At 37.2% G+C, this 72089-nt stretch overlaps 2 protein-coding genes across 4 annotated transcripts; one reads left to right on the top strand and one right to left on the bottom strand.

The window, feature by feature from the left end:
- The first annotated feature begins 26080 nt into the window (after window positions 1-26080).
- Pomp (proteasome maturation protein) lies at window positions 26081-41793 on the top strand. Its single transcript, XM_027928939.2, has 6 exons — window positions 26081-26183; window positions 28666-28763; window positions 30149-30209; window positions 34088-34189; window positions 37832-37925; window positions 41629-41793. Exons 1-6 carry the CDS (start codon window positions 26181-26183, stop codon window positions 41694-41696), a joined length of 426 nt encoding a protein of 141 aa, XP_027784740.1. The 5' UTR covers window positions 26081-26180; the 3' UTR covers window positions 41697-41793.
- Window positions 41794-51717: 9924 nt separating this feature from the next.
- Window positions 51718-70078, bottom strand: Slc46a3 (solute carrier family 46 member 3). Of its 3 annotated transcripts, XM_027928936.2 has the most exons (7): window positions 69857-70078; window positions 69389-69438; window positions 68919-69131; window positions 62802-63672; window positions 61133-61216; window positions 55986-56142; window positions 51718-54068 (listed from the first exon to the last, which is right to left on the bottom strand). In XM_027928936.2, exons 3-7 carry the CDS (start codon window positions 69105-69107, stop codon window positions 53984-53986), a joined length of 1386 nt encoding a protein of 461 aa, XP_027784737.1. In that variant the 5' UTR covers window positions 69108-69131; window positions 69389-69438; window positions 69857-70078; the 3' UTR covers window positions 51718-53983. The 3 variants fall into 3 exon arrangements, with proteins under 3 accessions (XP_027784737.1, XP_027784736.1, XP_027784738.2); XM_027928935.2 differs by lacking the exon at window positions 69389-69438; XM_027928937.2 differs by lacking the exons at window positions 69389-69438; window positions 69857-70078 and adding an exon at window positions 67161-67384 and having other exon boundaries at window positions 68919-68998.
- Between the last annotated feature and the right edge of the window lie 2011 nt (window positions 70079-72089).

The raw sequence follows: 72089 nt of genomic DNA, 5'->3' as shown, positions 1-72089 counted from the left end.
CCACTCTGGGTCACACAGGCGCACATGCACGCACACACACACACACACACACACACACACACACACACACACGACACCCAGTATAAATGGGTCTCCAGGACAGATTGCCCTCTACAAGCTCAGTTCTCCACTTCATACTGGAAGGAACTTTTTTCGACTTCATCCCAGCCTGTTCTCTCCTCTCTAGTCACTGGACTTCCATTTCTTCTTTTGTCTTTGGCTTTCACTTCTGGGCGTAAGATCCTCTGTGACCTTTCAGGTTATAAATATGGGTTCTTTTGACATAGGCGCCTTATTTTCTGCCTTAGCAACCAGCTAATACCTCCCCCAATTCTGTGGGATGTTGGCCACCACCTACCTGGAGTCTCCGAGTTGCCGGCCCTCAATAGGAGCGTCAGTAGCTCTAGGCAACCATTCTTTGTTTTGCTTTGTTTTAGCAGGTAAAGGCTTCCTTCATCTCAGTGGTTGACCGACACAATCACCAAGGCCACTGTGTCCAGGCACAAGAAGGGGAGCTTTATTTCTTGGCCTTTTCCTCCTTGGAGAGAGTCTCATGACCTCCACCTTCTTGCCTGGAGGTGTGCTTCCTGGCCCTTCTACCCACAGGCCTCATCTTGGTTGGCCAGGGCTTCCTGTGGGACTTGTCTGCCTTCAGCATGTGGATGTTGTCCATGAGAATCCACTTGGTTTTGAACACAATCCCCCTCGGGTACAGACTTGATATACCCAGTGTCAATCTTCTCAGAGTCCCGGTATCCTCAGCCTGCATAAGCTACCTCCTCCCCACCCCAGGTTACCTTCTCCACATTTCATCCATCATCGGCTATTCCATTTCGCTTACTGGTGCCCCTCTGCCTGCCTTTCTGGAAGACCCAACTGTTTTTCCTGCATCAAGCCCAGGTACAGGCTTGCAGAGGATCAGCTCATCTTAGCTGAACTTCTAAATTTGCTAACAGGAGCTGGTAACTTCACAAGTCCCTTTGGGGCCCCACCAGACCCTCTTAGGGCCACAGTGGAGGACACTGGAAGTGAGCCCTTTCACGTAGAAGGATATACATGGCTGCAGTCAGACAGTGAGAGGAAGGTAGAGTAACTCCTTAAACTTGCAGGTGTCTTCAGAAAGCCCTGCTTGAAGGCCCAGGTAATTATAACTGGCACTTGGAACAGTCACATGAGAAACCACACTTGGTTCTCCTTGATAAATCTTTTGGAATGGCAGAGTTATCAGAACGCTGGTCACAAGGTTTCAGTTTTCAAATGGGAGCAGGCTGTATTACAGAAACTGTAAGCTCTTCCATTAAACCTGCTTTGGACAAGACTGTGAGCATTCAGAAAAGAAATCCAAGAAGAACTCTGAAGAGTTGATGTGAATTCACTAAGAAATGGTCAGGGCCAGACTGACTCCATTTACATTTTTGGGAGGGCAGGTGTGTTAGTCAACTTTCCATCACTGTGACATAGTACCTGAGGTAAACAACTTGTAAGGAGGAAAGGTTTATTTTGGCTCATGGTTTCAGAAGTTGGTCACTTGGCCTTGTTGATCGGGGCCTGCGGCAGCACTGTGCATCAGGGCTGATCCCTTCATGGAGTTTGGGAGGAGAGCACCAGGTCAGGGTCCTAATATCCCCTTCAAGGGCACACCCACTTCGATCTAACTCCCTCCCACTGGGCCCATCTCCTGAAGTTTCCACCACCTTCCAACAGCACCAAGCTGAGAGCAAGCTGTCAACACATGGGCCTTAGGAGCATATTTCAGATCCAAACTAGAGCAGCCAGTATATCAGAAATAAATGTTAATACTCTGGTGTGTGACAATCACTGGAAAAAGGAAGAGGATAGAGTTGTAACCAGCCCCCCTACCCACTGCAGGAGTCACACATACATCCAGCCTATATTTATCTGCTGCAACTCTTTAAAATATAAAAGAGAAGGCTTCCAATTGAGCAGTTATTACATTTAACACTTAGAGGGCTCTTGTGTAGAGGAAGGATAAGCTTTCAGAGGGCAGAGCTAAGAGAAGTATGTGTAATTTACAGGAAGGCAGTTTTACTCCAAATAGGGAAAAACTATTTAACACTTAGAGCAGCATTTCTTAAATCTGAGTCATGTGCAGACCCCCTGATAAAGGAAAAACATTATGCAGTTCTCCAGGGTTTAGGAATTATTTTCCTATAAAGTTTTTAAATTTTGAACAAACATACAACGAGTTACAAAGTCCTTATGTTTACTATTATATAAATTACAAATTAAATTTATAAACTTCATTTATAAATGTATAAATTAATAACAAAGTTATCATGTGGACAATATTTAAATAAACAACCTTATTTTAGTAGGTGATGTTTTGCTTAAACAAAACCATCATTCAGAGCGTGGATAACCTACCAGGGGCATCTGTCCTGAGCAGGCATGGACATTGAAGGATTTGTGATAACCCAAACCACAGGGCAAGATTCATTTATGAGGCATGCTGTGATGTCACTTTCCTTCATTAAAAGTGACATCATCTGTTCCTATTCAGTCCAACTCCGTTGTTTTCTTATTCATCTTGATTAAAGTAGAACTACTTTCATAGAAACAAAAGCAAGCACTGAAAAATATTTTAGGGTGGTCCTTGGGTACAAAGTGCTTACGATACTTGGCAATAGGAATCTATAACCCAGAGTGAAACTTGATGGAAAGCGTGGACTTGAGTTAATAAAAATGCATTAACATTGGCTCGTCAATTGTGATAAAAGTGCAAATTAATGTAAGATGTTAAAAATAGGGGCAGTTGGGCTGGGGATGTGGCTCAGTGGTAGAGCTTTTGCCTGGTGTGTGTAAAGCCCTGCGTTTGATCCCCAGCCCTGTTAAAAAAAAAGAAAAAAAGGAAGTGTGGGTAAGGAGACAAGGGGGTGTATGGAATTCTCGATGTTTTTCATTCAATTTCTCTGTAAACCTAACAACTACTAAAAAAGAAAAAAAGAAAAACCAATCTGCCATTAATAAAAGTGGTCAAAAAAAAAAAAAAAAAAACCAGTGGTCACTATAACATGCGTATACATTAGTTCTTTTTAGATCATTATCCAAGTGAAAAGACAAACTTTACAGATCTTATCTAGAACTCTTACCAAGAAAATATCTGTGAATCCTACCCCACAGTTTAAGAAATGCTGAAACCAGGAGTTCAAGAATGAATAAAGGTGTTCTGAAAAGTCATCAGAGCCTCTTTATTCAAAGTGTTCCGGAAAATTCCTGGAAAGTCTTCCTTCAGGGATGTTCTTCTGAGAAGACTTGCTTTTGGAAAGAGGTCAGAACACATGCTCTCTAATTCCAAGATTATATAATTCCAGTTTTTATAAAGATTTTAGTACTTAATTAATTTGCTTCTAGCTTTACTTTTCATAGACAGTATGGTGGCCCAAAGCCAAAACACTAATGTGCTTAAACTTGGTGCTTTTTAAGTCTTCTTTCTTATTCCCACAACCCTGTCCAAATTGCAACAATTTCATTTAGGCCAACCAATTGTCAATTTTTGATCCTGGGAAAGAATAGCTAGTAAATCCCGCTTCATTCCAGTAAGCCCGGATGGCATTCTTCTTTGACATCCTATCACATTGCACCCTGAGCTAAGTACCGTAGTTACAGTTCCACTTTACATCTTTGGGTAATCCATTTTCTAACTATCCTCTTAGAGAAACCTAGAAACCATTTCTATTTCATTATTCCCTTTGGAAAATATTTCCTTCCAGGAATCTGAGACTAGGACTGAATCTGTAAAAGGACTCTTGTAATTCTAAACGTTTAAAAGCCACTTTTTATACTTTATTGAATTCACATGTGCACGTCTTTGTTTAGTTTTAGCAAACAACACAGTTATTTGATATAACATCATTGGCATGGAGTATATAAAGCGCTTTGACAAAGTGTCCATTTGGATCTAAATATTTAATTTCCTTAATCGGAGTAAAACCCTGAATTGGAGTAGGATTGTTTTCCACTAAAAAGTCAGAAGCTAGATTCTAGTCATTAATGTGGATGTCTAATGGAAGAACAGATACCCACATCTTCTGGTTTCCAGTCTGTCTCTCTGTCCCAGGTAGAATTCTCTTCCCTCCCAATAACGCTTCAGACTTGAAACTTCCAGAAAAGAAAACTGGTTTGGTGCCATCCAACTTGGAACTTCTAGAAAAGAAATCTGGTTAAGAGCCATGGCTTTTTATTGCCACCTACTGTCCTCTCAGAGAACTGCATGAGCATTTTAGACATCTTACTCCCAAACCCAACTACAGAAAGAGAAAATAAGAGTAAAATGGATGAATGAATGATCATTCCCAGATTCTGAGGAGTAAGCCTGAAAAATGAGTCACCTAGGGAAACCTATGTCTCTACCTCTATTTTTTTTGTTTTAATTAGTTACATATGACAGTACAATGATCTTGACATATCATACATTTGAATCAGATGTGATATAATTTCTCATTTTTCTGAGTGTACAGGTTGCAGAATTACATTGGTCATGCAGTCACGTATATACCCACAGCAATAATAATGTCTATTTTATTCTGCTGTCCTTCCATTCCCCCTTCCCCTCCACTCCCCTCCCATCACTTCTCTCTACCCAATCTAATGTGACCCACTTCTTTTTTTTCCCTCACATCATCATACCTGTATTCTGCATAATGATCTTATTTGTTTGTTTGTTTATTTATTTATGATACCAGGGAGTGAACCCAGGGGCACACAAGCAGTGATCTGCATCTCCAGCCCTTTTTAAATACTTTATTTAGACACAGGGTCTTGCTAAGTTGCTTAGAGCCTCGCTAAATCGCTAAGGCTGTCTTTGAACCCGTGGCTCCTCCTGCCTCAGCCTCCCAAGCTGCTGGGATTACAGGTGTGCGCCACCACACCCAGGCCTCCCTCTATTTTAATATTTCCAAAAAGGAAATCTTATTTATAAAACATCACAATCAATGTCTGGTAGTCTGAAATGAAGAGATATTTTTAATGTAATAACAGGATCTACTGAAGTTTTCTTAAACTGAATTAAAAGCAGTGGTTTGATCGAATGTCTGTGGAGAGACGTCAGTGTATTTGTTTTTATGATGCTCATTCCAGGTGTTCCCCATTTGAAAGTTATTGCAAGGTTAGATCAACATTTTGAAAATGCTGGAAGTCTGGAAACAGACAAACATGCCTCCCTAATGTATTGAGATGCTTCTTCTCTTCTTACTTTGGTGGTAATATTTTTTTTCATACTTTCACCAGTATCAGGAAAGGGTGGGTTACAGTCAGGGGCTTCCTGAAACTTTTCAGAACAAGAATTCTAATGGGGCAGTGTGCTGAGAGGGGCCCCTTGAGAATCATGTTTTGGAACATACCGACCCCATGTGGTATTATCTTTGCCACATTTTGCGGTTTTGTGTGAAATTTATTTTTAATCTTTAACAAAGCCTGCCCATGTTTATCTGAAATGCTGAAAAAGTTTAATAGTTTTAAACAAAACTTTTTAAAATAATTAAATATACAATGAATGCTGAAACATTAAAGTCAGACAGAATGTTACCTCAACAAGAAAGGGCTTCCTAAAGATCAAAGGATTGCTGTTTGTTTTATTTGCTAAAGACAAATAACAAGTACTTTCACTTTAAGGGATTCAGATGGCTATTGAAAGAGACTAGAAGTTTTTATTGTCCCCACCCCCATCAGGACAAAGGCTTCCTACACTTCATATTCACAGAGCTGGGAAATTTTACCTTTTGACATTTAGAAGTTGCACTGCAGTGTTTAGGAATATGGAATGCTGAGATTTGATTGAAGATAGATGTGATTCAAGCCAATGACATTTTTGAGCATGTCATTCAGTCTGATTTAAAATTGAGAGGAGAGAAATACCTTGGGCTTTGCCTTACTTTGAGCATGAGTAGTATATCATCAGAGCAGTACTAAGTGGTGACTAATTGCATGGGCTGCTACGTCCATCATGGACCGCGTAGTTCACCCACTCATGATGGACTGGTTTTAATGTCAACTTTGGTAAAGAAGGGAAGAAATAGTTTTTGTTTTTGTTTTTTTAAATAATGAAAGTTCACTTTCCCCCTAAATATCTGCAGATTGGGTTTTCTTTAAAGTAGTGATATTAGTTAAGTCAGTTAGGAACTGACATGGTAGAATAAGGCAAGATTAAAATATATCCAGTTTGCAATGGCGTGTAAGAGATAGATATGTGGCCCAGCACAGTGATGCACACCTGTAAACCCAGCTCTAAGGAGGTTGAGGCAGGAGGATTGCAAGTTCAAGGCCAGCTTGGGCAACTTAGTAAGACGGAATCTCAAAATTAAAAAAATAAGAAGGGTTGGGATGTAGTTCAGTAGTATAGTGCCCCTGAGTTCAAACCCTAATAACTAACACACACACACACACACACAGATGAATTGTGTAATGGTAGTCCCTTTCTTTATGGGGCCATTGTAATCAGGCAAAGCCACTTTGGGTGATGTCATATCTGGTCATTTCCATCTGTAGCTCTTGCAGGGACCTATCTAGTCCTGCAAAAATACTGTTTAAACAGAGTCAAAAGTTCTTTTTGTTTTTCTTATATGTGTCACCACGAAAAAGCTTCTAAATGTTTGCTTTTCTTTCTTTAATAAAAGCTTCAATAGATGTTTATTTTACACATGGCTAGATAGTGTTCTGGATTTTTATCATCTCACTTCTGAATCCAGGCAGTACAGTAGAGTGGCTAAGAGCTTGAACTCTAGAACCAGACAAACTGTCTCATGTGCTTTCACAATCTGGCCAAGTCAGTGAAGCTCTTTCTGAATCTTCATTTGCTCATTTAACAAAATGGCAAATATTAATAGTCCTTCACTTGAGAGGTTATTGTGAGGATTAAATGAATGCATGTAGCACAGGGACTGGCACTTAGAAAGAAACCATTGTGTAATAACTGTTAGTATGATTCATAAGGATACGCATCCAAGTCTTTCCATCAATCACAAAGGAACTAAAAGACGTTTAGGTGTAGCATAGGGAAATAACACTACTTCTCTTTCCTTTCTGTTATCATCTCATGGAATGCTATGGAAGTTCTTACTAGAATGCACATCTATAGATAGTCTACAGTCTCATGCTGTGAGCAGTGAAAGAAGGAAGAAGGTCATGAAGCAGAGAAAGTGACCTTGAAAAATACAGACCTGACAAAATATTCATGCTGAAGAGGTTTTGTTGAACTTATCATTCTTTAAGACTCTGCATAGGACTGAATGTAATTGCAGTGTATTATAAACAATGTCCTGGGGCTTTAGGAAATCTTGTGAAAAACAAGAAACCAAAACCAAAAAAAAAAACAAAAAAACAAACAAACAAACAAAAAACAAAAAAACAAAAACCCCAAACCTCTTGTGATTGGGAGAACAGTGATACAAAAATTCAAGAACTGGATACTTTCCAAGTCATAGCTTTGGAATGCATTGGATCAGCAAATTACTTTGTTTTTCTTAATTTACTTCAATGAGAAGTAGGTAGTATGACAGAATGATAAAATGGGCCTAGTGGTTATTTTATTTTAAAAATTACTGCACAGTTTTTTTTTTTTTTTAAAGTTTCTCATCAAGAACTGAGAAGAAACTATGAAACCAACATTGGGAAAAATAGTTATGTACTCAGTCTACATAATAATCATAATAACATTAATGATGTTGTAGAAGAAATGAAACATTTTTAAAATAATTTTTTCAGTCTTTGGAAACCAAATAATAACTTATATATGGCATTTATTGAGTAGATAAAAAAATTGCTTGTGATTGTTCATTGACATTTTATAATTGCATGCTCATGAGGAGAGCAGGGAATTCAGTTCAACGTGTATTAGAGATGACAGGAGAACATTGTTTTTTTGTTTTGTTTTGTTGGAGATCAAACCCAGATCCAGGCAAGTGCTCTACCACTGAGCTACACCCTGAACCCTAATAAAAGAAAGTTTTAAAAGTATTAGGGACAGAGTAGGAGACTACAACTCTACAAGAAAGGATTTAGAAAGCAGTACTGGTTTATTTTTGGTGGACAAACTGTGATCAGGCTTCTAAAAGAATTGTTTTGGTTTACAGGAAGACCTGAGTTTAGATCTCTTTAGGGTAAGAGAATATTGTGAATCCTTGACTTTCTGAGTCTGGCTTATTTCACCTAGCATGATATTCTCTAGTTCTATCCATCTACCAGCAAATTAAAATTTTCATTTTAATAATTTTTTTACCTATTCAATGTGTTCTGTAAGTAGGTTCTTATTTGGCTTCCAATAGACTGAAAATATGATATTTTGAATTCTACATTCTTTTTTATTATTTATGTTTATCTTTTATTTTATTCATGTATTATAATTATACGGAATAGTGGGATCCACTGGGCCATATTTGCACATGCACATCATGTGCTCAGTCTCCTTCCCCAGTACCTTCCTTTACCTCCCTCCTTTCTTTTCCTGACCCATTTGCTCTATTCTACTGATATTCCTTCTACTATTACTCTATTATTTTAATTGGTGCTTTACCATTATATGTGGGATTTATTGTAATGTATTTATACGTGGACATGCATTGTATGGTATATTTCACTTCCCAGAACTTCCCCACACCATCCCCTATTCCCTCCCTCTTGATCACCCTCCTCCACTTTATTGGTCTCCCTTCTATTTCCATAAGAGCTCCCCGCCTTTTCTTTTAGTTTCTTCTCTCTCTTTAGCTTCCACATATGATAGAAAACATTGAATCCTTGACTTTCAGTCTGGCTTATTTCACCTAGCACGATGTTCTCCATCCATCTACCAGCAAATTAAAATTTTCATTCTTCTTTATGGTTGAGTAAAACTCTGCTGTGCATATATACCACTCTTTCTTTATCTGTTCGTCTGTTGATGGGCAGCTAGGTTGGTTCTATAATTTGGCTATTGTGAATTGTGCCACTATAAACATTGGTATGCATGTAGCCCTACAGTACATTGATTTTAGTTCTTTGGAATAAGTATCAATGTCTAGGATAGCTGGGTCATATGGTGGTTCCATTCCTAATCTTTTGAGCATTCTCCATACTGCTTTCCAGATGGCTATAATAATTTGCAGTTCCACCAACAATGTATGAATGTACTTTTCCCCTCACATCCTTATCAAAATTTATTGTATTCTTGATGATTGCCATTCTAACTAGAGTGAGGTTAAAACTCAGTGTAGTTTTGATTTGCATTTCTCTGATTGTTAAGGATGTTGAAACATATTTTTTCATATATTTGATGGACATTAGCATTTCTTCTTTTGAGAAATGTCTTTAGTTCATTTGCCTGTTTATTGATTGGGTTATTTGATTAATCCATTTGTTTTATTTGGTTTTTTGATGCTCAGTTTTTTGGGTTCTTTATATATTCTGGATATTAATCCCTTGTTGGAAGAGAAGCTGTCAAAAGATTTTCTTCCATTCTGCAGGCTCTTTCTTGTTTTTTTTAATATTTATTTTTTAGTTGTAGTTGGACACAACACCTTTATTTCACTTATTTATCTTCATGTGGTGCTGAGGATCGAATCCAGGGTCTCGCACATGTGAGGCGAGCGCCCTACCATGGAGCCACAACCCTAGCCCTGCAGGCTTACTTCACATTAATTGTTTCCTTTGCTATGCAGAAGCTTTTAAATTTGATCCCATCCTACTTATTGATTTTTTTGGTTTTATTTCTTTAACTTTAGGAGTCTTTTAAAGAAGTCAGTGCCTGTGCCAATATGCTAGAGTGTTGACTGTATGTTTTCTTCTAACAGTTACAGTGTTTCTGGTTTAATTCCTAGGTCTTTGATTCACTCTGAGTTGACTTGTGCAGGGTGGGATACAGAAGAATGTAGACATTCTTCTACATATGGATATCCAGTTATCCTAGCACCATTTGTTTAAAAGGTAAACTTTTATCCAGTGTATGTTCTTGGCACCTTCCTCAAAGGTCAGATGAATGTGTCTATGTGGGTTTGTTAAAATAGACACCTGGACCAATGGAATAAAATGAAAATATTACTTTACAAAGTACTTCTTTTCTGCCCTGGCATCATTATTATGTAGACTGAGTCTATGATTGGTTTTCCCCATGTCAAGTTTCTTCCCAGATCTTGATGTAAGGGACAAGCTCTGACCTGAGGTGTGGCTGATTCTAAATGTGGGTAGACTGAGTTATGAGATGATCACATCGTATCTCTGTTGGAAGGTTCTTCGTAGTCACATCCGGATCAGCCAAGGTAACAGTGAGTAGACAGCTATAGTGCTAATCCCATAACTCTACCACAAAAATAGAATTTCAGGTTCTTTGAATATGAATGTTATCTAGATCAAACTATATCTGGGTCTTCCCTGACAAGTTACATGATTCAGTGCTTTGTTTCTATGAACTAAAGATAGAAGCTTGGAGTGACTCACTTTTTCATATGCATCTAAGTGTACAAGGAAATCAGACTGCTTCTGATGTTGCTTTCAGTAAAAGGGTTTGGGAAAAAGCAGACATACTCTTTTTTATGGATTTTTTTGGGGGGGTACTAGGGATTGAACTCAGGATCACTTGGCCACTGAGCCACATCCCCAGCCCTATTTTGTATTTTATTTAGAGACAGGGTCTCTCTGAGTTGCTAGGTGCCTCACTTTTGCTGAGGCTGGCTTTGAACTAGCGATCCTCCTGTCTCAGCCTCAGGAATCACTGGTATTACAGACATGTGACACTGAGCCCAGCTATTATGGATCTTTTTGGGGTCAGCAGTTTTGAAGTGCAGGACTTATTGGTATTGAGCAGAAGAGGCTGATGATAGGATTTACCATCATTTCCTTTGAGTCAAGTTCTCCAGTGGCTGAAGAAAGGAAAACCTTTGTGCTAATACTGAACGCGATTCCTGTGAAAAGTCACCTTTAACTCCATGAAGATCCCCCATTTTTATGACCAGAGATGTAGTAGAAGTAGAAGGAAATCACTCCAGCTGCAGTTGTTCTCACCAACAGGGCAAACTACAATCTTCATCGCGATGAAATGGCTGCTGGGAGGCTGTTTTCCTGTTTTAAGATGTGACTACATCAATTGTTTAAAATGTGTGTGGCATTTTGACCCACTAAGGACTGGAGTACATCAAGTCTGGGGGTGTTGGGTGAACCAGAGGAAAAGGGTGGTCCTTTTACTTAGACATCAGTCATGGGCACTTTGGGTATGTCATTAACACAAGAGCCAGACTCCATGCCAGACTGCAGGTTTCCAAATCACCCCCTTCTCCCTAAGAATGACTAGTGTGTCTCAGTGAGTACAGACTACAACGTAACAGAATAAGAGTCTCGTATTTCCCGTACCTCAGACTGTACCAATGGGTCATAAAACTCCGGTTAAGTCTGACATGGCCACACGATGGTGGAAAGAACTTTATCTGATAACTTAATAGGTATTGATAAACATTTGCTTATTAATTTGTGTTTAATATATGATGTTTTTTGATGGGTTGAAAGCTGGTAAGGAATCATCAGAACCAGGATGTCAGCATTCTACCACTTATTGGTTAGGCAAATTTGGGCTGTCTTCTAGCTTCCCTGGGTTTACAGTTTTCTGGCTTTCTAAAGAAGAATTATACTTTCATGATTCTTAAAATGAAATTTCATACTTATAGATAGGAGAGTTCATCATTGTGTCAGATAGTGTGCCTGGATAGAATTCACCATCTTTGAGCATCTGTTTCATTTGAGGGTAGATAACATTCAAGTTTTTTCTGTTGTAGCTTTATGGAATCAAACAAGGATACATTAAGTCCTCCTGAAATGTAAAGTGCATGAATTATAGTCCTGCAGCCAACAGTTTTTAAACCTTTTTGCCCACATGATTTTTAACCTCTCTATCCTCACCTGGTTCATATTCACTTTCTTCTGTTTTTAGGGTTGCTTTCAGAGGAGAACTCTGAGAAGAACTGTTAAGTGATTTCTCCTCTCCTTTTTAGCTCTGTTTATTTTAATTTTAATTCTTTTTCCTGTCTTTATAGTATTCTCTCTTTGGGGGATTGTCCCTATGCCCAGAACTTTGGTTATCACCTGTACACAGGAGCCTCAAACCTGTCCATCCAGCTTCTAACTTAGAACCTCCTTTGGGTATCTCAAAGGTGCAAACCCACACATCTAAAATAAAATCCAAGATTATCCCATTCCCGACCAATCTGGTAGTTTCCCAGTGTTCCCTGTAATAGCAAATGCCCCAACATCCATTAAGTTGCACAAATTAGAGACATCGGAGTGATCCTCTGCGTCTTCCTCTGAGTCCCTCCAGCCAATCCATCATCCAATCTTGTCATCATTCATTTCTAAAAAGCTCTCAAGTCCATCCTCAAGCTATTTGCAGCCTTTCTTTTCCAGCCTCCTCACCATTCTAAGCCACACCATACTCTGGCCTCTCTCCCTCCAAGACCCAACACGTACTGACCCTGTGACCAGCAGCCTATCTTTCTGCTCCAGCCACACGGGCCTTGCTCTAGTTTCTTGTAATCGCCAGGCTCCATCTTTGCCTCTGTCTGATGTTACTTCCTCCCTTCTTCACTCAGTTAACTTCTCCTCGTCAGATAAGAGAAGACTTTGGGAGCTCACTGAAGACCATTTCTGACTTCCTGAGGGCCATTTACTTTTTGTTTTGTGACCTTGCTGCACTGTCAGTTTTATTCTTTCTTAATTGATTTTTGGTTTTGTTGTTGTTGTTGTTTTTAATGGCTGTGTGCTCCCGATACCTAGGCTGAAACTCCATGAGCACGGGGAACCATGTCTGGCAAGCACAATACTCCCAGAAGCTAGCCTAGTAGACACTTCAATCAGTAAATATTTGGCAAAATAAAAACATAAATACATGGAAGGGAGATCAGTACAGTAGAGGAAGGCACCCTCGGGGAGAGAGAAGAAGTGAAATTGAGAAAATTATGTTATGTGCATGTGTGAATATGTCACAGTGAACCTCATTATCATGTATAATTATAATATACTAGTAAAAACACAAAAAGACAAATTACATAAAATTAAGATAAATAAATATTTGATGAAACCAACGAATAAGGTCATTGTTCGCTATCAAAGGAAGGAGAGCTATTGATAAATGCCATCAAATAATAAGTAAATATATATGAATCTAAACTGGTGTCTAATTATTAAGCTTTGCTTGGAATAATTTGGTGGGATGTTATTTTTCAAATGTCAAGTGCAGATCACTTGAATATAGTGTGCAGATTTATGCAGACACAATTCAAATGAGCACTTGGAGCCAAGTACTCTGCACTCTTTAACAGAATTGCTGACCTTTTAATGGCTATGTTACCAAGACATTCAAACAAAATAGGAGTTTTTATATATACACATAAACCAGACACTCCACAGCTGCTAACTACTAGAAATAATTATTTTCCTGCACTTGAATGACTTTGTCCAAATAAGATAAATATATTCTCACAGTGTTTGCTTCTTAAAATGAATCTTCTGGAAAATTACTGGCAGGCACAAGAGCACCAACAAGCAAAATAACAAAGAAATGACCCCCATTTCAGTTTGAAGACCCAAGACTTCTGTTTAAATGAGAATAGGAGTCGTACCTAACACCAAGTTTAAAAAGTAATTTCAAGAAATACAGTTTTCCCAATAGCTTTTCAGTTGAAGGGAAAATCATATCATAAAGCTGTCTTCAGTCAATGATTTATTTCTTCTTATTAGTCACTAATTTAGATATAGACTCAAAGACAAAAATATTTCTCCTGTGTACATGATGCAAAATGATCAGCAGTAATTTGAAAAATATTATGGAGCATTTACTCCTGTACAGTGTTCCGGTGAATGTCACAGGAGAAACAATGGTTTTAAGATTGTTTTTAGATGCAACAGAATGCCTGAGCAAAGAGTATAATTTAAGCCCAAAAAGCATACATTTTTTTCCTCCTGAAGCCTAGAGGTACACAGCATAGTGCTCAGTGAGGTTAAATTACACAAAACCAGCAATGTTTTAATCTGATTTTTTTTTTTTTTAAAAAAAACAGTATAATGAAGGAAAACACAGAATAACTACCTCATTTAAGACTAGCAGTACAAAAATCCTGAATACAATTTCAGTAAATAGAATATTTTAGAATAACAAAAGAACATTTTACTATAACCATGTAGGATTATTCCAGGAATTCAGATCTGTTTCAATATTAACAAATTCAATATTAACAAACCTGTCAACATAACTTACTACACCAGCAAATTATTTGAAAAGAATAATAATTACATAAATGGATGATGAAAGGGCATTTGAAAAAGTAGAGAAAGCATTCCAGAGAAAAACTATCTAGCAGCTACAGGTGCACTCTACCATGCAGGAATTCCACTGAAGAATCTGACAGGTAGATGTATTACTTAGCATAAGCTAACTTTTCTTACAAATAACCTCAAATTTCAGTGGATTCATACAATAAGTTTGTTTTCTTTCACATCGGAGTCCAGTAACGGACCTCTCCTATCCCCGTTCAGAGACCTGACCTCTTTCCACTAGTAACTCTGTCATCTTCTAGGACTTTGATTTCTACATCAAGTCCTTTGCATCTGACAGGCAGAGAAGAGGAGATAGAATAGAAAATCACAAGGGAGGCCCGGGGTTAAGGCCAGAAGTATGACCGATCTTTTCCACTCAAATTCTTCCGATCAAAATTCAGTTAGGTTGGGTTTACCTAGTCACATGGACACCTGGAAAATGTAGCTGTGTTCTCAGGAATTTAGGAAAAGGATTGAGTGAGCAGCTAGCTAGTCTCTGCCACAGAAAATAAGTACCTAGAATATCAAAGACATTAACAAAAAGCTGATTAAGTAGATAGTCTCCTAGAGGGAAACACTAAGTATACTTCTACTAAAATCAGGAAAAAGACAGAGACAGCCCTATCACCATTATTTATTCAACATTATTTTGGAGGTTGTAGCAAGTGTAGTAAGATAAGAAAGGAAAAAATATAAATCTGAGAAAGAAGAGATTAAATTATCTTTTTGCTGATAATATGACTACAGATTTAGAAACCCCAATGTACATTTTTAAAGAGGGCTTCTTACAATTACGAAGTGAATAATGTGGCTGGACACAATATAAATATGACACATCACATACACTCACCTGTGTGTGTGTAATAAATAATAATGCAAAAAGAATAATTTTTTGTTTCTCTGAAAAGTAAGCTGCATGCTTTCTTAGAAAGTTTCAGTTTATAAAACAGGTTATGAAAAGTGCTATTGGTTTGGACACAGCAATTGTAAAAGAAGAGGGGAAAATTGTAAGGTTCTGTATTTTTGTTTTTCTACATTATATTTTAAATTTCTGGATCTGTGCTAGATATCCAAATTGGAAACTGTTCATGATGCCTTATAAATGTCGTTTATGCAAGAAAGATATCCTGGAACACCCAATCAGTGGACGCATATTTAAAGAAAAAGGCCTTGTCCTAACATCATATTATGGACAAGTAAACATATATACACACATATGGGGGACTTCCCTGTGGGGGAATTATGAATCCATCATACTTCAGTGTCAGATATGGGTGTGTGCCTTGCTTTGGTTTATCAAGTGTGAGGGGAAGCAAGGTATGATACTTCTTGGTAGCAGGTTTATGAACCAACAACTGCTGTGCCTTCAATCCTATTCTCTTTACTATAGGGCTGTCATATGACTGCCAGCAGTGGGGCCCAGTGTATGGATGATGTGAGTCAGAGCCAGCTTGGGATGGGCTGTCAGCATGAGCAGGAAATTATTATTGTATGCCACTGTGATGTTTGGGTTTTTGTCACGGTGGCATCATTTACCCAAAGCTAATACACATTCTGTCCTTATGCTTACAGCAATGTCAGAATAGGGGTAAAAATGGAAAAATATAAATTATACTTGTAAAAGTGATAAGTGCACAGAATACCTAAAGCTAAATTTGACAAGACAGGCTTAAGATATATGAAGAAAGCCATAAAATATTATTGAAGTTTATAAATTGTCATTTCTCCCTAAATCAATATATAATGTAATTCCAATTGTACTCCAAATGTTTTCTTTTTAATTTGGTAAAGGCATTTTAAGTTCATGAAGAATATCAGAATTTGCTCACAGTGGGCTGGGGTCGTAGCACAATGGTAGAGCGCTTGTCTAGCATGTGTGAGACACTGGGTTTAATTCTTAGCAACACATATAAATAAATAAAAATAAAGGTCCAGTGACAACTAAAACAGTTTGTTTTTTTAAAAAAAGAATTTACTCACAATGTTACTGCCAATATTAAATGAGATAAATTTTGTCCAATGTGCTTAGGACAGTATTTGGCACATATATACACTCAATATGTGTTTGTTAGTTTCATAATTGGGAAAAAATTAGATCTTTAGAAAAAAGAGTACCAAATGAATCTATATTAACATGAGATTTTAATTTTATCTACCTCTTGGTGCTATATGAACTTTAATAAATAATTTAATCAATAATAATTTATATCAATTTTTATTTACTTAGTATTATTGATAACTTTAATAAATAAGAATATTAATATAGCCATTAAGAGAGAAATAAAACTAGATTCCTATCTAATCCATTTTCAAAAATTAAACTTCATGTGGATTAAAGATAAAAATGTGCAAAATAAAGCAATAAGTGCTTGGAATAAAATTTAAGAGAATAAGTGTACATGTGAGCGATTAGGGAAACATGTTGGTCTGTGATCCAAGCAGAACTTTGCTACTACTTTTGGTCACTGGGCCATGCTTCTGTTTAACTTCAGTACTGCTCTAAAACTTGACCTCCCGGAGGTCACTGCCGGGACTACCCTACCCAGACAAGTGGCGGCAGCCCTGGTTGAACTCTGGCTAACTACAGCTTTTTGGATCATTGCCTTACATGGATGGATTCTTTGCCTAGTTTCTCACAGCCCCTCCTTCTTCACTTACTCCTACTCCTTTCCCTCTGCTCATCCTTCTTGGGAATGTGTAAAGACCAGGCAGTCATCATATGTACTGGAGTCAACAATTTTTGTGCCTGGGGGCTCAATTTCACCCAGGCCCCATCACCAGACCTTTCAAACGGAGGCAGTATTTGCTGAGCCCCACTTATCCTGGACATGACGCAGACAACAAATGAGGGAGCAGATGAGTAAGAATGGAGCCAGGCAGGCTAGCTGAAAGGCTATCACAGTGTCCCTAATGAAAGATGAGAACCATGAACAGACAATCAGCTCCCAAAAGGTAGTGAAGGGAGGTAATAGTCCATCAAAAAGAGGCACGTGTGAAAACAGGAAGTACAATGTGTACAATTATGCATACATGCAAAGGGGCAGAAGGGTCGATTGTCCCCAGAAACCAGGAAAACAGGACAGCAGAGAAAGTCAGGAAAGGTTTCATAGAGGAAATAACGTTTGGCCTTAAAGGGTGCCATAGAGCACTCCAAAAAAGGGGAAGTTCGTGTACATGACACCAATGACATTCACAGAGAATTCCAAGTATTTGGTATAACTGGAGTGAAGAATTTAGGAATGAGGTTAGCAGATCACAGAAAGCCCATTTCCCTTCATAAGAGTCTGTAATTCATCCCAAGAGCAGACAATGAGAAGCTGTGACAGAGCTTTACAGAGGGAAGTGATGGATTTTATTTTTTAAAAATATTTTTTAATATTTATTTTTTAGTTTTAAGTGGACACAATGTCTTCATTTTACATTTATGTGCCAAGGATCAAACTCAGGGACTTGTGCATGCTAGGCAAGCACTCTACCACTGAGCCACAACCCCAGCCCTGGATTTGATTTTTAAAGAACAAAATACCTTTGGCAGCAGCAAGGAAGATGGTTTGGAATAAGGCAAGAAACTCTGCTTATAACTGAAGATCAGCTCATTAATTCCATTAACCATGCAGCTCTTATTTCTCAATAACGCAAGTTTACAGAAGTTGATTGGTTGGTTGGTTGGTTATTTATTATTTATTTATTTAGCAGTGATAGGGATGAATCCAAGAGTGTTCTACCACTGAGCTGCCTCTCCGGCTCTTTTAACATTTTAAATTTTGAGACAGGGTTTCACTAAAATGCCCAGGCTGGACTTGAACTTGCGATCCTCCCATGTTAGTCTCCCAAATCATTGGGATTAATGGCGTGCGTCATTATGCCCAGGAGAAGTAATTTAGAAATAACATCTTTCTAGACGATTTACCTAGAATGGTAAACAAGCATGTCTTTTTCCCCCCTAAACTTTATTATATAAACTTAGTTGTAGACTCTGATTTAATAAATGGAGTGAGGTGAATGGTCGTTGGCATCAATCCCAGACATTGAATCAGTGAGAAAACAACAAATATGGAACATAGTATCCATCCATAAATCTAATTGTATGGTTAGGGTTATGGAGAATTTTAAGAGTAGTAATTTCCCTGGCAAGATATCAGAAAAGCATTCCTCAAAAGTTATTCTGTAGCCATTGACATCCAGTCATCCCAAAAGAATGAAGAAGGCCGAATAAATGGCCTACATGTAATTCCCCTTCCTGACAAAGGAAAGGAAGGGTGCTTTTAAGGTTCCAGAATGACATATTTTAATAGATAAATAACATGGTCATTAAAAAAATCCAAGAGAGCACTTCCCAGCTCACTTAGAAGATGAAGTAAAGTTCTTAGGAAAAAAAAAAAAAAAAAAAGATATACTGTCACATGGAAAAACATCTGGAAGAATACTCACCAATACATTCACAGTGGTTATCTCTGGGGAGTGAATGACAAGTACTCTCTATTCTCTTCTTTTTGCTTTTTCTTGTTGTCATCTACGATGAGCATGTATTGCTTTTAGGAAGGAGAACAAAGAAGTCGAAGAGACCAACTGTACAATCAGAACGCCAGGGCTATCTTTTCCAGTTTTCTGACTCTTCCAGTTTCTGGCTCTATGTGAGATTACTGTAAACTCGTTCAGGTGTACTTTTGAGGTTACCTTTTAGTGTGTTTTGAGTATGGGCAAAAATTCTCTCCTCAAGTCTTTGATTATCTTCAGGGAGTAAATTTTTGGAATTTTCAAAACTATAAAAACTTCTACTCTAAACTATTCATGCCAGTGGACAGGGATACTGACACGAGTATTCAAAACCCAGAGGGACATGAGAAGTCACATATACACACATATTAGGCTTTGTAAGGTACTGCACACGATGCTTTTGGGAGATTAACCTTATGAATTGAATTATTTTGGGCTAATATGAAAATGATTGTAAGCTACTACATTTTAGTTGGCAAACAAAGGGAGAAAGTATGGTAAAATAAACAGGTCTATAATTTAAAATTCATTGTATATAATCTATGAACTGTGTCCTCTAATGAAGACTATAGAGAAAATATAAACCACTCTCTTTAAGTACAGACAAACTTGAAATTGGACTACACAAAAGCATGGAAAACAGAATGCTAAACTTGACTGGGTGTAATGCAGTGCAGATGTGAAATAATAAAACAAAACACCTGGACTCAAAGTAGTCCACTCTGGTACTAATTTCTCAAAACCAGCTTTTTGTAATCAGAGGACACTCTTTTAAAAGCAGCTTCATCTAAAATCGTAGTCAGCAAAGAATTTCAGAAGAAATATGAAACACTCATCCTTTAGGGTTAAGGAAAAGGGCCTGTCAAATAAACTTGATGTAAAGTATTTCTCCATCTCTTAACACATAGGGAGGGACTTGAAAGAAAGATGTGTGAATATGATAGATATTAAATTAAGCACATTGAACCTTTCCCAACACTGCAAGAATTTAGGTTGTTTAAAGAAGATTTGGATGCATTATTTATAATTTACAGATTCTTTTCAGGTTCACTGAAGCAGTAACTATCTTATTGGTTAAGATTTGGGGCTGGGGATATAGCTCAGTTGGTAGAATGCTTGCCTTGCATGCACAAGGCCCTGGGTTCAATCCTCAGCACCACAAGAAAAGAAAGATTTGTACCATACTGTTCACATAAACTCCTTTCCTCAATCTTGTATGGGAGCATGATTTCTGAAACTTAACACCACCATGCAACATTCTAATTATTAGGTGCCTGCCTTGGAGAGAAAAGTTTTACACTGACCATCTCCCTTTCCCATCTCTTTCCCACAATGGAGTTCTCATGCTTCTTATATCCTAAACTCTGAAGGAATGCCATCACCAGTCCCTGCTGCCAATCCCTCTTCAAAATCCCATTCTGCTTCCAAAGCCCAAAGGAATCCATCCAGCTGAGACAACTGTCCTCCGAGCCTTGGAGGGTAAAAGACCAAGCAGACGTGGAGAGAAGTGGCGTCAGCAAGAAGCAGGAAAGGTCAGGCTCACTTATGCTTTAATACGGTTCATTCCATCACTTATACGTCTGTGATTGTTGATGCCAGTGCATGTTAGAATTATGGACTTTGTGGTGGGATGCCATCTCTTAAGTCTAGATCCATGGGAAGGAGATATCATTGGAACCAGGCAAAGAGTCAAGGCCTCAGCTTGTAGTGCCAAGCTTGAGGGTCAGTATCCAGGTTCAATAAACACTTATTGAGTGCTTTCTAATGTTTATATATGATAGTGTTAAGGTATAGTCCTGACTTCAAGAGTTATGGGAGTGAAGAGACTGATATGGAAATAGGTCAGTGTGACCAAATGTTAAAGGTGATGGTGTGTAGGGTTCATGGGGCATAAAGGAACCTTGACTTCTATGCCACCAACTCCTCTGCTACTGTTATCTGCCCTGCCTCTGAACCCACTATTCATTTCTATCTTTCACTTCACTAGTTCCTTCCACTAGATTTCTCTTTTATTTTATTTTATTTTTTTACTTTGCACAAGTTCTTTTTTTTTTACTTTTGGCCCTAACTGAAATCTGGCTTTCTCATAAATGATGCCACTTTCCTCAAAAGTTGATCCAGTGATGTTTTCTCTTCTTCCTAATTTTCCTCACTCCTAGGGCAAGAAAAGGGCCCACCCAAGCTCTTGTTCCTCAATATTACTGCTTTCTCATTAATCATGCAACCACTACTTCCTCCAAGTGGATGCTTTTACCACCCTTTCTCAACTTTGGAGGGGATGAGGAGTCAACCCGAGCCATGGAAATTTTTCAACCCAGTGTGCTTTTACCTCTCTTTATAACCATCCTCAGCTGCATTGATTCTCCTGCTTGTGTTTCATTACCAGTCTTCACTCTGTAAGGGAGCTTCTATTTTCCAGAACACGCCTTCAAGAAAAATCTTGTGCCAAAGGAGTGGATATTTAAAGCTAGACAGATCATTCTCCACCCTCAAGGAGACTGCAGTCCAGAGAAATAAGCAAGTAGAAAGGCTTTCAATGAAAAGGGTTATCAGAAGACCAGGAAGCAGTTGCTGTGAGAGGGGTCCCACTGGACTTCACTCCTTCTAATCACTTTTCCTTTTCCTTTCTGACCCCCTGGTACCATATCATCTCCAAAAACCCCTGCCCTGCTTACTCTTTCTGATGTCTGCTTTATGACCCCTCTCTACTTACTCCATGTTGCTAAGAATTGCTGCAGAAAACAGTGAAACTGCTGCTTATGAACTGGTGTCACTCACTCTCATTTATGTCCTCATGGTCTGAGCAGTTTTTGTAATTACCGATCTCTGCTATATTCTCCATGGTGACTTTTCAACACGTGAAGCCACCACCGGCCCCTCTCCCATCACTATTAACAGTGGTGATCAGATTATAGTTCCCATGATATTCCTCCTCCACAGTTCAGGACTTCTCCTTCATCATGTTTTCCAACTATTTTTCTATTTCTCAGGACTCCATCCCTGCCACAGACCCCTTCTCATACTTGCTCTGGGTATCTGAGAAGTCATCACTTGGGTCATTCCTTCTGGCTGTTTCTCCTTCCCGGCTATTGTCATTCTTGCCCCTTCACTGACTCTAACATCTGCTTAATAAACTTTGGTCTCTCCCACCAAGCACATGAAACAAAACTCAAAACCCAAATCCTGTTGCTTCTTTCTGAAACTGACAACTTTCTGAAAAGATTGGGGCACAACACTTTGTGGCCCTCCATTTTTGTATCACTACAGTAGTCCCCCATTACCCCCAGTTTTGCTTTCTATGATTCCAGTTACCCTCAATCAATCTGAAAATATTAAATGAAAAACTTCAGAAATAAACAATTTGTAAGCTTTAACTTGCTACATTCTGAGCAGCATGATGAAATATTATGCCTTTCCACACCATCCTTCCCAGGACATGAGTCATCCCTTTGTCCAGTGAATACCACTGGCCCATTAGTCACTTAGTAGGCATTTTGCTTATCAGTTTTGGTTCTTGTGTTCACATAACTTTTATTTTACTTAAAGATGGCCATGAGGCAGAAGAAGAGTGATGCTGGCTAGACAGATATGCCAAAGAGGAGCCATACAGTGCTTCCTTTGAGTGAAAAGATGAAAGTTCTAGATTTAATGAGAAAAGAAGAAAATTCATCTGCTGAGGTTGCTAAAATCTACAGTACAATATTTTGAGAGACCTCATTCACATAATCTTTATTACAGTATATTGTAACAACTGTTCTACTATTGTTATTCATCTCTTACTGTTCCTAATTTATAAACTAAACTTTACTGTAGGTCTGTGTAAAAAAAAAAAAAGTACAAAAAAGGTTCAGTTCTGTCTGAGGTTTCAGGCACCCACTGGGTTTTAGAACATATCTCCTGGTTTCTTAGAACATATCTCCTGAAGATAAAAGACAGTACTGTAGTTCATCATTCCTAGGAATTTGCTTTCTGCTCCCATAATTTTACTCAATTTGCTCGCCGGATCATACAAGTGACATGTCATTTGCAGAACTCCATTGATTTTGTAGTTGACATCATCAGTCATTTGTTTATCTTAACACTGCATCTTCCTTGGCTCCAGACAATTCCTTAGCTCTGAACATTTTCCTACCTCTCATTCTCATGCCTCTTCTAGGGTCTCCCAAGTTCTAGAAGGTTCTAAAGTATACACTGTGTCAGAGGACAAAACACCCTTCAGGAGGGGGTCTAACTAGTCAGGATACAATAGAGTTTGGGCACCCAGGACTGAGCTCAAAGAACCAAATGAGGTAAATGTAATCCCAGGTCTTTAGAGAGCACCGAAATTTAAGTCAGGAGACCTAAATTCAGTTGGCAAGATAAAAGTACAGGAAAGGACCCAAATGGGAGATAGCCAAAGGTGACAAATGAGAAAAGAGGTAGAACAGGGGAGGGACATTATTGCCAGATGTTTTTGAATAAAGCTGAACTTGTCCTCAGTTGGCCTACATAGGTCATCAGACTGGCTTAACAGTAAATCCAAGGAAGACAACAAAAAGTATAAAAATAGTGTACTTGTTCTCATACAATGCACACAAGTCTCAGTTTCTTCTGTGAAATGTGGATAACAGTAGTGCCCACCCCGTTGGGTAACTGAGGATTGACTTAAACCATGTGTATATAGAACTGAGTATAGTATAGGGCCTGTCATATGCAGGCCTTAGATGTTATTATTAATATTCAAACCTGCAAACTATATAAAAAAAGTATAGGGAAACTATCAAGTCATTCTGGCATCAAATTTAACTCTTAACTATTTAGCATACCCAGAAATGCCCTGTATTAGTTAATGCTGTAACAAAACTTTTAAAATAGGATATGCTGGTGTGTGTGTGTGTTGTACTTTTTTCTCCTTGCTGTACTACTAAAACAACTGTCTTCACTGTGATCACCAAAGGCACTTTTCAGGACTTCATGATCTCTTTTTAGCTACTTTTGAACTATTTTCTAACCTTTCTTTTGAACTACTTTCCAACCTCTTAATACTTTCTTGCCCTTTAAATTCTAAGATATTACTTTGGTTTGGTTTTCTTCCTTCCTCCCTGACCAAGTTCTTCCTTTTTTTCTGAAATATTTTTTAGTTGTCAATAGACCTTTATTTTATTTATATGCAGTGCTGAGAATCCAACCCAGTGCCTCACACATGCTCGGCAGGCGCTCTACCACTAGCCATCATCCTAGCCCCTCCCTGACCAATTTCTTCCTCTCCAGGCAGGCTCCTCTCTGGCTCCCTTTAGAATTACATCCATTCTCTGGTTCATCCCCAATTTTTCATCCTTCCAAAGCCTTTCTAAAATGCTTTTCTACCAACAGACACCTTTTATCTTTGGGGTGGACTATTGCAATAGTGTAAATGATAATCTGGTTTCTACTTTTTGTCAATCCCAGGCCACCCATCATGCTGCCACCAGATGGCCTTTTTTTAAATCGAATATTTGTGAAAAGACCTGTTGCCTACAAGAAAAACTCCCATGCCTCAGCATTTCACACAGGCCCTTGCTTTTGCCCCCAATTGCTCCAACCTCCTTTCATCTTGTTCCACATGGAGATGTTCTCCATTGCACAAATTATAACACGTTCTTTCACAAATCCCTGATTTCCCAGTCCTCTTCCTTGAATCACTTTCTTCTAGTTTCCAACTATTTCATACCCAGTTTCTTTATTCTGCATTTACCACATTGTATTTTAAATACCTATTTAAATGTCTATTCCTCTAGGAAAATATGAGCATCTCATGTATAGGGAAAGGCCCTTCTCTACAGTTCCTTTATCTAGTATCATAGACTAGATTCACAGACTTCATGGTGAGTAATCAACAAACATGAAAATGATTTTTTTTAAAGTCAGTTTTAAAAATTTCTCCTTAGCTGGAAATGATTGAAAGGAAAAACATGCCAATTTGAGCTCTCAAGCTCAAATCTCAAAGTAAACATGGATATGTTGAGGGACCAGAAGACAGATAAAGGCAGTAGTGCCAAGTATTTAGCATGTGGATTATCTTAGAACTTTGGAAGTTGTGTGATCATGACAGTGGATAAAACATATATGACCTTATTACCTCCCTCTATAAAATCTTTCAGCGACTTTTTAAAAACAAAGCTGCCTCCCTAATTTGGCCTATAAAAGCCTTTTAAAAACTTGCCTTTGTCCACTTGGTCTCATCTCACACTACTCTCTACCTTACTCTTTGAACTTTACCCAAACAAAACTTCTTTCCCAGTTCATTAAAAAACAAACAAACAAACAAAACAAAAACAGGTTACTCTGCCAGGAATGCCCTACCACCCCAAAATAGTCAGTTTTTTTTTTTTTGGGGGGGGGGGGCTGGGTACTGGAGATTGAACCCAGGGATGCTGGACACCCACAGCTCTTTTTATTTTTTGAGACAGGATCTTGCTAAGTTGCTTAGGCTGGCCTCAAACTTGTGATCTTCCTCCCTCAGCCTCCCGAATCTAGTTGGTCTAATTTTTTGACTATCAGTCCAAGGATTCCTTAAGTCATCTCCATTACATGGTAGCAGAGTGTAAGGCCTTTCATCTCATTTTATTTGGAAAGCAACAGTTTTGTGACCATGGCTTACGGACTCAGTCTGGGTCTTTGGGCATACTTTTTAAATCTCTTTATGTCTTGGTTTCCTCACCTGTAAATAGCAGTTTATCTATCTCATAAGGCTGTTGAGGAGATTAAAGGATATAATTCCTGTTTGGCACTTAGAATTGTTCTGATATGTGGTTCCACGAGCCCAGCATGTCAATCATGATGACATTTACTAAGATGTCAGTTCTCACGCTTCCTGGGCCAGACCTTGGAGTCCCCTTTCTCCTCTAGTCCAGGGACGCAGTCTGGTCCTTCTTCTGGTCTTAGTGAAACTCAGCACATAGTTCCTAACATAGCAGGTCTTTGATATATGATTTTTAAAAATAAATTAGCAAATGCCTTGCATCCAGCCTTTGCCTGACTAGCTAGACAGTCTCAGGTGATGCCTACTTGTAAGAGATTTTGTATAAAATAAAGCGATATATCTACAAAAGCACATGACACGTCTTAAAATGCCGTACAAACGGTACGTGTTTATTAAAAAAGCGGAGTTCGTGTCCTCCCTCCCCTCCGGCACGTCCCGTCCCCACCCCACTGTCCCCCAAGCCCACACCCTTACTGCGCCCTTGGCCCTGGGCCCCTCGGGATTGCAAGCGTGGGAGCCCCGGCCCCGCGCGGCTCCCTGCAACGACCCGCGCCCTCCTTCCTTCCTCGCCCGGACGGACGCACTTCCGGCGGATGTGGGGGGGGGGCGGAAACGGAAGTGAGCAGCAGGGCCGACTGACGGTAACGAGGCTGAGCGGAGTTCCCTGAGCTGTGTGAAGATGGTGAGTGAGCCTCTCGGCCGCCCGAATTTCAGGCAGGCTCGGCCCCGTGGCCCGGCAGGAACAGGCCGCCACCTCCCAGCCTGTTCGTGACTGGCGGCGGTGGCCTGGGAACGAGGCCGGCCTCGTGCGCCAGGATCTGTCGAGTCACTGGATTGGGGCGGGCTGGGGCTGTCTGGGGCTGCCGGGCTCAGGCTCTTCCCGCCAGCAGCGGTTTGGCTTTATCTTATACCTCTTGCTCCTCTGAGTTTTCCTATCGTTGGAAAGGGTAAACCCGAAAGAGCAACGTTTTGTGGCGTGTCACCTCCGACTATTCCTTTCCCTGAGGGATGACCTCTTTGAGCCCAGAGTCCTCCAACCTATCCCTCCTCTTCCCCGTCTTTTAACTGCTTGATAACCAACCCACAATTATAGGTTGCAGTTGGACAAGTCAGCCTTACTTTACGTTTTTCCTAGTTCGTAGTATTCCATGTATTGGAGGGAAGAATCAGAATCCGCTCTTGCCTCTCCTGTTTGCTCCCTGTTTCTCTTCTCTCTTACTTTCTCTTTCTCTTCTATGTAAAAGTTGTGATGTTTGGAAAGACTCCTGAAGCACCTTTGCCACTGACTCTGGTATCAGCAGTGCTGGTAGACCATTCAACCAAATCTAGAAAGCTTGTGTTGGTCAATATTGCTAATTAAAGAAGTTTGATAAACACACCCAGATTTAACTGGTTATTAGGTTTTCACCAGTTTGTTTTACTCTGCTATTTTATTAGAAATCTTAAATATTAATCCTGATATTTTAAAGAAGGGAATTGGAAAAAATGATCACAGTAGAATCCAGAAATTAGAATTCCTTTTCTTTGTGTATAGAAGAACTTTTCTTTAGTCACTTACCATAAAACAGTTTAGTAGTAGGAGAACTTCACGTAGGATAGTAATAGAAGCTAACATTTTTAAAGCTACAACCCTACAACTCTAGTCCAGGAATGAGTTCAGCTACCTAGTGGTGAAGGCCAGAGAAGTGTGTAGCTTTGCTAGCAGTCCCAAAGTAGATTAGTGAGGGTTCACACTAGATTCCATATTCTTTTCCTGATCTGTCTTGACTAACTCTATGTAGAAGAGTGGGAACCTCTTGTGCAGGTTTTGAATTCCAGGCTAAGTTCTGGACTTTTATTATTCAGACATTGATGAACCAATAAATTTTGTGTATGTGTGTGTGTTTGAATCAGTTTTGGTAGGGCAAATTGTGTGTGTTAGGAAAACCTTGTTATGCATATTTGGAAAATGGGTGAGCCTAAGCAGCAAGACCCAGTAGAGTATTGTTGGAATTATCTCTTATGAGAGCCTGGACAGGGGTGGAAGAATGAAAAACACTAAACAGGATAAAGTATCTGACCAAACAAGTATACAAATGAATTAAAAAGTCAGAAAGCTGGTTTCTCAGAATAGTTTCTCCTAATATAGGAAAAGATTAGATACCAAACTGCCTGTAGCTGTTTTGCATTTTTTTTCTGCAGAATTGCAGGAATATAAGCAACCAGTAATTTAAAGTCAGCATCTTGTGCTTTTCCTGCTGTAACATTTACTATGTTTTATTTTCTTGTTAATATATCTTCATTAGATGAAGCCCTGTGAGGTAGTTGTGCTTCTTCAACATCTAGCACAGTACCTGGCCGAAATAGATACTAAAAAATATTTGGTAATTAAAAGTTTCATAGTACAAATATATAGGATGACAATATATCAGTTCCCAGTGCACTGTTTTTTTTTCTTTTTAATTTTTTGTTTTACGCTATCCTGATTAGATAAAATTTTAAAATAGGTTATGTGTTCTTGTAGAAACTTTCTGAAATTCCCTTTTTCCTTTATCTTCTGTGACCACTTTTTTTTTTTTTTTTTTTTTTTTTTTAGCTGTGCTGTCTGTTCTTAATCCCATTTGTTTGTTCTTTGTCCTTAAGGAATGATATTCTCCAGGATTCTGTTCTCAACTTTTTCATTGGATGTTAAAATATTACAACCTAAGAGAGGGATCTCTTCATGAAAGCAAATCTGATCTATCATTTTTAGAGTAAATGGCTGTCTACGAATATGAGAGTAAAAGTCAACACAAGACTTTCCATTTTTAAATTTTGCTAGCCTTTGGTTCTGCCTCATATATATATTTAGCTAGTCATCTCAAACTGCTTGTAGCTTGTTCATTTATATTTCCATCCCTTTAGCAGTGTTAACTTATTTTTTCATGGAATGATTTCTAATCTGTCAGTCTTCAGAGATCAAGTCAGGAGTCCTTTCCCAAATTTGTTATTACTTATTTACCTTGTATGTTCCTCTACCGTAATACTTAAGGCATATTCTAATTGTCTGGATTGTGGACTCTTTGAGGGTACAGTACTTAATCTTTTCTCTCTCCTGCTTAAAAAGGCTTTTTTTTTTTTTAAATAGATGTTGTCTGTGAAAAAAATTATTTTGCCTTTAATGATGTTTTTGATTTGTGTTGTAGAATGCCAGAGGACTTGGATCTCAACTAAAAGACAGTATTCCAGTTTCAGAACTTTCAGCAAGTGGGCCTTTTGAAAGTCATGATCTTCTTCGGAAAGGGTACATGAGGGAATTGTGGCTTTAACTTTGTTGTAATTAAATGTTTCTCTGAATTATTTTCCACAAAATTCTTTAAATATTTTGATAGGTTATTAATGCATATTTAAATTGGGAGATAGCAAGTAATATACCTTAGATAGATGGGAAGGGAAAGAGGCTTAGATGTTTCCTATAGTTGAAGAAGCATCTTATTGGGGTAGCTTCCTAGCATAAGGCATCCTCTTAGTATGTTATCCAGTAGTGCTTTGGTAGAATTTTCTTTTTTCTTTCTTTGTTTTGTTTTTTTTTTACTGGTAACTTGGAGAGCAGTTTTTCTTCTTATTATTGGAGTAATTCACTTTTATTTGAGGCGTGCTAGAACATAGCAGTTAAGAGGATGAATGGAAGACTCAGACTACCTAGATTTGTAACCCAACTGTGCTATTTAATGGATATATGCCTTTGGGTAGGTTACTTAATTGCTCTGTGTCCCAGTGTCCTCATCTATCCACTAGGCTAATCATAGTTTGTATCTTAATTTGAAAAGTAAATAAGTTAATACCTGAACAATATTTGAAGGATAAATAAGTTAATACCTGAAAAATACTTAAAACAGTACCTAACTTTAGTAAGCAATCAGTAAGCATTGGCTGCTGTTTTTTTTTCCCCCTAGCTTTAACTCACAGTTATGTCCCTTTGCACTTTATGTTTCTATGTATTTAAAATATGTTTAGATACATGTGTCTGGTAGTTGTTTTTCTTTACAATTCACTTTACTGCTAAACCAAATAGGGTTATGCCTTCTCCTCCCATAAATATCCTGTGTTTTTGAATTTTTTTTAAATCTGATCTTAAGATTTTTGCTATTATGGTAGAATGGCATTCTTAAGCTTGTGTCTGGGGACATACATAATCTCTTATAATTTTGTAGCGAAAGATATAGTAGTGATAATAAAAACAATTTATTATATTCTTTCTAGACATAGAGCATTATTTAGCACCTTATTTTGGAGAATTACCTCTAGTGATTGAAGTCTCCACCAACAATGTCTATAATAAATACGTTTTAAAATAATTATGATATAGAATGTTTGGCTTTTTTTCTTTTATTGTACAGTCATTTTAACATATTCGTCTGTTTCCATAACTATTACCAAAATATAGGACAGGTTTTCTCATAACATACTTTTATTGTGTGTATATGTGTATCTGTCTGTGTGTCTGTGTATGTCCTTTCGTCCGTCCTTGGGGATCGAACTCTGGGCCTTGTGCATGCTAAGTACTCACTCTGACTGAGCTACACCCCAGCCATTTAGCATACTGTTATAGTAAGACCCTTGATAGATGCATTTTTGAACAGTGAGTAGTAAGTGAAGTAATCTTTTAAATATATTTTTTTCTTCCAGTTTTTCTTGTGTGAAAAATGAACTTTTGCCCAGTCATCCTCTTGAATTATCAGAAAAAAATGTAAGTATGTTACCTATGTCTTTAATTTTATCCTCTACTATATTACTGTTAGTAATATTTTGTGGTTTATTACAGTTCTGGTGAGGATTTGACAATGAGTCTTTATTTTTAATTTGCCTTCTAGGACAGACTTCTGAATTATCATTATATTGCTTCACTAAATCTCTCTTTCTACACATCCTCTTTTGTTTATTTTATGAATAAATCTAAAGAGTGGTCCATTTTTCCATTCCTCTCATGATTATTTTCTCATTTGAAAAACCTATTTTTTCCTTGCCATTTTTGCTGTTGCTAACTGAGTACTTTTCTCTAGTTTTGGCCTCTTTGTCAAGCCTAGCATTTCCAAATTACTGAGAGACATATCCATGAGGCACAGTGTACACAGATGGCTATGTCATAATCCCCATTCTTAAGAAACATAAAATTTAATAGGGAAGATAAGCAGTAGCTAGGAGGCTTCATAAAGTGCTAGAGAGGGCCAAGGATGCAACCACTTCTGCTTAGGGATTTTGGAAGGCTTTATATAGGAGGGGCCTTTGAACAGTTTAGGTTGGTGTTCACCAGGTACTTGAATGGGAAAAGGTCACTCCCAAAGAGGGAATGGCATGTACAATGATCTAAAGGCAGCTTAAGGAGTTTTAAAATATACATTTAGGATAAGAAAACTGTATCTCAGTACTGGGGAATATGATACAGTGTCACCTAGGTAACAGATTATTTATTCCTTTTTTTCTTCTTCCTCTTTAGCAAGGGAAAAAATCTTATTATAAGAAAAAGTTGAGCACCTGATAGAATTATGAAATAGAGGTTCAAATATGAGAAAATAGAACTCCTATTTACTTTTAATGCATCAGGTTTTAGGCTCAGAAGTTAACAGTCCATATATAATTATCATTATTATATTGCTTTACTAAATCTTAATCAGAGTAGACTTAAAAGCGTGTGAATATGATTATGAAACCATAGTGGATCATAATGGAGAAGTGAAAATTGCCTTTAGACCAAAGATGGATAAATATCCCACTTTTCTAAGAGATCTAATCAAAAGTAGTTTGTGGCAAAATTGATCCCTGGCACTGTTCTTAAGTAGACTGTTTAGTAGATAACTGAGAACATTTAGTCCAGTAAACAGTGATCATTACTCACAACAAGTTAATCTTTGTTCATTTTTTCATTAAATTACCAAGTGGGTCAGTCAAAGGATCAAATTATCCTACCTGAGATAAACTTGAGGATAAGGTGGTAGATTATGGACTGAGTGTTTTTGGTTGGTAACTACCCAGACTGCGATGACTGAGGAATTATCATTTTAGAGGGAGCATTTGGTAGACATGTTGTCCTCTGTGTGCATCTTAGGTAGTTTAGTGAACACTTAGGAAGGCTAAGTGTTTTACAGAGACTTGAAGGTAGCCATAAAAAGCATGTAAATTGGGTTTTAGGGAAAAGAAATTGCTTACATGGGTAGTTCATTTTGATGAATTATTGAATTGTATCGTGGAGGCAATATAAAGCAAAAGGCTAGGTCAAAACTTTAAGAAAAATATTTATAGTGGTGAGTGTAAAGTTCTGCATTTGGGTTTTACACATATTATTGTATTATTATGTAAAACCTGATAATTTTAATTGACTATGTGCTCAGTATAAGCCAGCAGGTCGCATTACTTCTGAAAAGAACATTTTTACTGACCTCTATTAATAATAAGACAAGGCTCAAATTCAGGGAGATTATATTCTCACTTTCCTACACATTAGTCTGACCATTTGATCTGCAATATTGGTTCTGTTCTGAGCAATACATGTTAAGAGACACTTTGACAAATCTGATGAGACTGGCCAAAATGGTGAAGAGTCTAGAAGCTTCTTAGGTCTTTGGAGACTCAGCTTAGGTCTTCTTTGTATTTTTCTTTAATCACTTGTCCATTTTATGACTGACTGTCTTCTCTTCATCCCCTCTCTAGAAATTTTTTGGTACTTGTTATCTGTTGAAGTTCTTTAGCATGGGTTGTGTAGTTGAACTATATTGGCATCATGCTTATTAACCAAACTTGGACAAATTGCTTAATCACTCTTAAGTTTTGGTCTCCTCATCTGTAAAAGGGAGTTAGGAATGGTCTTTTCCTTGGCATTTTGTTATCCTCTAGCAGCTCTCCATAATTGGAGCTGCAGTGGTGATAGTGATAATTCACCCTTATTGTTTTTACCAGTGATTTTCAGGGATAGAGGGATTTTGCATCTTAGTTGCAGATGGTAATGTCAGAAAATGTTTTTTGTCCTTATAGATGGCATGGCTGTAAGGGATTGTTAACACTGGTGTCTTTTGGGTAGAGGTCAAGGATGCTGCCAAATATTCTATAGTGCATAGGTCAGTCCCTAAAACAAAGAATTATTTGACCCATGATGTCAGTAGTGGTGTCTTCTGTTTTATTATGTTATCACCATAAAACCTAAATTTGCACATGCTTGTTATTTATGTGTTGATTGATAATTACATTTTTAAAAATTTTATTCTCTTTAGATACACATGATGGTAGAGTATATTTTGACATATAATACATACGTGGAGTATATCTTATTGATAATTGCATTTTAACATCACATAACAAGTTGGATGCATTCACCAGAATATATATAAGTTAATTTTTTTTGCATGAAATTATATTTATTTATCATGAGGGTAACTTTAAAGAAAACCCTTCAGATTATATCATAAAATACCCCTTTCTCTAAGGACCGTCTGAAAATTTTGCTTTGTCAAGCTGACGTAATTTAAAACAGTATTGTTAGATACCTTATTTTTCACATTTTCGTATTTGTGGCCCCCAGTCATGCCCCAAATAAACATTGATCTCTCAATAGATTTTTGATGAATATGATTTTTTTATGATTATTAGAAACATCTTCCAAGAGAGTATAGTATAATAAAAAACAATCACAAGAATTCACTTTGTCTCATAATTACATTCAGAATTTTGCAGCAGTCTGTTTGCATATTTTATTCACTATCCTTAAGAACCACTTTGGAAAACCATGTTTTAGATCCAGAGTCATGTTAATTTTTTCTGAGGCATATTAAATTAGGATCAAGTTTTCTTAATATCAGTGTTTAATAAAAATAGAGTTCTAGGAAAAATAAAATTGCTGATTAGTAACCAGTACAAATTGAATAGCCTTTTAGAGGTACACCCCAGTGGAATTTATTTTTTAAATTTGTCCTAATTAGTTATACATGACAGAAGAATGCAGCATTTTGATTCATTGTACACAAATGGAGCACAACTTTTCATTTCTCTGGTTGTACACTATGTAGAGTTGCACCATATGAGCAGTCATACATGTACCTAGGGTAATGATGTTCTTCTCATTCCACCATCTTTTCTGCCCCCCTCCCCTGTAATTTAAATATTGAAATTTAATGAACAACATTTTACAATTTGTGATTATTTATTTTATTGAAATCCTTTGAAATAATATACTTTCGTGCTTAGAAATTCACTATTAAGTTTGTCGTGTATGTGACAGTTTCTGGATCTCAAGCTTATTTACATATTTTCTTTGCTCTACCAGTTTTGCGATACTCCTAATCAAAAGTACTGAAATATAATTATGTCTTATAAGTATCCTTTTGCAATGTGAAAAACATTGCTTAATTTATAAGTTTTGTAAATCTAAAATTTAGGTAATAATTTTACACTGGTGAAGACTACCTGTAAGCTAGATAAGATACTCAGAAATGTTCCAAAATTAGAAGAAACTAGTTAAAGCACTTTGTTTTAATTTTAGTTATGAATATTAAAATCTTTCTTCCAAATGTTTTGTTGTATATGTATCAATGCTGTTTTGAAAGCAGAGTATTGAGTGTAACATGTTGTTTTTTGTAGTTCCAGCTCAACCAAGATAAAATGAATTTTTCCACACTGAGAAACATCCAAGGTCTATTTGCTCCTCTAAAATTACAAATGGAATTTAAAGCAGTGCAGCAGGTGAGTTTATGGAGCTTAGTTATGTTTTGTCTAAGACATGTTGACACCAGTCAAAAGACTCCTCGGTTTTCACAATAGCAGTGCAAGCATTACTTTCCTTATTCCCTTATAACCTATTCTGCTTCCCCTTTTTTAGGGTAGAAACTTAATTCCTCCATCATAAAGGAAAAAAGAGTTCATTAAACAGAAAACTGCCTTAACTTACAGGCTCAGTATCTGAAAACTTACCTGCATCTACTGTTCATGTTTTTCTGCTTTTTATGGGTTATGTTGAGTTTGAGATTCTGGGGAATATCCAACTGATAGTATTGAGTATGCAGTTAGTTTATAGCAGGGTATAACTGTTGAAAAGGAAAAAAGTACTTCCTTCCAATTGTGTAAGAACTGCCCCCTACTTGTGTTCTGGATTATATCAAATCATTCTACTTCAGAGAAATCCCTTTCTGTAGTTGATACATTCAACCTCTCTTTCTTCTTGCTGTCTCATCAACAGCATTTACATATATTCAAAATCTCTTTTGTCTTTTAAAATAAAACAAAATATATCAGTACCACATTCCTTCATAGAAACTTATGTTTGCTTCTGCAAATTGAATTTTTTGAAAAAGTTGCCGAGGTTACCTGTATGTGGCCCTTTTAACTCCTATTCATTCAACCCACTGTATTCTGACTCATTACACTAGAAAAATTGGTTCCTGAGCATTGGGGATGTTGTTTTGCTGTAATTTGATTTGCACTCTCAGTAGTATTTGAACCTCATGGCTTTTTGGCCTTTAAGAATGCCACATTTTTATGATGTTCCTCTCCTCTCTGAAATCTCATTCTCAGGTTTCTCTGTAGATTCCTTTGTTTTATCTGTTCCCTGAAATGCCAATTTTATTAGTACCCCATATTTGGTCCTCTCCTCACTCTATTTTCTACCTATTCCTATTGCTTTAGTTATTTACATGCTAATGACTCCTAAGTTATAATTCTTATGAGCTATAAACCTACCCCCTTTTCCAATTGGAAGTCCTACAGGTGCCTCAAATTTCACATGTATAAATACAGAATAACTCATTATTCCTTGGATACTCCTTATCACATGGATAGATTTCTGCCTAGGGCAGAAATTGAAGTATTAGCTTTGATTATCTCAGCACCTTATCCCCAACTCCTTCACCCCCGCTTCCCCCAAACAGCCAGTGCATTACATGATCTTCTCACCATATCTACTATGCTGATTTCTTTTGTTGTTTATTTGGTACTGGGGATTTAAACCAGGGGCACTTCACCACTGAGCCACATCTCCATCCCTTTTTATGTTTTATTTTGAGATGGGGTCTCGTAAGTTGCTGAGGCTGGCTTTGAACTTGCTGTTCTCCTGCTTCAGCCTCCTGACTCTGGAATTATAGTTATGTGCCAGCTTCTTGTGCTAACTCTTAACCTGCAGTGCCTCATCCAGAGTACTGTAACACTCATCCTGCTGCCCCTCAAACATATTCACACTGTAGCCAGAATAAGCTTTGTAAAACAAATTTGATTGTGTTACTCCCCTTACTTTGCCCTTAAAATAAAACTCAGTGCCTTAATGTGACTTGTTCATGAATTGACTTCTTCAAACCATAGTCCACACTCTCCTAAGCTACTTGAAATTCCTTAATTATGTTCTTTGACCTTTTGGCATTTGCATGTGTTTTCTTATTCATATAGATTCCTTTCTCAGACATAGCAAAAATTGTGTCCTTTTCAATAAATTTTGTCAGTGGCATCAATTATATCGGCTAAGTTATTCTCGAAGCTACTTGGAATACTTTTTACCAAGAATAAAGCTCTAAAAAGAGCAAGGCTTTAAATCAAATTAATTTGGGTCTGAATCTTGGTGTGCTACCTTTTAGTCTTAAAAATTCAAGTAAGTTAGAGGCCTTTTGTAAACCCAGTGTTCTTTGATTTTTTTGGATTAGTTTTTAATGTGAAATGGAGAGAGCAATAAGAATAATATTGGGTTATTCTGAAGATTAAATGAAATAATGTATGTTTGGCATAGAATTTTTCACTTTTCTTATTTAATATTACTCAGGTTTCAACTACGTATTGCTCATGTTTGGGCCCAAGTTTTTTAAGACCATTTAATCCAAAATATTCTCCTAGAATTTCAACTTATTTTTTTTTGAACCCTATACTTTTGTAGTTCCTGCTTATCAAGATACATAATGACTCATCCCTCTTTTTGATGCCTTCTCAGGACTCTACCTCTAATCTAACTACCTGCCAGATGCTTCGCTCATGGCTTAATTTATAGGCACCCATTTCTGTTTCTTCTTCCTCTCCCTCCTCTTTTCTCCCCACTTTCCTTTAATCTTTTTGGTTTGACAGTCTAGAGAATTTTTTTCCACAGTATAAAGACCTAAATGATTTTATAGGCCATTAGTAATTGAAGAGCATTAATGTCCTCAGTCTGGATATATGTTTTGGGAGGAAAAGTGATTATAACTGCCTCCTTAGATTCTGAAGGTATAATTGTTTTAAAAATCCTACTGTCATTAGTCATTAACTGTCTATTTTTTTAAAATATTTTTTAGTTGTCAGTAGACCTTTATTTTATTTATATATGGGGCTGAGAATCGAACCCAGTTCCTTGCACATGCTAGGCAGGTGCTGTACCACTGAGCCACCACCCCAGCCCCCTATTATGCCTTCTTTTTTTAAAAATTTATTTATTCTAAGTTGTGCCTATTACTCTTTTGGTAGTCTTTTGGCAATATCCAAAAATATCTGCACTGATCAGTTACAACTGCTGGACAACTAACAAGAACAAAGACTGAAAATTTGGTTTGGCTACATTAAAGTTTGTTAAGTTTTGAATGAGAAAACTGAGGCTGGAATGGGTCAGATAACTTGCACAAAGCTATATGATTGCTTAGGTGATAAAATCAGAATTTGAATCAATGGCATTCTTCTTCCAAGCCCCGTGCTTTCTCCATTATATTGTACTTAGGTACCAGTCTATGGTATATGTATTTAATATTTGGAAAAAAAGAGATCACATTGGTTCAGAAAGACATCATATTTTGAAAGGCTTCACAAATGACTTTGGTTGACATTTCTGGTTACCACCACTATTTGAAAGGGATATACCTAATATTTGTACTATGAGTTGTACAAAACAACATATAAAATGAAATAATTCATTTAGCATTACTTCATTTTATATTATTTCATATAATAATATAAAATTATTATTATTTTTTTGAATTGGAATTTGTTCAGGATTGTGATCATCCCATATGTATCAGGAACAAAGCAAGGTGTTAAGCTCTGGGATTTTTCATCGTATCTTGTCAGACATGCTGTAGTTTTTCTGGACACTAACCAAACTTCAAAATGTGTAAACCTGATGGGATAAAGTGTTAATATAAGCTACAATTTCCATATCTTGACATATTTTGAAAAGAGCTCTGAGGAATTTTTAAGAACTTGGTTTGTACTAAAACATGAAGTGTTTTTTTTTTTTTCCCCCCCACCCTCACTGGTTAAATTTGCTACTTTACTTAGTTTTGTGAACTTTTCAAATAAAGAGTGAAGAGTATGAAATCAAATAATACATTTTGTCTTTTTCCCTTGTTTTTCTCCTAATTTTGCTCTTTCCTGCTTTTCCCAAAGGTTCAGCGTCTTCCATTTCTTTCAAGCTCAAATCTTTCTCTGGATATTTTGAGGGGTAATGATGAGACTATTGGATTTGAAGATATTCTTAATGGTAAGTGTCATTCAGCATCTTTTTGTGGAGCTCTGTAATATACAAGCTGACAACAGCAAACAAAACAGTATCCTTCATGTTCATAGAATTTACATCAGTTGAATTCACTTGTTCTTATTCACAGCAGGAAGGTAAAATTTAATGGTAATAACTGTCCTTAAATAGTGTTAAAGTGAAAATTATTCACGTGAATTTTGTGATTATACTGGTTATAACCATTTCAGTCAAGATAAACATTCCGTGTCCTGAGAATCAAGTTTGCTATGTTTGTGTCATACAGTAGTTTGGTGGCTTAAACAATGATAGTTGTTTCAGTTTTCATAGCATTTGTGGGATGTAACTAGTTTGTGTTTCATTAGGTGGTGAGGAGAGTGTCATTCTTAACAAAATTTCCTAAATGATTATATTACAAGTGAGATTAATGACTTAACTAAGAAAAGTGTGAGGAGTATTCTGTATTTTTTTCTGGTCCTGAGGAAGATAAACAAATAGAATCTTGTGTAGTACTGCCTCTGCTCTTTAAGCCCCAGCAGTACAGAAGAAACAGAAAAACAGTTTTGCTTGGCTGTTTATGTCCGGTAAGGAAATGCTGTGGACACAACAGAAGTCTAGTGAGCCTCTTTGAGAATCTTCCCTGAGGGAACTTTTTGAATGCAGGAAACCTGGATCCTTAAGCTTATTTGAAACTAGTATGGTGGTAGGTCTGTATATTAACTTTTGTTTACTTACAAAAATATATTCATTTGAAAATCTGCTTCTGTAATTGTGTACAAAGAAAGGAAGAAGAACTTAAGATTTATTCAGTCAATTGAATATATGTCAGGCATTGGGCTATGCTCAGTATACAATGGTGAACAAAATAGATATCTTTCTAACGGAGGCAAATGTTAAGCAGAAAAAACTGGCATATAATTAGAAATTGTGATAAATTCTGGGACTATGACACACAAGTTAATTCTGAAAGATATATGGATTAGTTGAGTTAAAAGGAGAGGAAAGACTTTAGGCAGAAGAAATAATATGTCCAGGGTCTCTGAAGAGTTTGAAATTTTAACTACTTAGAAGCTAACAAGTTAGCCTGCCATGGTTTCATGGCCACTGGCAGAATACACCAGACTCCTGGAAACAAAGGACAATTTATTACTCGTAGCAATAGTGGTAGCCGAGTATCAGCATTTCTGTTGATTTCCCACTTCCCACAGGGAAACATGAAAAGAGAGGGTCAGGCAGTCTATATAAATCGTGTATTTTATTTCTGGAGAAGAACTCCATTTTCAGAGTACCTGAATCTTACAGTGGACAATAAATCTGCCCGTTCTGTGCTCCTCTGTGCTCCTGTGCTTCACTTTAGAAACAGTCTTGAAGAGTCCAGAGCAATGGCAATATCTGTGCTCCCAGGGATTGCAGAGTTGTGAGAGACCAATTGAGAGTTGTTTCCTAGCACACTTGAGAGCTCTGTAAGAAGAATCTCATGACTGAAGTGTTTTGGAGCAAAATAGAGTGGAATAAGGCAAGGTCTTTGACCTAGAGAGGGAACAGATAAGCCAAGGCCTACAGACCATAAACAGAAGTCTGGAGTTTATTCAGATTGCAGCTCAAAGCCATTGAATGGTTTTAAGCAGAGGTGAATTGTGATATAATTTCATGTTTACAAAGGTCACTAACTATCTGGTGGGCATCTCACTTAATTCATTCCTTGCATCTGTCTAAGGTAGATGTTAAGCTGGAAAGATCCCTCCTTGATTTTTATCACAATGAGACTACTACATTGCCCTTTGAGTGGTTTCCCTTTTGTGGGTAACTGTATAAGATACAGGTAACTTAGAACTTAGAACCTTGCATTAGCTCTTCCTTCTGCTTAGAATATTTTTTTCCTCCTCATTTTTCAGATTTTTTTTTTCATTTTTAATGTCACTTCTTCAGAGAGGTTTTCCTTGACTACCTAAGGTGTCCCCATTCTCTTTGTCATCTCACCGTATATTAATAATTTGTATAGTATTTCCTTGATATTTTTCTTTTTTATTTGTAAAGTGCTTGTTCCATAGTAAGTGTTTAAAGCTCTTCCATATGCACCACATTCTCATCATCAATTCTGACTTAGAATATAATTTTAGGTCTACAATGAGGAAGTAGTTTGTTAATCTAAGCACTGTGTGAAGTCTGTTAGAGTATTAGAGATGATGAAATTTTTGTTTATTCCTCAGTGAAATGCTCCAAGAAAATTCTCTACATTTTATCAGGAGGGTACATTAAAGTCAAAAGTAGGCTTACTCTTAGTGCCAGAAAGTGCCTTTCATTCACTCTAGTCCCTTTCACTTTAAGATGAGTAAACTGAGGCTCATGGGGAGTTTTGGTCCTTCCTCAGACTTACAAGTAAGCTCATAGGATAAAACTGCTAGAATCACCTTGTATACCTTGTTTTCATAGTGTGCAAGTGATAGCTCATTCTTTGTAATGAAAGTCACAAGTTTAAAAGTAAGTAAAGTTTAAAAGAAAGTTGTGGATGGGAGGGAGGGGAGGGGAAGGGGGATAGTAGAGGATAGGAAAGGCAACAGAATACAACAGACACTAGTATGGCAGTATGTAAAAACATGGATGTGTAACCGATGTGATTCTGCAATCTGTGTACGGGGTAAAAATGGGAGTTCATAACCCACTTGAATCAAATGTATGAAATATGTCAAGAACTATGTAATGTTTTGAACAACTAATAATAAAAATAATAATAATAATAATAAAGAACTAACACTTTTATAGAACTTAAAAAAAAAGTTGTGGTTAAATAAATGAATGTTCTCTGCTCAAGAATTTAAAGCTTTTCTTCTGAAACTCAGAGTTTTCATCATTATCCAGATCCCATTTCTTTGCCTCATTCCTTAGTTACCTGTTGTTTTAGTTACTATATCCTTTAAGAGTTTTTTCCGGTGTCTACTTAGAAATATATAGTCAGAAAATAATTGGCATTGCTTTGTGTTTACCTTTTTTTTTTCTTTTTTTAATACAGTTAGTATCATGCTATGTATATCTTAAAGTATATATTGTGTATTTCTCTCTTATTTTTATTATTATTTCTTATTTTTTTCCTCATTCATTAACACAAAACTATGCTTTATACTCTTGTGCAGGTATCTTTTTAAAAGTTTTATATTTTGAATGCTTGCTATGTATACAGCAGTTTATTACTAATAATCAGGGCATTGTCAGTTGTTACTAAGGCTGCTTTTGTGACGGGACAGGTTGTGGAGAGTATTGACTGCTGAACTGATGTGATACAATAATTTTCAGTCTCTTAGGTAGTCCACTAAGGAAACTTCAACAGTGGTTATACTGAATGGCAATTCTTTTTTAAGAATCTTGAAAAAGGAGAACTTTTCAACCTGTTTTTTTCTTTTAAAATCAGCTATATTGAGATGTACTTGACATGCCATCACATGCACCTGTTTTTAAGTGTACAGTCCTATGGATTTCAATAAGTGCATACAGCTAGGTTCCCCCAATCAAGCTATAGAATGTTTTCATTATCCCAAAAAGTTACCTTGGTCCCTTTGCAGTCAGTCATCGAACCTTGACCCCAGGCAACCACTGTTCTGTTTTCTGTCACTTTGAATTAGTTTTGACTGTTCTTGATTTTCATGAGAGTGAAATAATTGAATTTATCTTTTTTCGATAACATTTTTAAATGTTTGTTTTTGTTTGCTTTCAGATCCATCTCAAAGTGAACTAATGGGCGAACCACATTTAATGGTGGAATATAAACTTGGTTTACTGTAAGATAGTTTGCCGTTCATGGATCAGAGGGGCTACATCTTGTTATAGTTGGTTTTTGTTATAATTCAATGTATACAATATTAAAAGTACTGACACATGAGATTCTGCCTAAATAGTATCATGATTATTTGAAATTATCGTGTCTTTGATTTATGACCGTGTGACAGTTGAAAGCACTAAAGGAAGATGATTTTAAAGTTCCTAATTTATAGTAAAACCATAGCATTATTTGTCATTCAAAATTATTTTTCAGGAATATTATAAATTGTCAACAGGTTCTAATTTAACTTACTTTGTAGATATTCCATAAGTTTAATTTTTTAAAATAACCAGTATCAATATTTCAGTCTACCAACTTCATAGCAACATCTTTCAGAATAAACATTTGTAATTAATTTCAATAATAGCACTTAAAATTGAGTATAGAAGATATTTATCATGTTTTATTATAGTCTGTGAGAAGAATATTTGTTACATTGATGGTATTTTAGAATTACAGCCATGAGATTCTTTTATGATGAAAAGTGTAATTTCAGGGGTTTTGATTTTGTCTTTGAGTGAAAAATTAAAGCAACCAGCAAATGTAGATTGAACTCATGTACTTCATGGATTTAATATGTATTTGATATATGAGCAAGCAACACTCTTTAAAGGAAGTAAGACTCATTTTTATACACGTTATGCATCCCTGAACAAATTTCATAATAATTTTTTAAAAACAGTTTTCACCATGATTACTCTAAAGTATTCTTTATGAACCTGCTATATAAAAATTAAAGATTTTTAGAACATTAGTGCATGGGTCATTTTTCACTAATTCTAAAATATGTTTTGATTAGTTTTTTTCAGAAAATCTTTAAAATAATTATTGATTTAAAACATTCATCAATATTTAGAGACATTTGTGGTCTCACAACTTTAGGTGGGTTGCTACTGGCATCTAGTGGGTAGGAGCCGGGAACACAGCTATCTAGAATGCATAGGACATTAATTTATGATCATGTAACAAACTGAAGACACTAGGGAAATGAGTTTAAAACTCAATTTTTATTAAAACAGTAGTCTTCCATGTCTTTAAAAAAAATTACCAGTGAATATTCTAGAATTTTCTGTATCTACTGTTTACTCTCTGAAACCAAAATTTATTTAGTTGGAAATGTTAGTAGTGCCAAGGTTGGCAAAACTTGAGATAAATCAGATGGTACATTTTAAAAAATCTCTCTTGCTCTGGCTATTGAGATTAAACTTAAAATTGTCTTTGCCAATTGCTCTATTTATAAACAATGAAATTATAGAAACAACAAAGATTCACTAATTAATTATTTCTAGATATGTTTACTTTTACCTACAAGTTGGAGATTTCTGTTCCCTTGTTGTAGGAATAATATTCATTCCCCTCCTGACCAGTAGAGGGCATATGAAATTAATGAGATAGTTTGAATGGAAAATCTGAAGTTTTAAATTTAGGAAGTGGTACTCTTGGATAGTGCTTACTTTCCGATGATCTTTTTGCTTCCTCTCTCCTTTTCCTCTTTTACCTTCTTTATTTTTATGTCAGTGATTCTCATTCCTGAATGCATGTAACAGCTAGGAATCTTGAAAAAATTTTGATGTCAGGATCTGGATTTCACAAATTCTAAGAGGACTAGTCTAGAGTGGATCCTAAGAAGCATATTTTTGAGACACTCTTCAGGGTACTTGCTTTCTTTTTTTTTACTTGCTTTCCCTTCTTACTAGTATGAGCTATTGAGAAGTTTTCTAGTGTTTCTTAATCTGCAGTCTACAGTGAGAAATTATTTGGATTCCTTCGAAGGCAATTGCAGGTCCCTCCAAGTTACCTTCAAACTTTTCAGTTAGGTATTTTTTTTCTTTTAGATGTTATGATTTTTCTTGGAGAATTAGTTTAGTATTTCCCTTAAAAATCCTTTTAATACATATGAGAACAAAGACGTTGATAGGTTTTACCATCTGGAAGTATTGAGGGGTTGGCACGTATTGAGAATTATTTGGCACAGCATCGTATGACTCTTTGACCAAAACCACCTCTGCATTCTTGCCTCTGTACAAAATATAAATAATAGGCTTATTACTCTTTATTAATTTTGCCCTTTGCTGTGGATGTTACCCTTTTTAGTAGGATGAACAAATATTTAGCCTACTGTTCTTTATTTTATTATTCCTTTGAATGCAGATATTAAAAAATGTAAAATATGATCTGAAAACATTATTAGGAAAGATGAAACAATTCTGTGATATATCTTAAATCTACAACTGGATAAGTTTTTTTTCAGATACATGAAATATAAACAAGTTTTGACTTGCTGTTTTTTAATAAAGGAAAACCAAAAAATGCTGCTATTCTTCATTGTGTTTAGTTCATGATTTTGAAATTTAAATTCATTTCTTTCTGTGTAATAAATGCTTTTGTCTTATTATAGATCCTTAAAGAATGAGAGCATACTGTTAGTTTTTCAAATAGAATTTCCCTAGGTTTTCCCCTCCCACCCCAAGTCAAAAAGTATAAGGGACTTTAAAACTTTTAAAAATGAAGGATCAAGTTTTGAAAGTTTAGAGTTTACGTCCAGATCTTAATTTATTTCTGAGCCAGAGGACGTGCTCTGTCAGCTGTACTTTGTCCTTTTACTTCTTTCTGGTGTCATGACCTAATGGGAGACAGGAAAAAGCTATATTGTTCATGGCTGTGACCAAATAAAGGTCACATAGGGGATATGGGTTTGGGTCAGTGGATGATCCGGTAGAATTCTGTTTTAACTTTGTCTGCACTTATTTATTTTTGGAAAGATTAATTAATTTTACCACCAAGACATATATCACACTTTTTGTTTGTTTACTGTGCTACATAGAAATCTTGTAAAACCTAAATGAATTTTTTCATCAACTGTATTAATTCTGAAAGAACACCCACATAACCTCCATGTTGATTTACCAGTTGTTAATGTATTGTCTTACTTCCTCATATGTAGATTGAGGATAAACATTTTTGGCAACAAGTCCACAAAGGCAACAGTAAGTAAATACTCTTACTGCATCACATCATAAGTCCCACTTGATGATGCTGAATTTAACAGGTGGTGGCTATCAGCTTTCCATTATAAAAATAGTTTTCCTTTTGTAATTAGTAAATAATCTGTGGAGTAATAGTTAGATATTCTTTTCCCCAAGAATTTTTTGTTGTTGTTCTAATTAGTTCCCCCAGAACTTTGACACAGAGGTTTTTAGTGTCCATGAAAATTTTTTTCTCCAATTATTTATCATATGATCATGAGGGTCAAGAGGGCTGCAGAATCCTGATATTTTATTATTTCTTCTCGTATTGGCTGACAAGTTTTTGTAAAGCAAAGTTTTCCATATTTCCTCTTTCTGAAGTATCTTTCTATATTCATGGATTCTTATTTAATGTTTAAAATCTGTTTCTATCAATACCCTTTTGATGCACTAAACCTAATCATTACAATGAACAGTAATGCTTTAAAAAGAAAATTATAATGGTGTACAAGTGCTAAATTTAATTTTTAGCATTATTGTTATTTTACAGAATATTATATTTTATTGAGATATTTTAGTTACCTTAATTAGTTGTCAAGGGTGTTATAACCAAAAAAATATCTATTTTGATCTTAGGGGAACCAGGGCTGACCTTAACTACTGATGTTCTGCCAGATCATGAGAGACTGCAGAGACCTGGTCAAGCAGGCTGTGACTTGCTCTATTCTATACACAGTTTCAAAGGCACCATAGTATTATAGTTTTAGGGATGACAGGAAACTGATAAGGCACACGAAATAAATAGTACACATTTGGTCTTTTAATACTTAAAATGAAAATTTTCAATTATCTAAAAATAAATAAAAATATATACTATAATCCTATCTCCCCGTCATCTAGCTTCAATAATATACTCAGGGTTAATCTTACTCCATCCACATTTTTTTCACCCATTTTTCCTCTCAAAGGTATTTTGAAAGAAATTCTAGACATCATTTCTACAGGAAATATTTCAATTTATAACATTAACATAACCACAAAACTATTATACCCAAATTAACAATAATTCCTTAGAGTCAAATACCCAGTGTCCAAATTTCTCATGGTCTAATAAGGCTGTTTTGTTTGCATCAAATTCCGAGCAACAGCCACACATTATGATTGGATTTTGTGCTGTCTTTTATAGGTTCTCTTTCACTTCATGCTAGTTGTTGAAGACACCAAGTTGTAGGACTTTCTACAGTATAGATTTTGCTGTTTGTAATCTTTGTGATACAGTTGAACTTGTTCCTCTCTTCTGTAGTTCCTGTAAATTGCTAGTTGAATCTATAGGCTTGATTAGGTTCAGGCTCATTATTTTTGGAAACATCACCTCATTTGGACGTGTGTTCTTCCCTAAGATACCTAATACCTAACCATCTCTCATTTTGTGATATTGGTGGCTGTTGACATATTACAACATATAGATCCAAATGGGCTTGCAAAACAGTGATTCTAAATCTATCATTTCTTTTCTGCCAGAATACTTCTTTAATTTTCCTATTACGTACTATTTGCTTACCTAGGGATAAAGTCATGTAGGAAAGGCAGGAAAAATATACTTTATTATTTCTTTTTATTGCTAGCAATTTTTCCTGAGGCAGGATTCCAAGTTCAAAGCCAACCTTAGCAACTTTGGTCCTAAGCAGCTTAGCAATTTCCTGTCTCAAAAAACAAAAAGGACTGGGGATGTGATTCACTGGTTTAGTGCTCTTGGGTTCAATCCCCGATATTCTCCCCTATGCACACACAAATTCTTAACAATTTTCAAAATACAAAATTTATTTTCATGCAGTAATAAAAATTGGGCTATTCTGTAATAGTGACCAATTTTTTTGTTGTTGTTGACAGTGTCAGTATGAAGGGTATACATTATTTAGTGTTTTATATTGCTTTATTTTATTTGTGTCTTAGTCAGCTTTTTTTTTTTTTGCTGCTGTGACTAAAAGACCTGACAAGAACCATTAGAGGAGGAAAAGTTTATTTGGGAACTCAGTTTCAGAGGTCTCAGGCAGCTGGCTCCATTTCTCAGGGCTCCAGGTGAGCCCGAATGAACATCATGGTGGAAGTATATGGCCTTGACGAGTATGGTGGAGGGAAGTGGCTCACATGATCAGAAAGCAGAGAGACTCCACTCATCAGATACAAAATATATACCCCAAAGTCACACTCCCAGGAACTCACCTCCTACCTATACCATTTGTTAATCACATCAGGAGATTAATCCACTGATTGGGTTAAGGCTCTCATAACCAATCATTTTTCCTCTAAAGCTTGCATTGCCTCAGACATGAACTTTTGGGGGGACACCTCACATCCAAACCATAATAGTTTGCTTGTTTGTTTTTTACAAAGATTAAAAGATCACAGAACAAATGACAATTTTAGGAACTAGGCCTATCTTAAGAGGCTTTCTCTTTTTCTCTTCCCTTTGAAAAATGAAAACTGAATACCTCCAAGATTTAGCTCTAGGGAAAAGATAGGCAAGGTGAGCCATGAGAGTCCATTACCCTCTATTTCATCTCCACATTATAGAACTCATTTGTGGTCTTTACTTTGTAGGTCCACCCTAATTCCGGACAGTACCCTAAATTCTTCTGAAGGAAAATTGCTAAAACTCCTTTATGTGTAGTCTTAGGGAGACAGTGCCTGCCTCCTTCTCCAGGCGGAAGAGGGCAGGTTAGCCTTCCTCTGTGCTCCTGGGCCCTGCAGAGGGTAGACCTGTGACCTAGTCAGCCAAACTCCTCTCTTAGTGTTACTTGCAGGAGTCAGGATTGGGTTCTTGCTCCATGGAGTTGAAGAATGAACACCTCCAATGCCGCTGAGGTAAGTAAGCAAGCAGGAATTTTATTAAAAAGGAAAGTGAGATATTCAAAACTCCTGGTGCAGCGCATTTTAAGGTTTATAGTGCTCCCCCTTTTAAAGGCATGTAGGGAGAAGTTAATAAGCTCTTTTTGATTGGTTTTTGATATTTCAATTATTCCATGGTGGGCACAGCTGGATTATGAATTATGTAGTTGTTTTTGATGAGATAGACACACCCTTTCTGAGAAACAGGAACTGTTTTATAACATGTAGGGCATGTTAAAATGGCTGTTCCATGCTTCCCCACTTGTTGACCTTTACTGTCCCTTCCCTAGCCTTTTCTACCTCACTAGGACTGGGATTCCTGAGTCCAGGAAAAGGAGACCAGAAAGGTAGGTGTCTCATTACTGCACAAACAGTGTGCCCTCATGCCACATCATTGTGGTTTCTGCTGCTGTATTTGTGAACCTCCTTTGATTCCTGATTATTTTTTAGCCTCTGCTTGGTTTGCTACCAAAGTGGTGACCCTCTAGTATCTTTATAGTAAATTCCTTTATATATAGAAGAGTGCATTTTGTTGCTTGCACTTGGAGGTCTCTGAATAAGTAATGGTGTCAGGCAGCTGGTATTTTAGGGAACAAGTCCCCAGAGACATTGGTAGATTAGTTATCTGACTGACAGGTTTTAATTGTGACTCTAGGTAGGAAATCTAGCTGCCTTTGGAAGGCAATTGAAAAATAGGTATCCTTTCTGGTTCCATGAAATCACAGGCTCATTTTATAGTAAGATTCTGGGCAACCAGACTAAGAAAAAGTCAGTATTCCAGGGTGGCTGCTTCTAACAGCATTAGTAGGATGAGGGTTAAAGCAAGTAAATAACAAGTTTGAATTCCTATATCAAGCTACAGCATCCTCATTTATTACAGATATAATACTCAGTAGAAAACAAGATCTGAGTCTCCCCAGTTAGCACAGCTGGTGAATTCACTGTCCCATTAGATCTATTCTGTGAAAACTGGAGCATTGATTAGGATTTGAAGTATGCCAAGAATTAAGTGGGAATAGGACTGAGGAAGTAATTTCTTCACTTAGAAGGAGAATGTTCCTTTCTCCATGAAGAAATCCTTCCCCCAAAGAAGTCCATTTACCAGAGAAAGTCAGTTCCCCTCTGCCATGGTCTTTTTTGTTTCCAAACCCATAGCCAATGTTAAAGAGTGCAGCATTCTTCCTGGAAGTCAAATCCAGAGAAATCTAACATATAGAAATAATTTGGGGTCTTTGCCAATTTCTAGTTACAATAAATTCAGGAACACATGAAGAAATAAGATTATGAGTGCACTTTTAGTATATCAGCATGCTGCCTTACATAAGATAATTCTAGACTCAAATAACTGAAGAATATGGTTATGGTCTTAATCATTTGCAGAATTAGATTCAACAAAGGTACATGATAAATGAAGCTGAGATGTCGGAGGTCCTTAGCATTATGGCAGACAGTGATTCTCAAACTTTTGTGTATGCAGAATCACAAGAAGGCTTTCAAAACAGACTTCTGAGCCTTATACCTAGAGTTTGTGGTTGAGATGAAGCCTAAGAATTTGCATTTCTAATAAGTTTTTGGGCAATAGTGATGCCACTAACCCAAGGATCCTCTTTGAGGACCACTGATATAAGAGAGAAGAAATAAATCAAACTTTGAGAGACAGGAATGTTGAATCATTTGCTTATGTAAATTCTCCCTTTACTTGCTACCTTTCTTTCCCAAAAGTACCAATATAGTCTTATAGTCTTTAAATTTAACTTTATTGAGGTATAATTTACATAAAAACGTGTACTCAAATTATACAGTTATCTGTGTTTTGACAAATGTACACACAATTATTTAATTACCATAACAATTAAAATATAGAATGTTTTCATCTTTCCAGAATTCTTTCCTATCCTTTTTTATCCCTGTCTCTCCTGCTTTGAACCCTAGGTAACCCTTCATCTGTTTTTTGATGCTGGTGATTATTTGTTTTAACAGATTTCATAAAAGTAGAACCATACAGTATTTATTTACTTAGTCAGTCTCTGGTTTCTTTTGCTTTGTATAAGGTTTTTAAAATTTACCTGTGTTGTTGAGTTGTTGAGTACTGTATCACTGTATCTTTTTTTTTTTGACTTGTTTTACATTCAGTCCCATCTGTTCTACTTTTTAAATTGGTTGGTTTGTCTCATTGAGTCAAAAGTCATCTATATATTGTCAGTATAAAACATTTGTCAGATATATTATTATTGCAAATATTTCTGGAGTCTTGGCTTGCCTTTTCATTTTTTAATGGTGTATTTCAAAAGCAGAAATTTTAATTTAGATAAAATCTAATCTGTTTGTATGTATTTGTATTTTTTGCTTTTGGAGTTCTATCTAAATGTTTTTTCTAACAGAAGGTTACAAAGATTTTCTTGTATATTTTCTTCTAGGAGTTTTATATAAATTTAGATATCTTAACAATGTTGTGTTTCTAATCCATGAACATATTATATCTTTCCATTTATTTAGGTCTTCTTTGATCTCTCTCAGCAATGTTTTATAGTTTTCAGTACAGGTCTTGTACCTGTTTTATTAAATTTATTCTGATTTTGTTTTTGATGCTGTTGTTAAATGGTTTGCTTTATTAATTTTTTTCAGTCATTTGTTGGTAGCATATTGAAATATAAGATTTTTTTTGTATAATGGCTTTATATTCTATGACTTTTCTAAATTAACTTATTAATTATAGTGATTTCTTTTTAAATTTAAAATTGATTCTTTAGAACTTTCTATTATATGCAGATAACAATTTTACTTTTTCCTTCCCAATTTACTTGCCATTTATTTTGTTCTCTTGTTTTATTACTGGGATTTCTAGGATTGTGCTAAATTGGAGTCATGAGATTGAATTTCCTTGCTGTATTCCCAGTCTTGGGGGGAAGCAGCCACTGTTTTATCATAAATTATTATTTGCTTTAAATATTTTTTGATGCCTTTTATCAGCTTGATTCCTAGTTTCTTGAGAATTTTTATCATGAGTGGACTTTGAATTTTGTTCAATATTTTCTATATACTTGTATACGATCATGTGGGTTTTTTCCCCCTATTAATACCACGTATTACAATATGACATTTTCAAATGTTGAACTAGATTGAGTTGTCTGCTTAAACCCCATAGTTCTGTTATTAATGTTTCATTGTGAATTTGTTATGTTCAAGAGGGATATTACTCTCTAGTTTTCTTATAGTTTCTTTGTCTGATTTTGCATCAGAATAATAATGACCTCATATACTGGGTTGGGAAGCACTTCCTGCTTCTACTTTCTGGAAAATTTTGTGTAGAATTGATTTATTTGTTCCTTAAATATTTGGCAGATTTGTGGATATTGAATGAGTAATCGGGAGATGACTTAGTGATATAGCAGTTATTTAGTGATACAGTACACATTCCAGCATCTCCGGTTTCCTTTTATCTGTACTCCATAAAGACTAATTATTCCTTAATATTCTTTTTTTAGACAATCGGGTTACATTATAGAGATTAGATGATAGCTGTTTTGGTTTGCTTCTGTCTTGAATATTTTCCTCGATCTCTTTAGCATCACATTTAGTAATTATCTCTTAGAGTAGACACTTTAGAGATGGGTATGCTCATTCCTGCTCTATTTTTGCCCTGAGATACTTCAATTCAGTCCCTCAAAATACCCAAGAATGTTTGCTCAACTGGGATATTACCTATTAATCCTTAACTATATTAATACCAATCTGTGCTCTCTTCAGTTCAGATGAAATATGTAAAATCATGAACACTGAGCTAGAAGGTACTTTATCGACCATTTTGCCTAACCTCAAAAAAGCAATAATTGTAAGCTGTTTAGCTGAATACTGGGAGTACTGATGTGTTTTCATGTGTTTTGGGCACTTCATACTGTACATGGTACAGTCCCTTGTTTTTGCATTATAATCTTTTCTGTGCACACCCTAACTATGGAGAACCTCAGTAGTGTCCAGTCCATTCGTGTACAGTAATACTGCAGTATGGTTAGCTAAATGACCATCCAAGCCAAATCTCCCTGAGCCTTGACTTCATCTGTAAAATGAAGAAAATGAAGATCTATTTTACAGGGTTACCAAGATACTAAAGTATAGAGAAAGCACTTGGTAAACCACAATCTACTTTTTATTTTGGTTTGAAAAGAGTATTGAACAGGATGAAAAACAAAAATCAATCAATCTGAGAATCATTCAATTATTACATGGGTCCTCAGCCTGGAAGACATTAGCTAAACCTAAAAGGAATGGCCTTGGAAATTAGAATTTCTAGTATATTAAATCACAAGTACCATTTGCTGGTCAAGCAATCATTGACTACCTTACAGTTAAAAACAAAAAACATTTCCTCACCAGTACTATCAAACAGAAGACTGTATTTGCTTTTAGGAGATTACAAGAAGTTGACCAACTAATGGCACTTCAATACATTTGTGTTTTTATAATGACAACTTAGAAAATTGAAGTTATTGAAGTACCTATGAAAATAGTATAAATCAACTACCCTAGAATATATTGCAATTTTTTGCAAGGTTGGTTTAATAACTATGGCATGATATCAGTGCTTATCCTCACATCACATTAAATATATAGTTTTAAATGATTTTTACAAATACAAATAAAATTTTATAGTCATTTAGTTTGGCCCCACAAATTTATTAAGCATTATTACTGTAAGTAATCAGAGTGTTCTGGTCCTCAAGGAGATGATTGTCCAATAGGAGGAAGAATTATAAGACAGTAGAAAACACTAGGATGGAGGTACTGTATATACAAAAGGCATGGGAGTCCTGCAGGGACTTGGAGATTATTGCCAAATATCAAGAACACTGAAAGGAAGCAATATTGTTGCTAAGACAGAAGTTTTAATGTTAGGTGGGAGGAAGGGCAAATAAAACTGTAAAAAGACATGGGGGCACCAGTGCCAGTGGTACATGCCTGTAATTCCAGTGACTTGGGAGGCTGAGACAGAAGTATCAAAGCCTCAAGGTCAGCCTCAGCAATTTAGTGAGGCCCTGTCTTAAAAAATTAAAAAGCTCTCGCATGCACAAGGCCCTGAGTTCAATCCCCAGCACCACAAAAAAATAAAATAAAAAAGCTGGGGATATAGCTCAGTGGTACAGTTCCCCTGGGTTCAGATCCTAGTACCAAAAAGCCAAAAAACAAAAACAAAACCTATGGAGCCAGGCATTAAGGTGCCTACTTGTAATCCCAGCAACTTGAGAGGCTAAGGCAGTTTTGAAGTTTGCCTCAGTAACTTGGCAAAGTCCTAAGCAAATTAGAATTTGTCTCAAAATAAAAAATAAAAGGACTGGGGATGTGCCTCAGTGGTTAAGTGCCGCTGGGTCCAATCCTTAGTATCCCCTCCCCCCACCCCTGCCAAAAAGTACCCACAAACCATGGAGTTTTGAGAGAGCATGGTGTTTCCTGGACTATGGTAGAGCCCAGAATGAACATTTCACTATGAAATAGAGAGGGGTCAAATTGTGGTAGTTTACTTGTTTGGTCATTTTCCAGACAGCTACTGAAGAATTCTGATTTGTAGAGTGCAAAACCCATTTTAGAATGCCTTTCTCAGTGCAGTGGGGGAGGATGAACAAGAAGTGGGTAAGAAAGGTTAGAAGTGAATTCTCAGCCAGGGTTTATGGAATATGAGTGTCCTTCTACTGACTTAAGGAATGAATATAATTAGGGGGTTTTTGTCCACAATGAGCAGTTTACTCAGATTTTAAATTTATTTAGGACAGTTTTATCTATAGTCTTATGTTTCCCCAGTGACCCCTGTGTGACATGATTATGCTTTAAAGTGCTTCTCTTTTAAAAATCTTGTACTATTAAAGGCTTTGTCTATTGCTTGTACCTTGATGGGCTCCATGAAACAAAGCAATACTCAGGAATAGACAAAATGATAAATATTTGTAATTTACACCATTATTTTCATATCATTGAGTTACTCAATATAATTTTTCATTGTACCTTCAAAATCCCTGAGACAGGTCAGAAACCTGTTTTGCCAGTGAAGAAACTGAGGTAAAAATCTTCTCCTTGGGTTTCAGCATGAGAGACTAGAGTATGTCAGCGAAATTATTGCTTTTGACCATGTCAGTTTCTTAATCCCTCCTTCCACTTTTTAGTTGTGGTTTCTTTGTAAGTCCAAAAGTGCAAAGTGTTTTGAAGATTGTTCTTCCTTGTGTTGGAAATAGAGTGCATGGTGGGCACAAAGTGCTCAAAGCGAAAGCCAGGTGCTGTTTCTCCGATTGTCGGGTTTATGAGAAAGGAAGGATATGTAATATTGACTATTAATGAAGCACTGATCGTGCAGTTAGTCTGTATTCTTCAGGAGTCTCAGTATATGATGGGTGTATCACTGTACACAGTCATCTGTCTGAAGTGTCATCACTGGACTCTTCCTGTACAAGAAGTGCGTTGCTCTCCTCCCTCCAGTTTATGCATTTGACAGCCCTACAAAAGCAAACAGGCCTTGTGAAGTGCATATTGAAGCAATGCATGAATAAGCAATCTAGTCCTTCTTTTCCATGGTTACAGGGCTTCTAATAAATTATGGAATTGTGCATAGCAGGATTGGCATTTTGAATCCAATGAACTCATTAAGCACTGTGTTCAGAAATTTAAAAATTTGCATGAGTTTTTTTCTTCTGGATTGCTAAAATAGCTCATCAGTCCTGCTGTCTCCTTGGTAGAGTCCCCATAAAATACTTACTTAATAAATACTTAATAAAGCTATTACTGAAGTTCCTGTTCAAAAGTTGGAATTGAATCTAGGCATTGGGACATTTGGAAATAATTAAAACAACATGTAATTTTGATTTCGAAAATATTGAGAGTATAGGGTAAAAAAAGACTCAGACGCCCATCTACACTTACCTCATTATTAAAAGCATTATTAATAGGATTACTACCTTTTACCCATCCATTTCTAACAAAATAGCTATATATATGTGAAGAAAGAAATCACTGGACAAATCACTGTGAACTTTTTTCACGTCTTTGGATACCCATTCTGAATTGCCTTGTGCTAGAGCTGAATCATGCAACTACCAACAACCTATAAGATGGACTGTCTCATCATGTGCTTGATGACACGGCATGAATTTATAATTTTGATAATTCAATAGTTGAATGGTCTCTTAAAGACACTTAGTAAATATACTTTTTGTTAGAGTTAGAGGAACTTCTAATCCTACTATATCCCATCTGATACAGATCTAGGTAGCAGAATTCAGCTGAGACAGTATCTATCAAGTGCCTACTATGAAAACGTGGGCCAGCCTTCATGGAGTTCTCAGTCCTGGCAGAATGCCTAAGGCTACTGCTTGGAGGTTTCTTTCTCCCTTACTCACAGCCTGACCCCAAAGTGCTTAGGAGAAGCAGAGAAGGCCTGGCTTCTTGTGACCCCTGTCCCTTGATTCCTGTCACCATGCTATGCAGCCATGTGAAATGGACAAAGCTCTGCAGAGGCAGGTTAATGCCCTTTTAGATCACTGCTTTGGCCATATATATATATATATATATATATATATATATATATATATATATATTTACTTGGGTGATTTTGTGACCACTTATCTGGTTGGCTAACATTTTTTTGTTAATTGAGAAACAGGAAGAAATAAGTATTTCTTTTATGTTTATGTCTCTGATCTCTTTAATTTGTGTGCTTTTTTTTTTTTTTTTTTTTTAGAATTAGTGTCTTTAAAAATATTTTTAGGGCTGGGGTTGTGGCTCAGTGGCAGAGTGCTTGCATAGCACATGTGAGACACTGGGTTTGATTTCAGCACCACTTATAAATAAATAAATAAATAAATAAATAAATAGATTAATTAAATACAGGTATTGTGTCTATCTACAACTAAAAATATTTTAAAAATATATACATATTTTTAGTTGTTGATGGACATTTATTTATTTGTTTATATGTGATGCTGAGGATCGAACCCAGCGTCTCACATGTGCTAGGCAAGTGTCTGCCACTGAGCCACAACCACAGCTCTAATATGTATTATTTATGAACAGAATTTTGTGCTTTGTATTATTTGAATGTTTACATTTTATTTATTTATTTTTGAATGTTTACAATTTAAAAGGGAGTCACTAAACAAGCTCAGGAAAGAGCTCTCAATATTTAGCTCAATTCTCTCTCCTTTTCTCACTTATTCAAGAATCCATATTAAAGTCAATCTTAAGACAGCAATCTTTGACCACTGAGGGAAATTCTTATATTAAATATACATATCTATTCTTAGGGGCTAAATTAATAAATTGTTTATTCATTTATTTGATGCTAGGGATTAAACCTAGGGGCACTTTACCGCTTAATTCAGATGCCCTTTGATAAAATGATTAGAAATAATCACATACCATAGACTGATCACTGGAATGAACAACAGGCCAGCAGACAGCAGGAAAGTGAAGCCAGGGTACCAAGCAACTGTGGCTGAATAAATTCCATTAAAAGCAGAAACTGCAGTGACTCCACCAAGTGTTTCTAAGAACGCGATACAAGCAAACAGGGTACCTGTGTGGGGTACAGGGGTGTGGGAGAGGGGGCAGAAAAGACCGGATTACAAAACAAGAAAGAAAAGCTGATGAAGAAAAATTGTTATTCATTGAAAACTGCAAACAGGGAGACACTGATGGTGAATGAAATCTGTTCCTTCAAAATTCCTGAGAAGTCAGTAACCCATTTCGCAGACGAAAAAGTTCAGACAAACATCTCTCCTAGGAGTCAGTGTGAAAGATGTTGAAGACAAAGTAGCTGAGTTCCACTGTAGGTAGACGTGTTCATAAGATATGTGCGTGGGCAGTCCAAGCTCATAATCTGAGAGAAATGCACATGATTCAACCAACTTTTACCATAGTTAGAATCCAAGACTATACTGAGTGAAGAGTTAAACCTCCAAAGATAGGCTAGTTGTCTTGATGTGCTTTCTTTCTTTGTAATACTTGGCATCACTAGGTAGTAAATTTTGTGAGCATGTCAGACAGACATGACTTCCTTTTACATATGCTCAGTCTATGTTCCTATGTGGTTTCTGCTTTCTGTAGACTTTATCATCTAATTATCCCTAGGGTCTTTTAGACTATATACTGATTTTCTATTTAAACCTTTCCATTCTGTTAGACACATGCTAATACATTCTTCAAGTTCTTCATTAAACAATAGGATATGCTCTTATAGAACATAAATCTATCTCGACAAAATAATATGTAGTCATTTATATATCTTCTTTTGGCTATAATGAAAGCTCTGTCAATGCAAAGTGCATTTCTTGGTTGCTCCTATGTCCCCAAGGCCCAGTTGTTCCTGGTGATGGTAGATATTTAATAAATATTTGTTTAGTAAATGAATAAAAGCTTAATTCAGGACTCCAATTATCAGTCATCAAGTAGCATAAAGATTTATTGCCTCCAGGATTTATGATAATATGCTAAGTCAGTTTAATTGGAAAGGAGTTCTCCTACTTGCCCAACTACAATATTATTTTCTTTATTTGTGATCTCTTGCTATAGCCAAGAATAATGCTGTGCTCTGGAATGCAGACTGCTCAGTGCTAGTTCTGTTATATAAGGGCGTTAATCCATTCTTCATGGGAAGCAGGTCAGACAGGGCACTATCTGTCTGATACACATACTATTATGAAGTAGCTCTAGCTTGTTGCTGAATGTCTCTGAGCAGTTCAACTTGTTTAGTAGTCGCAGAGATCAGTAGGATTCAGTAAGGACACTGGAGTTTACATTCTAAGTTTTTTTTTTTTTTTAATCCAACAGAACTCAAAAGGTCAAGCCTATCTTATTGTGTTTCAATTTATAATCTTATAATCACAGGAATTCATGAGTGATACAAAGGCAAAATAGCTAGTCCAAGATGGCTTGAAGTATGAATTTCACATCTGTACAGCACACAAAGATTTTTTTTTTTCCTAACTGGGATTGAGCCCAGAGGTACTTTACCATTGAGCTAAGTTCCCAGCCCTTTTTACATTTTTTTTTTTTTTTTAATTTTGAGATAGGGTCTCACTAAGTTGCTGAGGGCCTCCCTAAGTTGCTGAGGCTGACTTTGAACTTAAGATCCTCCTGCCTCAGCCTCCAGAGTCACTGAAGTTACAGGTGTGTGTGATGGTGCCCACCTAGCACAGAGAGCTTAAAATAATTACCCCATTTTTTTCACCTTCTTTTTGTTGTCGTCTTTGTTTTTTTGGTGCTGGAGATTGAACCCAGAGCCTCTTACAGACTAAGCACATGCTGAACCACTGAGCTCCACCTCTGCTCCTCCCCTTTCTCATTTAATATAAGAGAGAGTGAGGGCATCTGAAAGCCTCTCAGTATTTCCCCTTCCTCTGATTATTATAAAATACATAATATTTTCACAAAATGGCTATTTTAAAAAAATAACAAGAGATACGAGTACATTTAGTTATAGAAATTTTAACACTGTCCAAAGTACTTATTAATTTATAGTAAGGAAAAGTGTAATTACACTATCCTAGCATAATGGAGTCATAATTCACAAAGTTATTGCAATTTTGAATAAGAAATGCCCAAATGCAAACTAAGCATCTTTCAATGTTATTATAGTTAATAATGAGATGATTTTTAAAAAGCCTTTATAAACTCTATCAAATATGAACAAAAACATACATTTTGACAAGTTCATTTTATCTTTAAGTCAAAGCATGTAAACATTTTTTCTTAACAGCTTTACTGAAATATAATTGATACACCATAAAGATCACTCTTTTAAAGTACAAAATTCAGTATTTAGTACTATATATTTAATATATTATTTAGTATATTCACAGAGTTGTGAGACCATTACTATTTTCGACATGTGGAATATTTTCATCACCCCAAAAAGAAAATCTATGCCCAATAGCAATTACTTCCCTTCTCCCCAGCTCCTGGCAAGCCTCAATCTAATTTCTGTGTCTCTATAAATTCGCCCATTCTGGATATTTCATGTAAACTGAGTCATATTTGTACAATAATGTGTGGCCTTTTGTGACTAGCTTCTTTCATTTAGCATAATGATTTCATAGTTCACTCATGACATTATAGTATGTTTCAGAACATTAATTCTTTTTATTGGCAGATATACTATATCCATTTGCATTGTGTCCACTATTTGGCTATCATGAATAATACTTCTATTTTGTTTGGACATGTGTTTTCATTTCTCTTGGTAGATACATGGGGGTGGTGTTGCTGGGTCATAAGGTAACTAACTTTCTGAGGAACTACCAAACTGCTTTGCAAAAGTGGCTGTACCAATTTATATACCCAGTAGCAGTGGATGAAGGTTCCACTTTCTCAACTTCCTCACTCATACTTGTTATGATCTTTTTTACTTTGGCTATCCAAGTGTGCCTTATTGTGGGTTTGATTTGCATTTCTTTGATGGTTAGTGATATCCTACTTTTTTTCATTTGCTTATTGACCTATCTTCTTTGGAGAAATGTCCACTCAGATCCTATATCCATTTTTAATTGCATTGTTTGTCTTTTTGTTATAGAGTTTCAAGCATTCTTACCTTCGCTGAATACAAGTTCCTTATCAGACATAGATTTGCAAATCTTCTCTGTGCCTGCCTTTTCATTTCCTTCATAGTATTCTTTGAAGCACAGAGATTTTGAATGAAGTCTTTATTGAAGTCTAAAGTACTTATATTCTTCTTTTGTTGTGCTTTTAGTGTCATATCTAAGAAACCAATGCATAGTCCAAGGAAGCAGGTAGATTTTTACATAGTATAATAACAATTTTTATATTCCTAAGTGGTTCTCAAGGTAACCATCATCACGTGGTCTATAAACAGCTGTTTGACTATACAGCTTCAGCTTATGAGTGGAAAAGAATCAAGAAATATATTTTCAAGTTATTGAATTATGCAGCTTTCCTTGGTGTTGACTAAACTGGCATAAATACAAAAGCACACTTAGGAATTTTCCATAAATAATCAAATAAGAACCAGACTGATATGATACAAAAGAAAGTACCTATGTCTAATAATATTCATATGATACAGAAGAACAGGAGGACAACCCCATATGCTAATATCTACTAGTTATAATTATAAATTTAACTCTTGTCTTCTTTCTGTGCTGGTTATTCTCTGTCTGCCCTTTCAACCATTGGGCCCCTGTTCCCTGATCTACACTTGGGAGGCTGACCCTCATATGACATGACTAGGACATCCTTCTTGGTCCAATTTCCTATTGTGCTATGTCAAAGGTATGAAGGAGGAGAACAAGGCTATAGTGTGTTTTCTCTCTTTCTTCCCTATTTTGGGCACCTCTCTGGGGACCTCCACAGTGCCTATACCATCATTCCTGGAAGTCTCTGATTTGAACTAGTTGAGTGGGATCATGTTTGCTGTAGGACTCTGATTTGGGTCCCAAGTAAGAATATAATTTGAAGTCTACATATATAGTCTAAGTACAGCCAGCCCTCTATATCCACAGCTTCCACATCCAAAGATTCAACCCATCATACATAAAAAAATATAGTTAGGCATTTGATGGTTATTTTTCTACTAAACATGTAAAAAAATCATTTTATTGTCATTATTTCGTGAGCAATGTAGTATAACTACTATTTACATAGTATTTACATTGTGTTATGTATTGTAAGCCATCTAGAGATGATTTAAAGTACACAGGAGGACATGTGCAGGTTATGTGCATATAATATATAGTATTACTTAAGGGACTTGAGCATCTGTGGATTTTGGTGTTTGTAAGGGGTCCTGGAATCAATCTCCCTCAGATATTGAGAGACAATATCTGTATTTAAGTTACCAATCTGGCTAAAGAACCATTAATTAAAAAATATATCGTGTTTCTCTACTGTGGAAAACATATCTCTGTAATGATCTGGAAGGCCTGGCACAAACGCAGAATTCTTAGACCTTTTTAGAATTCCATGTAGGAACAAGACAGCATGGTAGAGTTGGCCCTTGGCCCTCTGTCCCCAGCCTGCAGCCCACCCCCATTCTGTTCTACTCCTTGATCCATCTTGCTTAGAAAGGGTTAACTGCACATGGGTGTCAACATGCTTGATCTATGATTCCAAGTTTTGGTCAGACCTTCCTATGAAGAGACACCCTTGGATTCTCTGGTCTAGAGGAGAGCACGTGGAGGTATATCCATGGAAGAGGATCAGGCAGACACTCACTGGGCATAAGCTCAGAGTTGTATGGATAGAAATTATGGAGACTCAGGTAGCCAGAATACAGTATAGAAAAAGCAGAGGTGTTTTGGACTCTCAGTGGACATATCCACTTAACCCTTAGGTCTCCTCTTGGGTTAGGGCACAGCCAGAGGAAAGGCCAGAGCCGCTTTCTAAAACAAGGGCCCTAGGAAGGGGCTCTTTTACCTGAGTGTAAACCTCTTCCTGACATAGCTTACCACTTAATTCAAAAGATCTGGGCAGAAAATGGTTATCAATGCATCAAATTCTATCATACATTCTGTTGATACATTCATTACATTCTTTAAATGACTTAAACTCACCTTGTTCAGTAGGACGGACTACTTTTGACAACATGGATCGCAGGGCAGAGAGTGGCATAATAGTGAAAAGGAATGGCACCCGGACTATGAGAGAAATGACTGGATTAGAACACTTTTGGTAACTGTACATGGGAAACATTCTCAGTCTAAACATGTAAGTTTTAGGTCCAGATCTATAATCTACCAATGGAGGCTGAGCAGCTTCTTCTTATACACTTCTTGTTTAGCAAGTTGTGACAGCTAGTTTTTGTCTGTTTGTTTGTTGTCCTTTTTCAGACTTAACACAGTGTTAGTTAGCATTCCTTTACTGCACAGATTCATTTATTGGTAAACTGGCTCCTTATCATCTTGCAAGCTCGTCTTTGTGTCTAAATAACTTCATAAATACAAATGGCCTCTGTTCTTAAATTATGATCCTTAACCATCAATAGCCTTTTAAAATATGTCATGATATATTTGCAGATTGCTTTAAGGTTTTCAAAGTGTTTTCTTATATATCAACTTACATGGCCTTGGCAGTTCTTAGTGAGACAGAGGAAAACTGGCATTTATTGAATAGTAGGCATTGTGTGAAGTGTTTTGTAGTTACCTCATATTCATTATATTCCTCTGAATGAGGCATTATCATGCGCATTTTGCAAATGAGAAAATGAGAGCTCAGAGGAGTTAAGTAACTTGCTGAAGGTCACCTAGGGCTGTTGGTGGAAGTTAAGGCCATTTCTCTTTGGTCACACTACTTCTATACTAGGAAGTAGGAGGTAAACACTTCATTTGTAAAAAAGACTAAATTTAGCCTTTCTCAAAGTGATGCTTCCCAGTTCCCATAGCCCTTTCCAATGCAGGATCTCACCTAAACCCTATAAAAATAGTTTTGAGGCATGTAATTAAGCAAGCAGTTCAGTGTGCTGAATAGCAATTCATCACAAGTCAATTCATGAAATGACCAGTAGGTCAATTTGCAAAAACTTCCCCTAAAACACTTTCCTTTTGAAGGATGCGAAGCTATTCTTTTGGTATTGAGGGAGATAGGACCCTCAGAGCAAACCCCAAGTACTTCTTGCCTCCTTCATCTCTTTGGAAGCAAAATTTGTGATTTCTGATTTTGTATAAAGTTTACAACAGTAATTTCTATTCTAGTTGCAATGTATTATTGGATGGTAAAATTAATTCGGTGGAGCACATCAGAATATTTTTTAAAATAGCATAAAACAAATGTCAGAATACTTGGGGGGAAAAGAATTTCTTCTTGAATATATTCAACAAATATGAATTTTCTTATAAATCAATTAGATACACTTTATATAATTGTTCTAAATATTTTTATGGGAAATAGCCTTCTTAGCAGCATTTTAAAAAATGTTCACTTTGGTAAACTGGCTATTGGTGAAAGCTATATTGAAGAACTCATTCATATAAAGAATATCTCCCAAAACATTTTTTTGGCAGACATGTAAATTTGGAAAATTGTGGTCAATTCAGGGAATACTCCCCACTACCCCCAGTAGATTTTGCTCTCATCTTATTTGCTTCTGGCAAACTAGCTTTTTAACTTTAAGACAACTGGAATGGGTTGAATAGAGAGCTTTATATTAAAGGTTCTGTCCCATCAGACTTAATTCATTTCATATAAAATCAAATACACAGTTCCAAGGCTGCATTTGTAACTCACCTAAAAACATCATCAGTGTAGTTCTAGCAAAAGCAGCTGTGGCCATTCCTGCTATGGTGGTAAAAATTCCAATGACGGCCATATGAATATCTTCCATGCAATAAGAAAAAAGCCAAATTCCTAGGAAGCTACTCAAAAAGGAGATACTACTCAAAGCTGATCCATAACCTATAAAAATTTCATTCCAGCAGAGTGGGGGACCCAATTCATAAAGAATAAAAACTGGGGAAATGCCACTTATTACGAAGAAAAAAGTGATCATTGTAAAAAGTAACAAACAGAGCAAAAGCCGTTGCTTACCAGAAGCATTTTTAAAAAGTATGTAAGTTCGGTAAAATAGGTCTTTAAAGCCTTCACTACATGATATGGTAACATTCTGAGTTGAAGACTCTTTCATTGGATTATCAAGTAAAAATAAAATATATGTCAAGTTAACAGTAAGAACTATAGCAATAATTAAAAATGACCATACAAAACCTAGTTCTCTAATAAAATAGCCAGATGACAGTCCTGTTAGTCCAGTAACGAGTCCAAGCATAAAATCAATTATAGCTATTCGAATTGTTTTTTGTTTGGATTCTTTACACTGATCAACTATATAGGCAAAGCAAGCTCCATAAAATGTTGTATAATTGCCACAAAATGCACCAATGAAGGTAGATGCAATCAAAAGCTGGAATGGAAAGGCAAAGTAGGACAGCAAATAGATCCAAATGCTGGTTGCAAGAGCACCAACGGAAGATAAAATCATAGGGAATTTTCGCCCATAGCGATCACTACTAGATAGAAGAATGAACGTAGACAACAGGCCAGGAATTAAACCACTTATCTCCATCTGTAGGCTAAATAAAGACACTTTTTCCTGAACTTCCTGAAAAGAAAAAGAAGACAGTGGATTTATACAATGTGCATAAAAATATCATGATGCATATTTTTCTTGACATTGCCGGTCAGTCATGGGTGGGGAATCTGGTCCATGGTGGGGATCTGACACAGCTTAAATCTTCATCAGTTCACAAAGCAGGTGTCAAAAGGTGACATAAGCATTCATACTCAGTCATGATATTCAAGTGGCCACCTGAATCCATGAAAAGAAAAATGTGTGTACTGGTGTGTGTCTCTTGCAAGAAAGACCTATACACTACTAGGCCTCTGATGTTAGCCATAGTATGAGTTTTCTTCCTTCTATGAAGAGTTCACACTGGGAGATCATGGCTACTATTCCAAAGCAAGAATGACACCCTTTCCTGTGATAGGTCTTCCTGTCCCCACTAAAGGAGAGTGAATAACTCATATGGATACCATATTTGACAGGCCTTTATTTAGGAAGAGCTCTGTTACCCTTTTGACTTCTATTTCCACAAATAGATTAGTGAGAAACTTATTCTTTTATTTACTATATTAAAAAAAAACCTAAAAAGGTAAATCCCATAAAGGGGACTTACATTAACTAAAGATGATAGCTAGCCATAAACTCAACCTCCAATGACCAAAATGGTGACAATGGATGAGTACATACACACTGAGACTGGGAGTTGTGATGACTGACATACTAGTCATTTGATGGAAATAATTTGGGGAGATATAAAAACACTTTCTATTTGCCACTTATCTGTATTTTCCAAATTTAAAATGTAGAGTATGTGCCATTTTTATAATGAGCAATATTAAGCTCATTAAAAATAAAAGATTTATTTATGTGCTATGCAGAAAATAGCCTAAATGATTAATGAATTACAAAATTATCAGATGTCTCCTCCCCTACAAGAAGAATAACCTAAAGGAGGACAGGAACTGAGTCTTCTTCACCACAGTACCACCAGCTCCAAGGACAGGGCAGGTGGGCAGGTACTCAGTAGATAATGAATGAATGGTCATGTAATAAGGACTTTGTAAGCTGCTAGGTGTGCGGGATCTGACCAAATTATTTATCTCCATAGCTTCTTCATCTGACAGATATGAATGTTGTCTCTACTTCACAGGCTATTGGTAGGGTTACATTTAAAACAAACATAAGATGCTAAACATATAAAATAAATAAGGAGGGGAAGGGAGGGGGCATGGGGGTAGGAAAGATGCTGGGATGAGACTGACATCATTACGTAGGTGCATGTACGATTGCATGAGTGATGTGACCCTACTTGGCTTACAACCAGAGAAGTGAAAACTTGTGCTCCATTTGTGTACAATGAATTGAAGAACATTCTGCTGTCATGTGTAATTGACTAGAACAAATAAATTAAAAAACAAAATAAAATAAACAAGGCCCTAGCACAGTTAGTGCTCAATCAATTTGACCTATTTCCTTTTTCTGGATAAAACATCCTGAGCACATCTTTGTATCTCTTACAGATACAGTGCCATCAAGTAAATATTTATTGAATAAATAAATAAGTAAAAGTTACCTTACAATCAGCTTCTAAACCAGATGTTCTAGTTTTGGTTTCCTCCTCCCCGTTTCTATCCCACCACCCAGGTTCTGTCTTCCTCTTTTTATTACCATTCCTAACCCAGTCTAGTACACAGACTACTTCCTCATCTGTCTGAATTTTAAAATACAGATTTTAACAAGGACAAACTCGAAGCACACATTCCACCATAAATCATAATTGAAACATAAGAAAAAAATTGTGCATGTGGGTGTACGCATGCGTGTGTTTAAACTCTGGAGGAAGATAGTTAACATATCACATAGGAGTAGATAGGAGAAGTTTAAAAAATGCTATTTTCTATCCAAGACTGCACAGAATGACAATGTCCTAAGGAAAGAATAAATGAAGGGCTGGGGATGTGGCTTAAGCAGTAACGTGCTTGCCTGGCATGCGCGGGGCTCTGGGTTCGATCCTCAGCACCACATAAAAATAAAATAAAGATGTTGTGTCCACTGAAAACTAAAAAATAAATATTAAAAAATTCTCTCTCTCTCTTAAATAAAAAAAGAATAAATGAAGGAAAGCAGTAAATCTATGTTAAAGAAGTTACAATTTCATAGAGTAAAATGTATAAGTGAATTCCAGTTGAATAGAAAATATTCCATGTCATTTTCAAAAATCAACAAATATGCCCCGAATTCCTTCTCTCTTTGTTCCCTAGGCAAAGTTCCCCGCCACAGCCTTGACTTTTTGTTAAAGGTCCTTCTGAGATTAACCCCATTGCTGAAGAGAAATATATAGGTGTCCCTTCCAGTTAGAGGGCTCAGAATACTTTAAGATTTGAAAAATAGGTTTGAGCAATATAATATTATTTCTATGAGTGTGTGTTTGTAGATATACATGTATGTGCACGTATTAATACAAAATGAGTTGAAAAATAAGACTTTCACTCATATAAACTATCAAAATGTCAAATGCAAAGTGCGAGAGCTCGGTTTATTCTATCTACACCCTGAAATTTATAATAGTATCTTGCATGCTAATACCTAGGCACGGGTGCATACTGGTTATGTAGGAAGGATAAATGAATATGGCATAGCAGTAAAGAGTCTGTTATCATAATTTTCATGTCCTTTTACACACAATTGATCTTTTTGGGAGGAAAACAAAAGAAAAATTTGAGCTGAAAAAGTGATTGATCTGTTTATTTTATTAGGGACTCACCCCATGCTGTGACATCTCTTATCCTTTCAGTTTTAAAAACAGTCTGCCAAGCCCTAAACTTGGAGTAACCAGAGCCCGACCAGACGAGCTGGATGGTAGAGATGGAAGTTGAGAGAACAGGACACATTTGCTCTTGGATTTAGAGGGAGATGGTGTTCTCTGAGCACAGCAGGGATAGGATCCTGAAAAGGGACCCAAAGGAAGTGCTGAAGGTGATGGTGGTTTCTTTACAAACATGTTCCTTTGTAAATGACATGTCTCCCAGCACTTCCTGTCTCGGTCATAGCTGGGAATAGCAGAGTCGGGGAGTGGGTGGTTTTCAGTTCCCCACTCCGAGGAAAAGCACCAGGGGTCTAAGAGTACCATCTTTAAGAGAAGGGATCAAGATAGTATGTTCTCTTGAGTATAAATCCAATTAAAAATAATACATGAGCTGGGCATGGTGGCGCACACCTGTAATCTCAGGCAGCTTGGGAGGCTGAGGCAGGAGGATTGCTAGTTCAAAGCCAGACTCAGCAATAGTGAGGTGCTAAGCAACTCAGTGAGACCCTGTCTCTTAATAAAATACAAAATAGGCCTGGGGATGTGGCTCAGTGGTTGAGTGCCCCCGAGTTCAAACCCCAGACCTCAAACTAACGAACTAAATAAATAAATACAAACAAATCAGTTTGAAAGTTGGGCCAAAATCTTCTAAATGAGACCACTGCTCTAGGGGGCTCTTAGCAGCTGGACCAGGCTCGAGGTGGGGACTAGCACTTTTTACCTGCTTAGCCACAGAGGCCACCAAGATGGCTGGACCAAGGCCAGTCTTCCCTGAGTCCAGGAGGGCAGGTGCAGCAGACATTCAGGTCCTCTGCCCAGGGCCCTCCCACAGGAACAAGGGGGCCTGCTCCCAGGGGCCAGGTGAAGGAAAACACAGAACCAAACACAGGAATGATGATCCCATGGAGCCTTCTTGCTCAAGGGAAGGATGTATAATGAGACATCCTGGAAGGGACACAAAATGCTCAGTGAGGCCCTTGGCCCTTCTCTCATTACAACCTTACTCTAGGCCAGAACCTTCCTGTGTGCACAGCTGCCCAGAATTCAGCAGTTTCAGGAAAATGGAAATAAGGAAATGAGTAAAATCAGGGACTGAGCCAAACACCTGGGCCTTGCCCCAGCTAGCTTCCACCAGACACCTGGGGGGACATGGGGGTGGGCCTGGGCCCTTCTGGGGCTCTCTGCCACTTCCTCACCTCAGACTCCTTTCACAGGCAGACTCTCAGAGCCAGGGGAGGCAACTCCATTTCCTTAAACTCTTCTGTGAGTGGCAGCGCCATTCTTGCCATCACAAAAAATCCCCAAGAGGAAGAGTTCTGAATTTATATGCATGGTTTATTTTTGAGGCATTATAGAGGAAAGCATTTCCACATCTGACAGCCACTTCTTTTGCATTTGGACATCAGTAGACTTTTGTCCAAAACTGTTGAAAGGCTCAGGAGGATGGTAAAGTACCTCCTATTGTAAACAAAGTAAGGGAGGTGGGAAGGCCCCATAACGTCTAGCTGAATGTTTTCAGTGTCCAGAGAGCAAAAGTGAGCACTCCTCACTCTAGATGTCCTCACATTTCAACATATGGGAGTCAAGGCTGATTTCTTAATGCTACCAGATGACAAGTGACATGTGCTGCTCCACTTCTACCCCATGACAGACCCCTGGCCAGTTTACATGTTGGATCACTTTCTGGAGTCCCTAAAAACTGTGACATGCAGGTGCAGTAGAAGGGAGCTGGGAGGAAGAGGACAAGGGAGAGGTAGACATACCATGTTTCACCCGCCTCTATTCACTGTGTCCACCGAGTAGCTCATCCCAGCAGGCCTTGGTCTAAATTTTCAGACTATTTTTTTAAATTATTTTTTTGGGGGCAGAGATCTCAGACTGTGCTGGGATTTTCTAAGAGAAACAAGAACTAGCGTCTCACAAGAACTAGGTTTCAAGAAAAGGCAGACTGCCAGTCTGGCATATGCCTATAATCCCAGCTACTTGGGAGGCTGAGGCAGGAACATGGTGAGCTCTGGGTTAACCTTGGCATCTAAGCAAGACCCCCCATATCACCCTCCCTCAAAAAAAAAAAAAAAAAAAAAAAAGAAGAAGAAGAAGAAGAAGAAAAGGCAGATTATAGCCGGGCACCGTGGCACATGCCTGTAATCCCAGTGGCTGGGGAGGCTGAGACAGGAGGATCCCAAATTCAAAGCCAGCCTTCACAACATTGAGGTGCTAAGCAACTCTGTGAGACCCTGTCTCTAAATAAAATACAAAATAGGGTTGGAGATGTAGCACAGTGGTTGAGAGCCCTGAGTTCAATCCCCAGTACAAAAAAAAAAGGCAGATTACAGATGTTGGGAAATGTCAAATGAGATGAGAGCCCAGTGAATGCTATTGGTCTGCAATTTGGGACTTTGATAGTCATTCTTGAGAGGCCAAAGCATAAGTGTCATACCCTCTTTAATTACATTTTAGGGATATTTTAATGTCTTACCTTCTGGACTGCAAAAATTGGGCTGCTTTTGTTTTTGTCACACTCAGAAATATTGTTATCAAGGGCAAAGCTGTAGTTGCTTGTTTCTTCCCATATTCTCCTATACAGGTATTGTGTCGTCAGTGGAGAGATCAAAGACAGGGCAAAGGAGTTAAGGAGAATGGCAGGTTCAACATAGGAAATCTTCATATTGTTTGGGTAGGTGGCTGAATTCTAATAGGAAAAAAAAAGAGAGAGGAAACCAATTGCATTCTTATCTCAGAGCCTAATTTTTCAAAGTTGGGGAAGCTAGAAAACATTTTGGAGTAAATATCACACAAGCAAACTAACAGAAAAGCAGTGAGCCCTTCCTAGGAGAATCACTTTTACTTGGGAGTACTCAGCGGGGATCATCACTCTTTTCGGTGTTCAAGAGTGGGACGTTTTAACACTCAAGCCGCCCTGGAGAAGATTCTTTGTGATGATCTTACCCAGTTCTCCCCGCTGTGGGTGAGTCAATGGTCAGACTGCATCTCACCAGCTGGTTTTCATAAGGTAAACAAAGGAGTTTCCTTAGGATACCGCAGTTACGCAACTGTTATTGTCATTTTGCTGCGTGTTAATGGGCAGGGAAGGAGTCTGAAAAGCAAAACTTTTAATCGGAAGGGTTTTTTTCTTTTTCCTTTCTGTAACTCACCCCGCGATTAGTCTGCCTGCCGGGCTAGGAGGCCCAGCATTTTCGGGGTCAGACTCCTGATGCCCCGCGCTGGCGCAGCGCCTTCGGGCTCTAGGGCAGCTCCCAGCGCTGGGGCACTGGCGGCTGCGAGGGCCACTCAGCCCGGGTGGTGGGGAGAGGGCCGGGGCTGCGCAGCCGGCGCTGTAGTGGGGCGCGCAGGGGATGAAATTCGCCTGTCGGGGAAACACGAACCCTATTTTAAAGCAAACCAAGACAAGCGTACTTCCTGCGTCCAGAATGACACCCGCGACAGTCACTGCGCTGCCCTCGGCTCCTCCTCGGGCCTGCGGACTTGCTCTCAGCCAGCTCCCGGAGGCGCCGGCGGCAGCTGCTCTTCCTGGCTCTGACAAGCCTGTCCTCCACCTGCCGGGCCCGCTCTTTGCAGTGACTCAGCTGCGGCCCGCGAAGCCTCGGGGCCCACGGAGGAGGCCGGGCGGGCGGCTGTCTGCGTTGTCACAGTACGACCCGGCTGTCCTGCGATTGGGCTCTGCGGCCGGCGCCCCCGCGGGGATTGGTGCGCCTTGCTGTCATGTCACTCTCGTGTTCCCGCCCCTTCAGGCCGGAGGTGAAGCCCTGTGGAGCCCGGGTGCCCAGGTGCTGCTGGTGGGCGCGCGCAACTGTTCTGCAACGCCAAGCATTTCGAAGTCCGAATATCGTGTTTATGGCAGCGCACAGAAGATCTGTTTCAGAGGGACACGTTTGGGCTGCAGCTCACTGTAGTATACCCGTCGGCTGGGCAAGTGCGGGCAGAAAGAAGTAGCGCAGTAGAGGAGGACCAGATAGGGAGTGCCGGTGGAGAGTACAGGAAAGTTAGACCAGCTTTGCAATGTGATCGCTGGCTTTTCCTATTGATGGTGGCCTTGGGAAAAAAATTAGATCTCTAAAACCCTCATTTCGTTGTTTGTCAAGCAAGGATCAGAAGTCTTATAGAGTTGTAATTAAAACCTCAACATACGCACACAGCAGGGCCACTGAAACAGGAGCATCAATGCCCTCAAACTGTTACTTCTTGAAGGAAGGAGGAATGCATAGGTAGGGAGCCCTGGGGCAACTCAGTAAGAAGGTGTTACAATTTACTAGGGGCTCCTATTCTTGAGTCAGGAAACTGTTCAAGAACAAAAACAAGGTTTTCCTCTCGAGTGGTTTCTGTCTGGAGGTAACCACTCTTTGATTAGTATCTGAATAAATCTTATCTAGGAGTCAAAATCAGATGGAAGCTAAAGCCATAATTGATAAAGAAAGCCTCAGTCATGAATATTTGTCATTTTTTGTGGCTTAGGCAATGTTCAAGTTTTGTCTTAAGATCACTATGAAGTGATCTTATTTTTGTCTTGCTCATGGTCCAGAATGGCCTTGTCTGGTATTGGTGTTCTTTTAGTCATCAGAACACTGGGGTCTAGAAAAACTCACAGCAACTCAGACTCAGATGATAGTTCCAAACCTGGCTTTCAGAGCCACTTTCTCTTTCTCAGTACCCATTTAAATGATACTCTTGTCACTGAATGGAATGTCAAAAGTCTTTGGTTTGAGTCCTCATAGGTACTTAATAACTAGTAGCCTTGGACTTGCCCCAAACTTAATTCTCAGTTTCTTCAAATGAGCATATATGAAGCACTTATGATGTTTCAAACAATGGAACACAGATGTTGGAAAGAAGATAGACAAAAGTGAATAAGATGGTTTACTGTGAAGACAATATATATATAATTTTTTTTTTCGGTATTGGAGATTTAACCAGGTTGTTTTACCATTAAATGGCTAGCCCTTTTTATTTTTTTCATTTTGAGACAGTGTTTCACTAAGTTGCTTAGGACCTCACTGATTTACTGAGGCTAGTCTCAAACTTGTGATCCTCTTGCCTCAGCCTCTCAAATCCCTGGGATTACAGATGTGTGCCACCACACAAGGCCGAAGATGTAACATTTTAAAATTAAAGTGCATTTTGCTAGGGGGTAGACTAGAGATGTATTTAAAGTGGGAAGGGTCACCAAGAACAGCTGATTCTAACCAGAAGGAGTTGATATGGACTAGAGAAAAAGTGATCTGACTACCCACAAGAACATAAGGGAGGAAATGATCTATACCTTAGTACATTCAACAGTTGTCAAGCACTCTATGATCTTAGTTATTGTTACTAAAATAGCATCCATCTTGTGCTAATGAACCTATTTTCTGAATATTTTGCCTGATCAGAAGCAAAATGATCATTTCAGGATTTGGCTCCTATAAAATCAACAAGATCAAGGTCATGCCCCAAATCTTCTATTTTTCTAACAGTGAAAGTGTATCTGTCAAGCTACATGTCCATTTTGGATTACTGGGAAGCTTCAATTCCCATCATTTTCATTCATGGACACAGATTGATGGAGCCATCTTTGACTATTATTGTTGGCACAAGGGTAGAGAGAAGGAAATATGATAAATCTGATACCAGCTCTTAATGGTTCACCCTTAGA

Source organism: Marmota flaviventris, chromosome 4 (genome assembly GCF_047511675.1).
Source record: "Marmota flaviventris isolate mMarFla1 chromosome 4, mMarFla1.hap1, whole genome shotgun sequence".
Taxonomy (NCBI): domain Eukaryota; kingdom Metazoa; phylum Chordata; class Mammalia; order Rodentia; family Sciuridae; genus Marmota; species Marmota flaviventris.
The sequence above is the reverse complement of the archived record's forward strand: the minus strand, read 5'-3'. Positions and strand labels throughout refer to the sequence as shown.

Excerpts from the sequence above, each read along its gene's own strand:
- Pomp (XM_027928939.2), top strand. Across the intron at positions 28,764-30,148 it reads CATGATCTTCTTCGGAAAGG|TTTTTCTTGTGTGAAAAATG; the intron begins GTACATGAGGGA and ends TTTTTCTTCCAG. Across the intron at positions 34,190-37,831 it reads AATTTAAAGCAGTGCAGCAG|GTTCAGCGTCTTCCATTTCT; the intron begins GTGAGTTTATGG and ends CTTTTCCCAAAG.
- Slc46a3 (XM_027928936.2), bottom strand. The coding sequence starts at position 69,107 with ATGAAGATTTCCTATGTTGAACCTGCCATTCTCCTTAACTCCTTTGCC. Across the intron at positions 63,673-68,918 it reads CAATTTTTGCAGTCCAGAAG|GAAGTTCAGGAAAAAGTGTC; the intron begins GTAAGACATTAA and ends TTTTCTTTTCAG. Across the intron at positions 61,217-62,801 it reads TACACTGATGATGTTTTTAG|TCCGGGTGCCATTCCTTTTC; the intron begins GTGAGTTACAAA and ends TTTCTCTCATAG.